At 40.5% G+C, this 72,089-nt stretch overlaps 2 protein-coding genes across 3 annotated transcripts; both read left to right on the forward strand.

The window, feature by feature from the left end:
• Positions 1 to 17,855: 17,855 nt before the first annotated feature.
• Positions 17,856 to 44,926, forward strand: LOC108648189. 2 transcript variants are annotated; one of them, XM_031906455.1, is made up of 9 exons: positions 17,856 to 18,562; positions 24,177 to 24,334; positions 28,565 to 28,593; positions 29,986 to 30,122; positions 31,608 to 31,738; positions 35,879 to 35,907; positions 37,300 to 37,436; positions 40,998 to 41,128; positions 44,677 to 44,926. In XM_031906455.1, the coding sequence occupies exons 3-9, from the start codon at positions 28,571 to 28,573 to the stop codon at positions 44,887 to 44,889; spliced, it is 801 nt and encodes a 266-aa protein (XP_031762315.1). In that variant the 5' UTR covers positions 17,856 to 18,562; positions 24,177 to 24,334; positions 28,565 to 28,570; the 3' UTR covers positions 44,890 to 44,926. The 2 variants fall into 2 exon arrangements, with proteins under 2 accessions (XP_031762315.1, XP_031762316.1); XM_031906456.1 differs by lacking the exon at positions 17,856 to 18,562 and having other exon boundaries at positions 24,017 to 24,334.
• Positions 44,927 to 55,592: 10,666 nt separating this feature from the next.
• Positions 55,593 to 63,101, forward strand: LOC105945173. Its single transcript, XM_012967062.2, has 5 exons — positions 55,593 to 55,678; positions 57,277 to 57,305; positions 58,865 to 59,007; positions 60,615 to 60,748; positions 62,177 to 63,101. The coding sequence occupies exons 2-5, from the start codon at positions 57,295 to 57,297 to the stop codon at positions 62,405 to 62,407; spliced, it is 519 nt and encodes a 172-aa protein (XP_012822516.2). The 5' UTR covers positions 55,593 to 55,678; positions 57,277 to 57,294; the 3' UTR covers positions 62,408 to 63,101.
• The last annotated feature ends 8,988 nt before the right edge of the window (positions 63,102 to 72,089 follow it).

The raw sequence follows: 72,089 nt of genomic DNA on the forward strand, positions 1-72,089 counted from the left end.
ATATAACTTCCTTTTTACACGACATCCTAGGATTGCCATTTATTACCACCTTCCCAAAATTCACAAGAATCCTCTTGAGCCACCAGGGAGGCCCATCAACTCACTCACAAGTAATCTCTCAGAATTCGTTGATCATTTCCTACAGGAAGTAGTCATTAAACAAAGATCTTATTTACGGGATAGAGTTGATTTGCTCAACAAACGAAAGAGCATTAGTTGGAAGAACACATACACATGGATTACGTGTGAGGTATCTGCCCTTTACACGAACATTCCACATATAAAAGGCATAGAGGCCATTAAATCCAAATTGGACATGGACAGTGATCTACCTTCAAATCTCCAATCCTTCCTAACTGATAGCATAGCTTACATTCTTACACATAATTACTTTATTTTCAATGATACATTCTACTTGCAAAAACAAGGTACCGCAATGGGGAGTAAATTTGCACCCTCATATGCCAATTTATACATGTCTTTCTGGGAGGATGGTTACATCTGGGGTTCATCTAAGTTTAATCAACACATCATCCTTTATACACGCTACATTGATGACCTACTTTTTATTTGGGATGGCCCTAAGGAACTTGCTGATTTATTTATTAAGCATATCAACACCAATACCTTTAATCTAACCTTTACTGCCAACATTGACACTACTACAGTAGATTTTTTAGATCTCACGCTGTTCATTGCCAACGATAGGATAGAAACCAAATTATACCGCAAACCCACCGATCGGAATGGGTTACTCCATGCCACCAGCAGTCATCACAAACAATGCATAAAAAATATCCCCCAAAGGACAATTCTTAAGAGCAAAGAGAAATTGTTCAAGGACAGGTGATTTATTTAAGGAATGTGGTGTTCTAAAAGAGAGATTTTTGGAAAAGGGATACAAACCCTCCTGGTTAAACGAGGCAGAGCTAACAGCTATTAATAAAGATAGAGAGACCTTGTTAGTCAAGAAACATAAGGATGTGTCCTCTCCCCATGACTTTAATTTTAATTTCTACACTAAATTTAACAACTCTGCACATCACATCCGCAAGATTATCCATAGACACTGGAACATTGTGTCGGCAGACCCTTTACTGGGTAATTTGTGTAAACAAACCCCTAAGGTATGCTTCCATAAATCCAGAACCATTAGTAACATAGGCACCTTCTAAGGTCTGGGGCCGAGATCATCCACACACCAAACAAAATGCATTTGGCCTTAAGGGCACTTATAAATGCGGTAAGAAACTCTGCGCATCTTGTTCCTATGTCATGCCTAGGAAACACATTGTGAGGGATATTCCACCCCCAAAGACCTTCATTAATTGTCGTACTATATACGTGGTTTATATACTCATTTGTCCCTGTAATAAATTTTATGTGGGGCGAACCATAAGATCGGTGGGGGTTAGGGTTAATGAACACATTCGCATTAAAGCAGGGAGGATGAACCATGGAGTATCGAGACACTTTAAACAGTTCCATAATAGTGCCCCGAAAGGGATTTTCTTTATGGGACTTGAACATATCTCTTCAAAATTAAGAGGGGGGGACAGATTTACTAGACTTAGACAGCGTGAAACCTATTGGATTTTCAAACTGAATACACTGCATCCTGAAGGACTTAATGTGGATCTAGATTTGGCTACATTTTGATTTTTATGGAAGTAATTGTTGTTGAAATAATTTTTTATTGAAATAATTTTTGGGGGGAAGAAAAGGGAAGGAAAAAAAATTTTTTTTTTTTTTTAATTTTTTAAAAAAATTTTAAGAAAATTTTAAATAACGTTTTACTTTCATTTTAACATACTCATTAGTTTTAACACACCTATTAGCATCTTGATATGCATGGGATACTATAGGTACAGTTTTACTGCACTTACAATTTTCCCATTATAGATAGTGATGCCACATTTAGAGTGGTGAAAGACTTTTACTCCCGTTAATTGTTAGCCCCCCCCCTGACTACTCCACCTTTGAGGGGCTTTCCCACTATAGTTTTATTGCCACAGCCCGATGCGCTCATAGACGCGTTGCTATGGCAATGCGTCTTTGCCTCCACTAGCGTTTACAGCTCACTACTCCAGTCTTTACCATATTTAGAGTATTTACTCCCGTATTATTGTTAGCCCCCACCTGATATCTCCTTCTTTAAGAGGCTCTCCAACCATAGCAGCATTGCCTTAACCCGTTGTGGTCACAGACGCGTTACTATGGCAACGCGATTTCTGTTCCGTTAATAGCGCTTATGTGCTTACTTCTGCACTTTCCTTACCCCTTGGAGGCACAGCTCTTAGTTATTATACACTAAGAGACTGCCCTCAGTTCGTTCAGTGACGCGTTGCTAAAGCAACGCTCTACTCTTCTAATCTGCCCTTTTTGAGTTATTGGAGGAGGGACAGATCCCTTGCACTTCCCAATTGTGGCCAGCAGGGGCTCTATACTTACGTCACACACTAGTGGTAATGTCATCATTACCAGCCACATCTACTACGAGGGGGATGGGCACTCACCCCATGCTGTAGCACTGTATAAAAAGGCCCTAAGGAGGCCACACTGTAAACACTCTTGAGAAAGCGTACCGCCAGTACGTGAAACGCGTCAAGTTTTCTGAAAGCCTGTACATTATCTACACTTTGTAAGTAGATCCTTTTTATTCTGTTACTTATAATAAATGATTTGCACTATTTGCTGCTTTCTCTTCCATTTTGTGCCTATATGCGAGGAGATGGCTACAAGTTGAATCAGAAATTTCTATTTGCCTATTCAATATTGCTATCTGGTGAGCATTTAACATTACAGCACGTGGTGATACATTAAGCAAATTAGCCTTTCACACACTTTTTTTGGGATTCGGTAGTTATTACTCCTCATCCCTGATTTGCATTACAATATTGCACTATTATTTGTTCTTTACTTCCACATGCGCTCCTGCCATAATTCTTTGTATGCGTTTGGGACCCAGTCAAAGGGGTGACTTGAGGAGGAGCAGCAGGATCACACAGAGTTTTCGTCACTTTATTCACTGACTCTATTTCATTGAATATAATTAACCACAAAGCACTGAGGACACGGTATTGTATTTACCACACTAGAGCATTGCCCTATAAACATAGGGAAGGCGCATACACTGGGATGGTGAGTGGACAAGGAAGCTAGCTACTTCTCACAGACATTGATGCAATTCAAAATAATGGGTAAATATATTACATTTTTCTGTAGCAATCTAGCAAGGTTGACTCTGTAACAATGAAATAAGGACTATCCAAGTTAGGAGGGCTAACTTACTGCTGGAGATCTGGTCACTGGTCTTTGGGTTACTTTAAAGGACAAATGCTTGGGGGTGATATTTACAGGGCTCATGTACAAAGCCAAGTGCAAAGTGCAATTTCACATGCAAGTCACCAAATTTCTAACCACAATGCAGGACTTTTTTCCCTGACACAGTTGGTTTTGATACCTAATACAATTTGCTGTGGCATCTTGACTAGATGCAAATTTGAATGGGGATTGTGTAATTTCTGGTGCCTTGTGTTGATGTTTTCACATGATTCAATGGGAGCAAGTCTGCCGCCTACTGATGTAGCCCACAGCCCTACAATTACAGACACCTTGAAGGTGATGTGCAATAGTGGGTTTGCTGGTGCAGGATTGTAATAGTAAGTAAAAATAGAGCCCCACAGAGCAACAGTTTTCTGCAGTAGAAGGAAACAAATAATTAATTTTTCTGCGGCAAATTTTTTCGCGCGTTATGCCATTGGTGGATTGTTTTTCATGAAAAAATTTGTCGCAGAAAAATTCACTGCAAATCCATGCCTCTGTCTTTAACCAGACACTGTGTGGTGGTGCTACATTAGTGACCTGCAGTGTGATAGTGTAACATCCTCCCTGGATTTGAACCAGTGACCTGCAGGTTACTATGCAGTTGTTTCTAGCTTTTATGAGCAGAGAGGTTCCTGGTTCAATGCTTTGATATCTTTGAGAATTAAAGTAGTTTGTTTCTGCTTATTATTGTTGTTGTTAATTTGGCCACAAGTACTCTGAGTTTATAATTAGCCTGCCTATGTAATTCCCTCAAAACTCACTCACTGCCCATTTTAGGTCAAGTCAGCTCTAGTCTTGCTGCTGTTTCCTAGTCCCTTGTTGCTGCTTTCCTGTCCTGTCAATTGTGTTGATTTCTGGCTTTGACCCAGCCTGTTCCTTTTCACAAGATTGCCTTACAAGCCCAAGGTTGATATTTGGTTCTGACCCAGCCTGTCTGACAACATCCAGCTCTCTCCTTTCTGGCTTTTTTTCCTGCAGTATATGTTTGGCTCCCTTGCCTGCCTGTGTGTTGTAGTTACTGGATTCTCATTTAGTAAGACCTGGCAGCACCCATGTAACTGAGGGCCAGGCTGAAAGCAAAAGGTGATTGTTATAGGCAGAAAAGCCCTGTTTGAACTAAAAAAAAAATCAAAATACACTTTATTTTTGTAGCTGACAGGACATACAGTAAATACAATTTTTGGGTGTTGGCATTACTGCTCAGGAAAGCAGGATTTGTCACAAACCAAGGACTAGGTTCAGTTCAGTGGGAAAAAAGTTTGACGTGAGACCTCTATCAAAGTCTATGGAAAAGCACTGGAACTGAGGAAAATATTTTTTTTTCTCCTTGAATTGAATCTTTTCCATGAGTTTTTACATAATAAATCGTGAGAACTTTTTATCAGTTCATTGAATCTGGCCCATAGTTTGAGTTGTTAAAACCAAAACAAAATAAATTGAGATTACTGTTTGTGGCGCATTCAATAGTCAGAACAATTTATTATCCTGATATTAAAGAAGTTTGTAATGGCATGCTGGCATCATATGAGAGATCAACTAATTAATGGGACAAACTGGTTAGAGCCTCAGTCCACTATCCTACAGAATCCAAGGGTATTTTTTTACTTTTGAGTTTAAAAGGAAGTTATGTATCCTTAACTGTCACAAACAGAGCAAAGCAGTTTATATTTTTACCATTCGCATTCTGATACAAAATCCTTGTTTATGTAGCCCACTTTTGCAGATTCAGTGGCACTACCTGCTGATTTCTTTAGTTTGGCGCTACAGGAGTCCTGAGCCCCCGCTTACTATGGGGGTTTACAGGAATTTCTCCCTTGATTGGCGTGCCTCCACCCAGGGATGATCTTGTGGAACTTCAACGCACACCCTGGGAACTTGATAAATTACTGTACCCCTCTTGGGACCCACTCACTCCTGGTTGATATACCCCCCTGGGGTTATTCCTTACCAGCTTGGTAGTGGTCCTCTAGGCTGGATAGATATTCAGACACAGTGGTATATGTGAAAAAGATGCAACGGTTTATTCAAGGCAGAAACCTCTCCAGGAGTGGCATATACAATCATCATATGCAGGGCATATCTCCTTACATCTCATTGAGATCCTTTTTCTGTTGGGTAACTTATGGTACTCATGCCACATGCTCCCCTCTAGGTGATCTCCCTGGTACTTGCGCCAGGAGGCACCCCCTCTTGGAGTCCTCCCCGGTACTAACGCTAGAAGCCTCACCACAGGGACCCACACCGGTACTCACGCCTAAGCACCCTCAAATTCGGACTCCTGGACTAGCGGTGACCTTGTCCACCTACCTAGCCACTTGTGGCCCTGCACTCCAGCAGATGTAATGCTGGGGGGTCTTAACCCCACTACCACTCCTGGAGGGGCAATATCCGCCCATTCTAAACTCTAGTGTCCTACATGTCACTCCTAGAGCGACCTCTTATGTAACTTCTGTCTATTAACTGTGCCAGGGGTGCACACTACCTGAGCAGTCCCTGGACTAAAATGTCTGCCAGCACGTGGCTGCATCCCCTTATATGGGCCTATGCACCACCCTGTGGCCATAACCCGAACTACAGGTATACTCCCCATTAACTATTTAGAAACCCAGTTATCCCAGTGTCCCTGTTAACTATCACCACCCTGTGGCCTGTCCTAGAGGTGTCTATCCTAAGGGCCCATTTTTGGTAAACCCCTACATTTGTTATAACTATTTAAGTATTTTTGTGATATACTGCATGTCACACAATGTTTTAGTAGATTAGATTATGTTTATCAGATTGTCCAGTCTATCAAGGACAGGATATCCCAAAATAAATCTTGCACTCACTTATCATTAATGTTTGACATTTTACCCCCTCATGGGCGTCCGCAGAAAATTTTCCAAGGGGGGGCAAGTAAGCTAGCATCATCCTGCAACAGACAGGGGGGGGGGTGCTATCACACAATTTTTTTTACCACTGGGGTGGATTCGTGGCCAGGGGGCCTGGAAAAAAATTCTAAATATTTGTTTGATGTTGAATCACCATTGAACCGTCCCACCCGCAACAACCAACCCCCCCCCCACACTGATATTCTGAGACAATTTGCAATTGGTCCTCTTTTATTTTTAATGGTTTTTCGGTTATTTAGCTTTTTGTTCAGCAGCTCTCCATTTGGTATTTCAGCAGCTATCTGGTTGCTAGGGTCTTATATACCAGGTAGTGGTTTAAACAAGAGATGGGAATATGAATAGTTAAGGGGCCTGCATGGAAAAATAAAACTGTAGCTTCACAGAGCAATACTTTTTGGTCAGTGACCCTCATTTGAAAGCTGGAAAGAGGCAGAAGCAAAAGGCAAATTATTCAAAAACTATATAAAATTAACTAGGAAGACCAATTGCAAAGTTGCTAGGAATAGGCCATTCTATAACATACTACAAGTTAACTTAAAAGTGAACCTCCCCATTAGATGTGTTTAAGTTACCTTTATAGAAAGTGAGGCAGCAGGTACTGACACCCCAGGCATGTTATATACAGCGAGACATAGTCTTTATATACAAAACCAGCACATTATATGCCATGAGGAGCAGTGGGTACTGAGGGCAGATATTCAGGCCCTGGCACTATAACACTGGCACTGATACACAGCATTGGCCCCACTGTAACTTACTATAAATGAAAAAAACAATGACAAAAGTAAGAAAAAAATAGAATGTGCAAAAAACCATAACAAATATATAAAAGCACAATGAGCTTTGTCAGGGGGAAAAATTAACTTACCCTCCATCTGTTAGGGTAGGGGATATTATAAATGTCAGATGACAAAAAACAATTTAAATCCAGCTAGTGGGTCGGTCTTTAGAACATATACAGTATAGTACCTGTGGGATGAAAACTGCAGCAAAGTTCAAAGCTGGTTCATGGGTAAACTTACAGTCTGCAGATTCTTCTTTTTTAAGTCTTCATTTCTGCAGTTTGCAAAATTTCCCGATCCCTGTCTGCATCTGTGTCTTGATTGGTCAATTTTACTGTCTGTCAAGAAAGCTGTGCTCTGATTGGAGAATATACAAGAAGAAAGATCCAATCAGAGCACAGCTGATTAGAGCAGAACCCGGAGCTTGCAGGGACAGGAGAAGATTTGCAGGACAGCGCAGAAACAGAGCCAGGTTTTTTTATTTTATTTTTTTATTTTTAGGGTGCCAGAGCAGGTTTGGGGAGCCTTATTGAAAATCCGCCTATGCTGACTGAGGTTTTTTTTGCTACTTTTCCAGGGGGGGGGGGGGATATTGTTGCTGGATATTGGCAATGCCTTCCTCAATTGGGATGACTGTGTATAATGAGGAGACATCCATCGTGGCTAGCTTCAGTTCATCCGGTAAAGGGTACAAACCATGAAGTTTCTGTAAAAGGTCACCTGTGTCTCTAATGTATGTCTGTGATTTACTTATTATGGGTTGCAGAAAATTATTAATGTACATAGACTGGGGTTGTAACAGAGGGTCACGTGCACTGACAATGGGGCATCCTGGTGGCGCTGTAAGGTTTTCTTCTTGAACTTATGTACGTGTTAATTATGTTAAGCACAACACATGACGTCACTCTTGTTTTGCGCCAGTTTTGGGGATTTCATGGGGATCTGTTACACACATTTTCACTTTGACAAAGGCTGTGGAGACAGCCAAACACTCCTAAATCAATCCACTCCCAAATCAATCCAGGCCTTTACGAGACTACTTATAGATGAGACGTGAAAACTCCCGGATACAATACCCTCTACAGTGAACTGTACAGTGTAATACAGTGTACCAAAAATTGGACAACTCTTTACATCTGGGCTTCATGTGTGGCTACGTTTCCACTGATGTATTTAATTTTCTTACCAAGGAGCACCCAAAATGCCCAATCTTTTAAACTTTACCCAAAATACACAAATGCCTTACAGCGCAAACAGGACACCCCATGTTCAGTGCATGTGACTCTCTGTTACAACCCCTGTCTATAAGTGATGAGCGAATCTGTCCCGTTTTGCTTCGCCAATAAATTGGCGAATCTTTCAAAAGTTGAAAGTTTTGAAAATTCGCGAAATGTCGTCCGTCAAAAAAAATTGTTGTCCACGCCTATTCTTTCGTTGCGCAGCTATTCTTTTGTCGCCCGCGGCTTTTCTTTCGTCGCCCACGGCTTTTCTTTTGTCGCGTGGCTATTTTTTTGTTACCCACGGCTATTATTTTGTTACACGGCTGTTATTTTGTTGGGCAACAATTTTTGGACGTGCGGTGAATTATTCCACGGCAAATTTTTTCATTCATTTCGCGAAACAATCCGCCGATGGCGAAACGCAGAAAATCGCCGCAAATCCATGCCTGCTGAAAAATTTCGCCATCACTACTGTCTATGTAAATTTTCTGCAACCCATAGTAAGTAAATCACAGACATATATTAGAGACACAGGTGACCTTTTACAGAAATTTCATGGTTTGTACCCCTTACCAGATGACCTGAAGCTAGCCACAATGAATGTCTCCTCTTTATACACAGTCATCCCAATTGAGGAAGGCATTGCCAATATCCAACAACATTTACTTAAAGGAAAAAGAAAGTCAAAGTCACTTGGGGGTGCCAAAATGTTAGGCACCCCCAAGTGACTTTAATCGCCTACCTTTTACCCCGGGCTGGTGCTGTTCCCTCCTCACAGGGGCACCAGCCCGGGGTAAAAGGTAGGCCGGCGCTTGCTTCTTCCTGATTCGCTGCGCGCGCATGCGCAGTAGAGTGAAAAGCCGAACTTAAACATTAAAGTCGGCTTTTCACTCTACTGTGCATGCGCCCACCGCTGGCATTCCAGCAACGGAAGCCGGAAGAAGGAAGCGATCCGCTCCAGGTGCCCCGGGCTGGTGCTGTTTTCTCCTAACAGGGGCACCAGCCCGGGGTACGAGGTAAGCGGTTAAAGTCACTTGGGGGTGCCTAACATTTTGGCACCCCCAAGTGATTTTGCCTTTCGTTTCCCTTTAATCATCCGGATGAGACTAGACCACCTACAGAATTTCTTGTGACTCTCCTTTTGTACTGCTTGACTTTGAATTATTTCAAATTTGAATTCTCTTCCTACAAACCAGTGGCACCAGTATGGGGTCAAATGTTGCTCCTTCTTTCGCAAACCTGGTTATGACATACTATGAACAAACTTATATTTACCCCACCTATGGAAAACACATTTTCAGGATGTTTTGTTTTATTGATGATTTACTGTTACTTTGGACTGGTACAATAGACCAGTTCTGGTCTATGGTTCATGAACTGCCTTCTTCCATATGTTTCATTGCTCATATAGATGTCTCATCTGTTGCTTTCCTGGACTTGCAGTTAATGAGCACTGGTTTAACACTGGCTACTTCAACTTACAGGAAAGATACTGACTGCAACACTTTACTACACCACTCATCCTGTCACCCGCCACACCTCCTACAGAGCATTCCTTTTTTTCAGATGATCCGTATCGTAAGAAATAACTCTGACGCACATTAATTACACCAAACACTGGATGACTTTCTACATCGCTTTTTTCAAAGGGGCAATAAACTCCAGGACCTAATAGCGTGTAAAGATAAAGCCGTGCCACATTTATTCACCCACATACAAATCCAGCACAGACTCACACGTACCTCAAAATTTATTGTCTACTACATTCCATTTGGGCAACTGTACATTTGCAAAACCATTACTACCTTTAGGGATCAAATGGCAAACCACAGGTCGGCTATACGCTCCGCACTTCCAACAGGAAAAGCAGACACTCCAGTTACGGCACACTTCTTGATACATAAACATTCATTGGTTAGCCTATGGTGTATGATCATTGACTTTGTACCCCGACCGCCCAGGGGTGGTGACTAAAAGAGACTACTCTTACAGAGGGAGCTTAACTGGATGCACAAACTTAATACGATGAGTCCCTATGGGCTTAATGAGCTTGTGTCTTACCCTTCATTTTACTTGAAATGAACTGGTAATTAAAGGAACAATAACATCAAAAAATTAAAGTGTTTTAAAGTAATTAAAATATAATGTGCTGTTGTTTTTTGCTACAGAAAAGCTACTATATAAATAAGCCGCTGTGTAGCCATGGGGGCAGCCATTCAAGCTGGAAAAAAGGAGAAAAGGCACAGGTTACATAGCAGATAACTAGTAGATAAGCCCCATATAATGGGGGTTTGTCTGTTATTGGCTAAGTAACCTGTGCCTTTTCTCATTTGAATGGCTGCCCCCATGGCTACACAGCAGCTTACTTATATAAACTATAGTAGTCTTTCTGAGGCAAACACACCAGTTGTAGCAATGCAGGGCAGCAGTACATTATATTGTAAATACTTTTATACACTTTCATTTTTTGTGATTCCTGTTGTCTTAAACCAAGTCTTAAACCAGTGATAAAAATACACGTGAGGAAAAGCTTGGACCCAAGATTTGAAGGTCCACTACAAGTACAGTTGGTAACCCCTACGTCAGTAAAACTGCACAGCAAAGATACTTGAATACATGTTTCCCAATATTAAAAAGCAAGCAAAGCAGATGATGATACCTAACTTCTGCTTGTTAATTCTGGGATGTATTGAGTAAAAGTCATTTTTATGAAGAACCAAACCTCTATGTCACATTACAGAGGAGGATAACTGAGGAAGCTAACTGTACAAATTGTTGGGTCTGTGGAATTAGGCCTACAGATTCAAAGAGTCTTCCTATGGTAGCATTCCTCATTTCTCTGTATGTATTAGAAACTGAAAATATTACTTACAATAGCATACCTGCAGGCAAGAAAAGGCCTGGAGACTTCCAGCTGCCAAACTATTCACTAATAAGACCCTGCCAGTCTTAATCAGTATCAATAAAACCACTAATTGGAACCAACTATACTTAGGGAAATTGAAGCCTACTTTTGACGTTAGTAATTATACATTCAATATGAAATGGAGAAATAGCACAGAAAAAGCTCTAAAGAGCATGGGTGACATATGGAACCTAATGATTGGTCTTAATATATTTTTACAGGCACAGTGACAACAGTGAATTTATTAATTATCCAGATGAGAAAGGCATTGATAACGCTGATTGTAATTTCACTCAGCCAGATTCCATAATCAAAGTAGAATGTTGGAATCTATTCAAAATCAAATTAGCTATGGTTGGTGCAGGAATTAATAAGTCTATTTCTAAAACAATGTTTGGTGATGGTCTCATAACGCTAAAACCACCATATTATTTTGTGTGTGGAACATGGGCCTATGCCTGGTTGCCAGAAAATGGTTATGGAAGTTTAATTATTGCTACCCTAGCTCCAGCCATTACGATTGTTGAAGACAAGGATGTAAAAGCAAAGAAATTTCTACTAGCGTATTACAATCTTAAAAAAGGGACTATTTACTATAGATGATTATGCATGGGCATGGTTTCCTTTATGGACAGGGTGGGGTATGCTACGACTAAATTATTTTTCAGGAATTGTTGATAGAATGTTTAGTGAACCACTTCAATAGTTTTTGGCTGCTATTCAGTGACTCCCCATTTTAAACCTGGAGTCAGAAAAGGAAGGCAAATAATTAAAAAAACTATAAATTAAAAAAAAAAAATGAAAACCAGTTGCAAAGTTGCTAGGAATGTGGCATTATATTACACAGAACCACCCCTTTAAAAGATACAATTATGAAACAAATGGATGGTGGCTGTAAAATAGCAGTCTGGTAAATGCTACCTGCTGATTGGCTGTTTTGCTTTAAAACATTTCTAGGCTAAGTAAAAAATCTGACTTAATTTAAAGGAGAACTAAATGAAGATTTGCTGGGGGTGCAAATTCATTGGGCAGTCTCCAGCTGCTGCAAGGGTTACATTCCTTCCCTAGGCCACTTCTCTAAGAAATTTGCTGGCCCAGGTTACATTCATGCATGAGTGTACATACAAGCTGGGCATATTGGAGGTGCAGCACATATGTTGACCCAGTGTAATGCAGGAGGGTCCAAGCAAGAAAATGAATTCTGTGCAGTTTGTATGAAAATACCTCTGGCTGGTAGGAAAGCAGTCAGTCAGAGTAGGAAAGCAGCGATTATAGTCACTGGGGGTGATTAACATATTGGCACACCCATTGATTTTTGGTTTAGTTTTAAGTGCAGCCTGACAATGTGCATTTTCTAGGTGTCCCTGATGTTTTTTAAATAATCTGGTAATCATAGATGATCAACCTTGATCCTAATTGTGTGTTGGGTCTGCCTTTTTATGCTCTATGTGCCTTGTGCCCCTTATTTATAAGAGTCAGTATACATGTGCACTGCTGTAACTTGCACTTCACAAGAAGTTGTACATTTTGTGCAAAATTTGAGGAAATGCTCCGAAACAATGCAAGCATTCAACTGGCCACCCATGAGCAGAATCAAATTATTGGATCAAACACTGGGCCTTATGGAGCTCTGTCACACAATGACTGCAGGGGTACTTTTTAATAAGCTGCAAACTCACTCCCACCATATCTGCCCATGTAAGGCCACCTTAACCCTTATTAACCTTCCAACAGGTGAAAGAAAGACAACAACCCTCGCCAATGCTGTCCCTAGCACATTTAGCCTTTAGAGTGGAATATACTGTAAAAAAAAAAAATTACCCTACACAGGTCCATAGTTCATGTGATTTGCAGGAAACAGGGCATGGTTCCAGCCAGGGGTGGGACTAGGGGTAAGAAGAAGAGACACGTGCAGGGGCAATGCTGCCATGAAGCAAGTTGAGAAACGTGCCTCAGGTGGCAGCACCATGCTAGTTACCAGGGGTAGCAAAATGCCATACCTGGTTACTGTAAGAGCAGAATTACTATATATATATAATGTCAGGAAAGAAATGCGCACTCACAGGGCTTTGAACAAAAAATATATACATTTATTAAAGTCTTTGTAAAAGTGAAAATGTGTGTAACAGATCCCCCTGAAATCCCCAAAACTGTTGCAAAACAATAGTGACGTCATGGGTTGCGCTTAACATAATTAATTCCTTAGAGTGTGGGTTATACAACCATCGATTTCATCAGACGGCTGGTCAGCTCAAACGACCAAGGGATCCGCATCCTTACATGGGGGACCCATACATCAGTACCGCCTTCCTAGATATGCCGTTTCCATGTTGGATTTCAGAGACCCTTAATTAAGGTCAAAATCAGAATGAGGAAGGGTATCGAGTTGTACAGACGCATGTATCAAGACAACAGGAATCACAAAAAATAATATGTACTGCTGCCCTGCATTGCTACAACTTTTGCCTCAGAAACACTACTATAGTTTTGTTTTTTGCTACAGAAAAGCTACTATATAAATAAGCTGCTGTGTAGCCATGGGGGCAGCCATTCAAAGGAGAAAAGGCACAGGTTACTTAGCCAATAACAGACACACCCCCATTATATGGGGCTTATCTACTATCTGCTATGTAACCTGTGCCTTTTCTCCTTTTTTCCAGCTTGAATGGCTGCCCCCATGGCTACACAGCGGCTTATTTATATAGTAGCTTTTCTGTAGCAAAAAACAACAGCACATTATATTTTAATTACTTTAAAACACTTTAATTTTTTGATGTTATTGTTCCTTTAATTACCAGTTCATTTCAAGTAAAATGAAGGGTAAGACACAAGCTCATTAAGCCCATAGGGACTGATCGTATTAAGTTTGTGCATCCAGTTAAGCTCCCTCTGTAAGAGTTGTTTTAGTCACCACCCCTGGGCGGTCGGGGTACAAAGTCAATGATCATACACCATAGGCTAACCAATGAATGTTTATGTATCAAGAAGTGTGCCGTAACTGGAGTGTCTGCTTTTCCTGTTGGAAGTGCGGAGCGTATAGCCGACCTGTGGTTTGCCATTTGATCCCTAAAGGTAGTAATGGTTTTGCAAATGTACAGTTGCCCAAATGGAATGTAGTAGACAATAAATTTTGAGGTACGTGTGAGTCTGTGCTGGATTTGTATGTGGGTGAATAAATGTGGCACGGCTTTATCTTTACACGCTATTAGGTCCTGGAGTTTATTGCCCCATTGTAAAAAGCGATGTAGAAAGTCATCCAGTGTTTGGTGTAATTAATGTGCGTCAGAGTTATTTCTTACGATACGGATCATCTGAAAAAAAGGAATGCTCTGTAGGAGGTGTGGCGGGTGACAGGATGAGTGGTGTAGTAAAGTGTTGCAGTCAGTATCTTTCCTGTAAGTTGAAGTAGCCAGTGTTAAACCAGTGCTCATTAACTGCAAGTCCAGGAAAGCAACAGATGAGACATCTATATGAGCAATGAAACATATGGAAGAAGGCAGTTCATGAACCATAGACCCGAACTGGTCTATTGTACCAGTCCAAAGTAACAGTAAATCATCAATAAAACAAAACATCCTGAAAATGTGTTTTCCATAGGTGGGGTAAATATAAGTTTGTTCATAGTATGTCATAACCAGGTTTGCGAAAGAAGGAGCAACATTTGACCTCATACTGGTGCCACTGGTTTGTAGGAAGAGAATTCAAATTTGAAATAATTCAAAGTCAAGCAGTACAAAAGGAGAGTCACAAGAAATTCTGTAGGTGGTCTAGTCTCATCCGGATGATTAAAGGGAAACGAAAGGCAAAATCACTTGGGGGTGCCAAAATGTTAGGCACCCCCAAGTGACTTTAACCGCTTACCTCGTACCCCGGGCTGGTGCCCCTGTTAGGAGAAAACAGCACCAGCCCGGGGCACCTGGAGCGGATCGCTTCCTTCTTCCGGCTTCCGTTGCTGGAATGCCAGCGGTGGGCGCATGCACAGTAGAGTGAAAAGCCGACTTTAATGTTTAAGTTCGGCTTTTCACTCTACTGCGCATGCGCGCGCAGCGAATCAGGAAGAAGCAAGCGCCGGCCTACCTTTTACCCCGGGCTGGTGCCCCTGTGAGGAGGGAACAGCACCAGCCCGGGGTAAAAGGTAGGCGATTAAAGTCACTTGGGGGTGCCTAACATTTTGGCACCCCCAAGTGACTTTGACTTTCTTTTTCCTTTAAGTAAATGTTGTTGGATATTGGCAATGCCTTCCTCAATTGGGATGACTGTGTATAATGAGGAGACATTCATTGTGGCTAGCTTCAGGTCATCTGGTAAGGGGTACAAACCATGAAATTTCTGTAAAAGGTCACCTGTGTCTCTAATATATGTCTGTGATTTACTTACTATGGGTTGCAGAAAATGATCAATTTACATAGACAGTAGTGATGGCGAAATTTTTCAGCAGGCATGGATTTGCGGCGATTTTCTGCGTTTCGCCATCGGCGGATTGTTTCGCGAAATGAATGAAAAAATTCGCCGTGGAATAATTCACCGCACGTCCAAAAATTGTTGCCCAACAAAATAACAGCCATGTAACAAAATAATAGCCGTGGGCAACAAAAAAATAGCCACGCGACAAAAGAAAAGCCGTGGGCGACGAAAGAAAAGCCGCGGCCGACAAAAGAATAGCTGTGCAACGAAAGAATAGGCACGGACAACAATTTTTTTTGACGGCCGACATTTCACGAATTTTCCACTGTTTCACGAATCTTTTGAAAGATTCGCCAATTTATTGGCGAAGCGAAACGGGACAGATTCGCTCATCACTTATAGACAGGGGTTGTAACAGAGAGTCACATGCACTGAACATGGGGTGTCCTGTTGGCGCTGTAAGGCATTTGTGTATTTTGGGTAAAGTTTAAAAGATTGGGCATTTTGGGTGCTCCTTGGTAAGAAAATTAAATATATCAGTGGAAATGTAGCCACACATGAAGCCCAGATGTAAAGAGTTGTCCAATTTTTGGTACACTGTATTACACTGTACAGTACACTGTAGAGGGTATTGTATCCGGGAGTTTTCACGTCTCATCTATAAGTAGTCTCGTAAAGGCCTGGATTGATTTAGGAGTGTTTGGCTGTCTCCACAGCCTTTGTCAAAGTGAAAATGTGTGTAACAGATCCCCATGAAATCCCCAAAACTGGCGCAAAACAAGAGTGACGTCATGTGTTGTGCTTAACATAATTAACACATACATAAGTTCAAGAAGAAAACCTTACAGCGCCACCAGGATGCCCCATTGTCAGTGCACGTGACCCTCTGTTACAACCCCAGTCTATGTACATTAATAATTTTCTGCAACCCATAATAAGTAAATCACAGACATACATTAGAGACACAGGTGACCTTTTACAGAAACTTCATGGTTTGTACCCCTTACCGGATGACCTGAAGCTAGCCACGATGGATGTCTCCTCATTATACACAGTCATCCCAATTGAGGAAGGCATTGCCAATATCCAGCAACATTTACTTAATCATCCGGATGAGACTAGACCACCTATAGAATTTCTTGTGACTCTCCTTACGCACTAACTGGCTTTGCCCATGTTATTAAGGGCATTATATGTTTGTTTATTGTTATTTCTCCTTACGCACTACTTGACTTTAAATTATTATATTATTATAATTTGAACTGGCACAATAGACCAGTTCTGGATTGAACTGCCTTCTTCCATACGTTTCACTGCTCATATAGATTTCTTATCTGTTGCTTTCCTGGTCTTGCAGTTAATGAGCACTGGTTAAACACTGACTACTTCCACTTACAGGAAAGATCTGCAACACTTTACTACACCACTCATCCTGTCAACCGCCACACCTCCTACGGAGCATTCCTTTTTCTCAGATGATACGTATGATAAGAAATAACTCTGACCCAAATTTATTAAACCAACAACTGGATGACTTACTACATCGCTTTTTACAAAGGGGCTATAAACTCCAGGACCTAATAGCGTGTAAAGATAAAGCCGTGCCACATTTATTCACCCACACAAGGGCCGTCCCATACAAATCCAGCACAGACTCACACGTACCTCAAAATTTATTGTCTACTACATTAAGGGGCTGATTTACTAATCCACGAATCCGAATCCCGAATGGGAAAAAATCGGATTGGAAACGAACATTTTGCGACTTTTTCATATTTTTTGCGTTTTTTTCGTCACCGTCGTGACTTTTTCGTAGCCGTTACGACTTGCGTGAATTGTCGTGACTTTTGCATTGCCATTATGACTTTCGTGAATTGTCACGACTTTTGCATTGCCATTATGACTTTCGTGAATTGTCGTGACTTTTTCGTATTGAGCGCTCGAAAAAGTCGCAAAATACCGATCATTACAAAAAAATGCATTCGGACGCTTTTCGGACGTTCGTGGATTAGTAAATGTGCCCCTAGGTGTCCATTTGAGCAACTGTACATTGGCAAAACCATTACTACCTTTAGGGATTGAATGGCAAACCACAGGTCGACTATACGCTCCGCACTTCCAACAGGAAAAGCAGACACCCCAGTTACGGCACACTTCTTGATACATTCATTGGCTAGCCTATGGTGTATGATCATTGACTTTGTACCCCCACCGCCCAGGGGTGGTGGCCGAGAAAGACTACTCTTACAGAGGGAGCTTAAATGGATGCACAAACTTAATACGATCAGTCCCTATGGACTTAATGAACTTGTGTCTTACTCTTCATTTTACTTGAAATTAACTGGTAATTAACTTGTGATTCCTGTTCTCTTGATACATGCTTCTGTACAACTCGATACCCTTCCTCATTCTGATTTTATGTCTATGAGATATGCCCTCTGCTGATTGCTCTGATGTACATGTATAGTTAAAGTTGTACTTGCTACTTATTTGCTATATATTTTATTGTATCTATTCAGTGGTAGAAACCGATACATCTGTTGCCAGGTAATATATTGCCTCTGCTACATTGTATTTTCTCTATGAACTCTCATTAACTTACAGCATTTAGTCAGCAGGAGAGACCAATACATTGTTTGCCTGATAGATTATTATGTAACTTTTTATGTCTTTACACTGTGTCTGAACTAATTCAATGTCTTACCTCTATTAGTTTCTCTGGGACTCTGAGCTGTAGGCATAGGACCTGCCTCAGTAACCCTGCCTATTGTAAATGACCCCTTACCACCACTATTTGTGTCCCCATGTTATGTTCCACCACCATATTATCATAACCTCAAGTTTGACTTTATTATAACCATAATATTGTTGTCCTCTCTGAAATCCAACACGGTAACGGCATATCTAGGAAGGCGGTACTGACGTATGGGTCCCCCATGTAAGGATGCGGATCACTTGATCGTACGAGCTAACCAGCTGTCCAATGAAATCGATGGTTGTATAACCCACACTCTAAGGACCTCTATTTACAAGGTAAATGCTACTCTGACCTATGATATACAGGACTCTAGATTACGTGCAGACAGATAGTATATATATCACTACCTCCAATGTCTACCGCCGACTGTAAGAAGGACTTGGATCCTATTGGTTGGTTATTGGCGACCGTATTGGAAAAGTAGCGCTATGGACACACGCAGTCACTCTATTGTGGTTGGTAGCAAGCCTGATGCTTAATCCCTACGGGTACGGTTTTAGGGAGTTGCAGTTCAGCATATCATGATGTCCCACTTTTGCTTACACTTTATTGTATCTTTGTCACTGTCTTCACTTATTCCTTTCCATTTCTCTCCTTGTTTTTTTTCTTTTATTTTTATCACTTACTTCTTGAACTTACATACGTGTTATGTTAAGCACAACACATGACGTCACTATTGTTTCGCACCAGATTTGGGAATTTCAGGGGGATCTGTTACACACATTTTCACTTTAACAAAGGCTGTGGAGATATGTATCCCTGCACTACATTATACAGAGGAAAACATACTTTTTTCTCTTGATGAACAAGGAGGAAAGTCTGATTATCTTATACAGATACTGCAAAATCATGCATCTAGTTTATGTAGGCGTGATTGCGGAAAAAAAGTGCGGACGAAAAAACAAAGATACGGGCGACAAAAAAAGACACCGCTGACAAAAAAGACGCAGGCAACAAAAAAAAGAGCGACAAATGCGTTTTCTTGCCGTTTTGCAAATTTTATGGCGAAGTTAAACGGGACAGATTCGCTCATCACTAGTTCCAGGCCTGAAATGCCCTTTGTCTCAAGAAGAGAAGCAGAGCATCGGCTTTTCTCTGCTGGTATTTGCCACTGGTTTCAAACAGCATATTTTTCACCTTTATTAAGCAACCTCATTATAGCAACAGTTAGACCATATGTGAACACTTTATCCTCATATAGCCAGGATACAAGAAATAACCTTAGGATAATCAAGTTGCTAGTCGTGAGATCTGCTGGGCCACAATGGTGCTGAGGCCGTCTGCATCTATCACCACCGCCTCTGATGAAGCACCCAATGGTGCGAAACCCATTAGGAGGGCAGAGTAAGGGTCCCATGAGGCACTGGGAGACATGTGTTTGTAGTTTGGTTTAGTATGTTTGTAACTTTTTTTTAAATGTTTTGTAAACTGAGCTAATAAATGGTTGTTTGTTTCACTGATTAATTGTTGAATAATTATCTATTTGGAGTTTTGTTGATTCTCAAAAAGTTTTTGCATTAAATTGGTTACAATTACTGCTAAAATTCCTATTTATAGCTGTAAGGAACAGCACTAGGGTTGAATGTAGCCCTGTCCCATTTATGGGGTAATTTGAAATTACATTTCTAAATTCAAATGAACTCCCATTGAAGTCCCATTGTAGATTGTGGGATTTAAAGATGATGTGTTTGCACTGTGTATGGGACCACATTCAACCATTTCACTTCAAGTGGAATACAGCTTTGCCATGCTTTAAACTTACTATACAGCTTTGTAGAATTAAAAGAATTGTATTTGATGGAAACATGGGGACAGGAAGAATTAATAAAATGGAGAAAATTTCTTAGCCAGGCAATTTCCAGAAAGATTAGTAAGAAAACAGACAGTAGAGGTTGTGGCTTTGGAGAGAGAAACCCTAGCTGGAAAGACATGATTATAATCGGGTGGTATATGTCAGTACATTCAATGTTTGAAACAATTGGCTAGAAAAGTTTGTTGGAAGAACTACAAGTCTTCCAAACTTTCTGGCAGTGACAGATTTGTATGCAATATTTTAAAGCCTGCGATATATTTATGTGTTATTTCGTAGTGCACGCTATTATGCACGCAAACGTTACCCGACATATACCATGTGAATTCCGCCATTTTGCCCATTTCCGCTGTGAGTCACAAGATGGAGGATGTGGAAAATGCATCTGTGCAAGCACCGCCTGGAGCGCTTCTGAAAAAACCCTTGGGCAAGGCAAACAATGGAGAGGAGGGGCAACAGTGATATTTTACACAGTAGTGGCAGTAATAAACAAGTGAATAAAAGGAAGGAGGCATGAGTGCTCACAGATGCCAAAAATGAAACAACACAGTAAAAAACACCAGCAGAGGTCACAATACACAAAACACAAAATTGAAATCAAAAAGCAAAAAAGCAACTTCTATATCAGAGATTTAGGGGGATATTTATCAATCCACAAATGGGCCGATCGTTTGTTCGACTGCAACTGCGACTTTTTCGTACCTTGCGTATTTTCGCCCAATTTTTTCGTTATTCAACGTGACTTTTTCGTACTGTGCATAAAAAAAACTCAACAAGATCGTATTGTCGCAACGAGTACGAAAGTTTCGGATTCATTCAAGCTTCACTATCGTGACTTTCCTTGGGCCGGGTTGGAGCTGCAGAGTGCCATTGAGCCCTATGGGAGACTTTCCTTGGGCCGGGTTGGAGCTGCAGAGTGCCATTGAGTCCTATGGGAGACTTTCCTTGGGCCAGGTTGGAGCTGCAGAGTGCCATTGTGTCCTATGGGAGGCTCCCAAAATCATGCACAGAAGGACCAAAGTCGTAAAGGTTTTCCTGCATTTTACGATCGTTCGGATACGAAAATTTTGTGACTTTTGGATATCATACGATTTTTCCGTAAGCATATTCGTGATATTTGCGATCATCAGAATTTATCGCATCCAATCCAAATTTTTCCCATTCGGGATTCGAACTCGCATTTTGATAAATCTGCCCCTTAGTGTTAGTAAATGTTAATGGAAAATTGAAATACCTATTCATGTTAATGACAGCAGTGACAGTTCAGATGTTAGTAACTATGACAGAACACAAACTCAACCCAAAAAAAAACCGTGCAACTTCACATTTGTCCAACAGTAAAGGAAGAGAGGCTACAATAGCAGGCCACAATTCTCTGATCTTCTCACCCAAACAAAGCACGAAAAAAGAGCCTGAGAACAGACTGAGAAATCAGCAATTTAGGCAATTTCAAAATGAAGCTCTTATTGAGAAATTAGTGCCATTGTTTGCCATAGAATAATTGGCAAATATTCTGCTAAAACTGCTACTGCCGTCAAAACTAAGTACTAGAAGGACATACAGTAGCTGACCATGTCAGCAGTGTTGGTGTATGTCTAACAAGCGTGCAGCATTTCAAGAAAAGATACCAACATATAAAAAAGGTCCTGAAGAAAAAAACTTCTGATGAATCGAAATATAGGTACACATCATACAGAGATATTTCTATTTAACACTTGCTCATCTGCTTTTCTCATCAATCTGCTTTTACTTTTTGCTTACTGCATTTCCATCCTTTTTTTCTTCTTTACTGCTTTCTTTACTTTTCTGTTCTGTATGTACGAACGTACACACGCCTATATTTATCTGCGCTACTTATGTACCCAAGGCTGTTGAGTAGAACAACAAATGTATACAGTAAATAGGAGGGTCATTACCATAACATTCCCAAAAATTGTTAATGCCCCTTTATGAAGGAGGCAACAAAAAAGCAAATGGCACTCAGGGCTGCAAACAAGGGCAAAGACCCTTTTAAAAGTTTATTGCGGAGGTGCAACGTTTCGGGGCAAAGTGACCCCTTTATCAAGCATACAAATCAGTGAAGGCAAATGAAATTTATACACATGCAGTAGCCACATCTCCAAGTTAATTGGTAAATTGAACAGTGGATTAATCCATCTCATAAAGTGCATAATATACATTAAAAACATGTTTTAATTACACAGAAAAATATTAACACACTTTCTCATTTTCTCTCTGTTCTAAATCCAGTACTATAGCCGAATAGCAACAATGTATCACCGTAAGAAGCCCATGGGAAGCTAAAATACAAAGTATCAATTATCAACTAAGTCTCAATTAAAAACATATGTAAAAGAATCCATAAAGGTACAGATCAACGGAACAGAATATCTTACCCCAACACGAAGGCAAAGAATATCTATCCCTGATGTGCATCCAGGAAGCATTTATCTATAAAAACAAAAGTGGAAAAACATATAATATTTATAAAAAGCAAGCCATGTTAAATTCATCGTTTAACCCCTTTGGATGGCGAGATTGTAAAAGCCAGATCCAATAACATTCCCTCTGAGATAATAGCTTCTTCTTATCCTGGCCCTGTCTTGCATGTATTTTTTCTAGAATCTGCTACCTGACTTGTGCCACCTGGTGGCCGTGTGTAAAAAATTTTTTAGCCAACAAAGTTTCCCTTTTCTTTTCAATCTCCTTATTTTTACCAGTTTGTATCACTCTCTGGGGGGACTGAGATGGAGGTTTGTAGTTCCTTATGGTAGATTTATGCTCATTAAGCCTTACTTTAATGGGCCTCGACGTCTGACCAATATAGGCCAATCCACACAGACATTTGACAAAATATATGACGTCCTTACTATCACAGGTATAGAAGCCGCCCACTTCATGTCTAGTGCCATGTTGTGGATGCGTAACAGCGGATCCAGCAATAATACCATTACAGTGGCTACAATTCCTACATGGAAAGGTACCCTTTGTTATAGTAGATGTAGACACGTGACTCGAACCTGGCTGATGTTTTATCAATTCCCCTATATTTCTCCCTCTCCTGTATGAAAAAATTGGTGGGTACTTACACGCAAAGTAATTGTTTAGGATTTCTCCCTGTACTCGATTGCCTACTGTCAACTGCACTTTGTACACAACATATGTGAAGAATTGGGTCATCTAGGTCACCAGCCACAAACCCAGGCAATCCATAACGATTGGCAATATTGTGCAGTACAGCGCAGGCTACTACAATTTGTGACACTTTACTGGGGCTGTACATCAGGCTTCCACCAGACTTGTCCAGGCATTTGAAGTGGCTTTTCACAACCCCAGCACAGTGACAGTGCCAGGAACAGCATGGCTTCTGCATGTTAGTGGCTGCCGATAAGGCTCCAGTACCTCATACAGGCCATAGATTGCTGCTCTATTTAACCTTTAGTGCCTAACTATTTCCTCCTCTGATAATCCCCCTAGAGGCGATCTTTCCCTGAAAACTGTAGGATGCATCACTCTAGGACGATCACATACTTGATCCTCTTCTTCCCAATCCAACAAAACTCAGACTGCAAACTCCATCTTGTCTTGACAGACGCTCACGAACTGCAATGTTTTTTGAGTAACGCCCACACCAAGTAGGTGTTAATATTAGCACAGATTATCTCGATATTTTACATGTTTAACACTTCATATGTGTTTGTGATACCGATTTGCGATAATTCGGTTATTTGCGCATGTGATATAAGTGGTACGCATGCGAAATGACTTTGATGAATCAGTACTTAATTATCGAACATTTTTTTTTTATAAATAGCCTGATTTAAAATGTTTAATTATGGTGTCAGTATCTCTTTAAGGTTTAAGTCAGTTTCAACATGAAACTGGGGGGGGGGGGCAACAGGTTTAGAACCACTAGCCATTGTATGTATGTTTGCAACTTGCACAATAAGATTATTTTCTATATTATGTCTCAATTGATATATTAAATTATTCTAAGATGAAAATAAACTCGGAACAAAAACATTGCAAGTGAGTTGGGTCTTGTAAAAATAAATATCAAATGTAATATGTTTTTGCAGAAATAAAAACCATTTTAAAAGGGTGGAGTCCTTATCATCTCCTATAAAAGACTGAACAAGTGATCTGACTCATTGCTGTGAAGCAAGGAAAGAGGAACACTGTGTGGAATCAAACCGTAGCTGTAAAGTAACATTTGCAACATTCTTCTTTCTGACAGGTAATGAAGGTAATGTTACTGACATGTATAGTCTCTAAGGTGGAGTGCAGTGATTAGGATTGCTGTAGTCTCTTATTGTAGGACCACTGTCATGATAAGCCCTTGCTTTGTGTCAGTACACATGCAAAAAGTGAAATAGTACTGTATATACTGTGCATTGCTTGTGACTTTATACATGTGCTGGGATTTATTTGGGACCCTATATATTTTTGGATATATTGTCTAAAAACAGTTACAGTTAGTTACTGTTTTTAAATCTTATTATACTGTTTTTAAATGTATTATTATAACTTTAACAGGGCTTTGTTTTCCTTAAAAGGAATCCTATGTACACGTTAACTTATTTTTAAAGTTTACCTTTGGTCTAGGCACATTCCTAAGGTATGCCTATTTAGTAGTCTGAGCTATTCACGTGTGCAAGTCAGATAACAGCATGTTATCATCCATCCAATTCATTTTTAAAAATGTTAATGTATTACTTGAAATGGTATAAATATATGTCTTAAAGGTAAGGTTGAGATCTGCAATCTGGTTGTATTGCTGGTCCACACAGTTGGTCCATACAGTTGTATGTAATAAATACAGGTTTATACAAGTTTTTACTTTACAATAAACAGGTAATAAAGGTAAAGATAATTAAGGTAATTCATTTCGGTAATAATGAAGATAATAATAATGAATAGGTAAAGAAATAGTCATCTGTAACATGTCAGCTACCACTGGGGTATCATTGAACTAACATGAAGGTTAAACAGGATTTCATGTTTATAACAGTTTTCTTTGTATGTATGTATGTATGTATATCTTTATTTATAAAGCGCTACTTATGTACACAGCGCTGTACAGTAGAATACATTAATACAAACAGGGTGTTAATAAGATAATAGATAAATACAAAGTATAATAATAAATACAGATAAATACAGCAGCAATAAGTTAAGAGTCGAGGACACAAGAGGAAGGAGGTCCCTGCCCCGTAGAGCTTACAATCTATATGGGAGGGTAACTAACAGACACAAATAGGCAAATATAAGTGCTGTAGGTCACAGTGGGTGACACTACAATATAAGTGCCAGTACCCAGATTAGGTGCTGGGTGAGTGCTCCAAAAGGTAGTCTTTAACCTTAGTTTTAAAAAGACTGGGAGAGGATTCTCTCCGGAGGAAATCAGGGAGGGTATTCCAAATGTAAGGGGCAGCCAGGCAGAAAGGTTTAAGGCAGTAGTAGTGGGGGGCGCAACCAAACGATTGCTCTGCGAGGAATGAAGGAGTCGGCCAGGAACATACGGAGACACAAGGGACGAGATGTAGTGAGGAGCAGAGGAATGGAGGGCTTTGAAGGTTAGGAGAAGAAGTTTGTAAGAAATTATTTGTTTGATAGGAAGCCACGATAAGGACTTTAGCAGGGGAAGGGCCTGAACTCTCCTGGATGAGAGGAGGAGAATTCTGGCAGCAGTGTTTAATATAGACTGTAGGGGGGAAAGATGGGAGTTAGGGAGGCCGGTTAATAGCAGGTTGCAGTAGTCCAGTCGTGACAGGATGAGAGCATGCATGAGCAGCCTAGCTGTTGCAGTAGAAAGAAAGGGATGAATTATGGCAATATTGCCTAAGAAAAAGTGACAGGTTTTGACAGTGGTGTTAATGTGGTTTGAAAAGGAGAGACTGGAGTCAAAGATCACCCCCAAACAACGCGCCGAATCGACGGGGTTGATGAGGGTACCATCAATAGAGATAGAAAAGGGGGGGGTACGACCAGGCTTAGGCGGAAAGATCATTAGTTCAGTTTTTGTTAGGTTGAGTTTGAGGTGGCGTTGGTTCATCCAGTTAGAGATGGCCAGGAGGCAGTTAGAGATTTGAGTCTCAGTTTCAGCTGTTAATGAAAGGGTCGACAGATAAATTTGAATATCATCAGCATACAGATGGTATTTGAAGCCAAATGAACAGATAAGATCTCCCAAAGATAGCGTGTAGAGGGAGAACAACAACGGCCCAAGTACAGAGCCCTGGGGTACCCCCACATTAAGAGGAACTGGAGATGAGGTTTTATTAGCATAGGAGACAGTGAATGAACGGTTAGAGAGATAAGAAGAGATCCAGGATGCAGCCTGACTGCGGAGACCAATCGAATGCAGAATTTGCTTCAGGAGGGAGTGGTCAACCGTATCAAACGCAGCCGATAGATCTAGGAGGATTAGTATGGAAAAGTGACCTTTGGCTTTGGCAGCCTGAAGATCGTTTGTAACTCTGCACAACGCTGTCTCAGTAGAGTGCACAGGCCGAAAACCAGATTGCAGAGGGTCTAATAAATTATGGTCATTGAGAAAGTTAGTAATACGGGAGAAGACAATACGCTCTAAGATTTTAGGGGCAAGCGGTAGAAGTGAGACAGGGCGGTAGTTAGAGAGACAGGACTGATCCAGCGTGGCCTTTTTTAGGATGGGCTTGACACAGGCCTGTTTGAAGGAAGAGGGGAAACTTCCAGAGGTCAGAGAAGAGTTAAAGATGTGAGTAATAGCCGGAGTAAGTTCAGGAATGCAGTGTTTGAGCAGAGAGGAAGGCATAGGGTTAAGAGAGCAAGTGGTGAGGGGAACAGACAAAAGAAGGTGGGAGACCTCGGAGACAGTTACGGGACCAAAAGAGTTAAGACATACAGCAGGGGGCTGAAGAAGGAGGAGCTGTATTAGTAGAGGGAGGAATCTGATTGCGGATGGACTCCACTTTGTTCATGAAGAACTCAGCAAAGTCCTGGGGAGAGTGCATAAGGTGAGGTAATGGAGTCTGTAAGGGACGCAGAAGGGTATTGAAAATAGAAAACAGGAGTCGTGGGTTGGATTTATTGTGGTTTATGAGGGTGTTATAGTATTCCTGTTTAGCCTTCGACAGGGCAGAATTGAGGCAGGCCAATAGGAATTTATAATGGATAAAGTCTGCTTGCGTACGGGATTTCCTCCACATACGTTCCGCAGACCTCGTACAGGAGCGTAAGAATTTGGTGTGCACATTCAGCCACGGGCGTGGGTTTTGAACCCGAGTACGCTTAGGCTGATGGGGTGCAAATAGGTCAATGGTGGAGGCAAGTATACTGTTGTACTTGCTAACCAGGGTATCAGGGTCCGACATCTCATCAAAGGAGGAGAGACTGGACCTGAAAGAGGAAGCTAAGGCCGGGAGATCTACGTTGCGTGTATTTCTAATTAATACAGTGGGGGAAGGAGCAGGTTGGGAAGGAGAGTGAGAGACATAAAATGTAACGAGGTGATGGTCAGAGAAGATGAAGGGGACACTGTTAAAATCAGACAGGGACAGATTTTTAGTAAAGACTAAATCCAGAAAGTGGCCATCCTTATGAGTCGGAGCATTTGTCCACTGCTGGAGTTCAAAGGAGGAGGTTAGGCGGAGAAAACGTGAGGGCCAGGATTGCGAGGGATCATCAATGTGGGAGTTGAAATCCCCAAGGATAATTGCAGGGCCGTCAGTAGAGAGGAAAAAGGAGAGCCAGGTTTCAAAATCAGAGAGGAAGGTAGCAGGGGAGGAGGCTGACGGGGGTCTGTAAATGACAGCCACCCGTACAGAGAGAGGATGGAAGATTTGAAGTGCATGCACCTCAAATGAGTTAAAAGAAAAAGCTGGGGGAATAGGAATAGGTGCGACCCGGCAACAGGAGGAGAGGAGAATTCCAACTCCCCCACAGCGTCCAGTGGTCCGGGGTGTCATCCTGCAAGAGCCAGGTTTCTGTTAGTGCGAGGAGATGAAATGATTTAGAGCAGAACAGATCGTGGATTAGTGTAGCTTTGTTAGTCAAGGAACGGACATTAAGAAGGGCACAGGAAAACGGAAGGCAGGAGGAGGGAAGAGTGGGAACCTGAATAAGGTTAGAAACAGCAGAACAGGATTTGAAATGATTGCGCCTCCGCATACGGACAGTAACCGGGGAACAGAAGTGACGTAAGTAGTTACATGTGCCTGCACCCGAGCGTATTCCATTCATTTAGGTGCAGGCACAGGTAGGAGCGTATAGCGCATATTTTTGGCAAGCATTTTTTAACCTTGCCGAAAATATACACCATACGCCTGTTGTGGCATCAGCCTAAGGCAGGAGGAAGCTGGGCTGGGGGGACGGAGGAAGGTAGGGACCAAGGCACACACTGATTTCCTAATTTATTTCTACATCATTTCCCCCCCTAATCTAAGACTGTTCATGTACAGGCATTCCAATTTTATCTGTCTTATAGGTAACAATGGCTGAAAACATGGAAGGAAGGTCAGTGGTGCATAGTTTTTCTGTATACAAATTTAACCTTATACTGTAATTAATTGCACAGTCACATTTCATTTGCTAAAAGGATTGTCTGACTGGCAATGTAGAAATAAGTTATGCAAGCTAAGAGATTAGCTTGGGACCTCCCCCCTTACTATAATTCCTAGCCAAATAAAAATGTATATAGTATATCAGGGAACCTTTAGAAATGCAGTGCATTGTGCAAAAAGCTATTTCTGGATGCAAATTGCCATGCTTTTCACCTACAATGCAGTTTCCAGGGTATGAAGGGCAATTGCTAATTTACATTCACCTCAGCTTACTTGAGATGCACCAACAGACCCAAATTTGCATCTATTATAGTAAATTACATGCAACTTGTGTCACATTCAGTTGCTAAGTTCCTAACCAAGCTGATGATTTTTTCTTAAAAGGATCAGCAGTCCTTGGAAAAAACTACTGGAACACTGCTGCGGAATATTGGGCTATGCTGGAAAACCATACTAAGATACTTTCATCTATTTAAAAGATGAAAGTATCTTATACAGTATAGCCCAACATTCTGCAGCAGTGTTCCACATCCACTACCCCTAAAAAAATCATCAATCAAATCAGTTCCTCCAAAAGTGCACCTTATATGGTAGCTAACAATGGACAAATAATGAATCTGTGCCATCAAAAATTCCTCACAAACCCCATAATAATGTATCAAACATAATGTATCCCTTGTGCCCCAGAACAATAATATGAAAAACTTATTGCCCCAATGGGTATATTTGTTTCCAGCTGTTATCTGTGTCCTAATTGTACATTAAGGTGGCAACAGTGTTGTATGCTCATTGGCTTTTTACTTTCCACAGTATTTGTAGTTGTAATGGGTGTGTATACAAACATTCAATTCAATTATTTTTTTTACTCTCTGACCAAGTTACTATAGTTCCTGCTATTTACTGGGTGAAGCCAATGATGCCCAGCTAGCTACTGCTACAATCTACCCTTATGGTGCCCTCCCCAGACCCCTGGTATTACACTCCTTCCACATTTGCCAAAAAGGCTTTTGGCATTTCTTCCCATTCTTTTATTTGCTCATGACTAGAAACCTATCAGTAAAGGGAAATCCTGCATCTACTCTGTCAACACATGCAATTGCCCCTCTTACACTTATCTACCCTTTGTAACTTGAAGTCTTTGGGTGCACAACCAGTTAAAAATGAATAACTGGTAAAATGAAAAGGCCAAGTACAGCAGTGACAGAAATACCTTCCATTTACTAATTGCCTATACTGAGGCATACCATAAACTTTAACATAATATTTTTATCTAGCTGTTTGTATGAATATATTTATATGGTGCTGAAAATAGTGTTTAGTGCCCATAAGTACATTTTTTCCCCAGACCTTCCAATCAAGATGATTGGCGCGCTACAGGAAAATCTTACAATGAAACTATCCAAAATATCAATGAAGAATATCTAACCAGCTATCCCAGTAGCTCTGGCATATGTTTTGTACACACAGCCATGAAAGATCCAGGTAAGGTAAAATCCAATCAATGTTTTGCTATTTTAAACAGTTACAATTTTGTAATTAATTTATATTATGTATTTATTTTATGTATTGCCACTAGATGGCACTGTAGGTGGCACTGTTATATGTCAAACTGTTACGTGTCATCCTGTTTTGTTCATAAATGCTCTCTCTAGCATCTCTCTGTCTATCTTTTTCTTCCTCTCAGTTTGTTGTCAGTTCAGCCAAAGGCAGCAGAAGATGTTTTTGGGTGGGTGGGGGGTTTGCAAAACATAGATATAATTTATTACGCAACATGTGCAGCAGCAAAGTTATTTAGGGCAACGTCCATTTTTAAAGAACACACCCTTTAAAAAACCCATATGTCATATGTGCGCCTCTGCAAAATTTGTTCCAGATCTAACTACCAACAATAACCAAATATTTTGATTGTTCCTAGGGTAATAGATGGTGACAATGTATGGGTTATTATACCTGGAAGCTAATTCTGCAAGCTACTAGACAAACAGATAGATTTAGATTGCTGAGAATCATTTTTTAAGGAACAGTTCAGCGTAAAAATGATACTGGGTAAATAGAGGCTGTGCAGAATAAAAATTTTTTCAATATACTGTAGTTAGTTAGTCAAAAATGTAATCTATAAAGGCTGGAGGGAATAGATGTCTAACATAATAGCCAGAACATTAATTCCAACTCTGCAGCTGTCTAAACTGTTAGGAATCAGTAACCAATCAGTGACTAGAGGGGGCCCTTAAAGGACATAACTATTTGCTTTTGAATTTGACCTGCGTCCTCACAAACTAACTAAACAGTTATGTCCCATGTGCCCCCCCTAAGAGGTTAGAGAGCCGCAAAGGAGGAGGTAGTGTTCTGGCTATTATGTTATACATCAACTCACTTCTAGAACTGAAGAAGCCACTTGGATGAGTGGTGAAACGTTTTCAAGAAAAACTCCAAAAAGTCCAGTTGATTTAGACTTAATTTTACTAGATATTCCATTCTTTTGACAATCCTTATTTGCAGGGGAATTCTTGTCTCATGCAGCATTTTACTTGGGGCCTGTGGTAACTTTAAGGGCTGAATGTCCATGGAGTTTTACTGAAAAGATTGCATAACTGTCCCTAAGCTCAGTACCTGACAGAAAAACAAAACATGTGCAGTGAATTAGCAGAAAAGAAGATTGGGAGCTACTGGGGCAAATACAGAAGCACAGATCTGCATGGCTAAAGGGCTGTGGTTGCTTTTAGCTGGTAAAGAAGCCCAAAACCATTAGGTACAGCATTTCTAGCCCACTTTTTTAGTTAGGCCTTAGTTCTCCTTTGAGAAACACCAGTTTCAGAAATCTTTGTGTGAGTCAAATTTATCCCACCATCTGTCCAACTTTTTATGCAGCACATTCTTTTTTTTAAAATATGTTTTGCATAAGCACATTTCTAGAATAAATTCTCTAAACTGTGTCTTTCAAGTGCTAATTATATCATCTTCCTACAGGTTATTGGGACTATACAGTTACAGAGTACGTGAACCAAGATGCACCTCTGTCTGTAGCCATCACTTTCATTGATGAACATGGGGAAACCTATAGACTGTGTTCTCAAAGGGACGGAAGTCTTGGATTTATGGTAAGACTGTGATGCAGGCGAGCGCTTATTAACACAATCTGAAGTAAACAGGGCACCATTACACGAAAAATTACTTTTTCATTCTATGTTAGAAACATACAGTATAGATATATTATTATGAGTGCAAAGGTGGATGCTATTTTACTTAGGTCAGTTATAAACAAAACTGAATACAGTACACTGTAACTGTAATTGACGAGTACTACTAGGTATGTTTGTTCCTCTTTCAGGTATTGAAATTATTATGTTGGGTTGAAAAACCCCAACCTACTGTTCTTCGACTTCAGCTTATTCTTCCGCTTCTTCTTCTTCTTATTATTCTTAGCGCCCCCCATTTTCAAAACGCTACTCCTCTTACAGTTTTAGGGGTACAACACCCTAATTCTCCACACTTCTTCGCCCTATAACGGAGCAGGTTGCTTGTGCTTTTCTAAGTGATCCCGCCCTCCGTCTTTTTGTGGCGCCGCTCCGAACCCCCCAATTTTCCAACTGATTTTAACAGGGAAGATTTTCAAACTGCTGCCACTCTTACAGCTTTAAGGCTACACCCCTTAACTTGAATAACATAATAATGGGGTCACCCCCCGCTGTACAGTAGAATACATTAATACAAACAGGGTGTTAATAAGATAATAGATAAATACAAAGTATAATAATAAATACAGATAAATACAGCAGCAATAAGTTAAGAGTCGAGGACACAAGAGGAAGGAGGTCCCTGCCCCGTAGAGCTTACAATCTATATGGGAGGGTAACTAACAGACACAAATAGGCAAATATAAGTGCTGTAGGTCACAGTGGGTGACACTACAATATAAGTGCCAGTACCCAGATTAGGTGCTGGGTGAGTGCTCCAAAAGGTAGTCTTTAACCTTAGTTTTAAAAAGACTGGGGGAGGATTCTCTCCGGAGGAAATCAGGGAGGGCATTCCAAATGTAAGGGGCAGCCAGGCAGAAAGGTTTAAGGCAGTAGTAGTGGCGAGGAACGAAGGAGTCGGCCAGGAACATACGGAGACACAAGGGACGAGATGTAGTGAGGAGCAGAGGAATGGAGGGCTTTGAAGGTTAGGAGAAGAAGTTTGTAAGAAATTATTTGTTTGATAGGAAGCCACGATAAGGACTTTAGCAGGGGAAGGGCCTGAACTCTCCTGGATGAGAGGAGGAGAATTCTGGCAGCAGTGTTTAGTATAGACTGTAGGGGGGAAAGATGGGAGTTAGGGAGGCCGGTTAATAGCAGGTTGCAGTAGTCCAGTCGTGACAGGATGAGAGCATGCATGAGCAGCTTAGCTGTTGCAGTAGAAAGAAAGGGATGAATTTTGGCAATATTGCGCAAGAAAAAGTGACAGGTTTTGACAGTGGTGTTAATGTGGTTTGAAAAGGAGAGACTGGAGTCAAAGATCCCCCCCAAACAACGCGCCGAATCGACGGGGTTGATGAGGGTGCCATCAATAGAGATAGAAAAGGGGGGGGGTACGACCAGGCTTAGGCGGAAAGATCATTAGTTCAGTTTTTGTTAGGTTGAGTTTGAGGTGGCGTTGGTTCATCCAGTTAGAGATGGCCAGGAGGCAGTTAGAGATTTGAGTCTCAGTTTCAGCTGTTAATGAAAGGGTCGACAGATAAATTTGAATATCATCAGCATACAGATGGTATTTGAAGCCAAATGAACGGATAAGATCTCCCCCAAAGATAGCGTGTAGAGGGAGAACAACAACGGCCCAAGTACAGAGCCCTGGGGTACCCCCACATTAAGAGGAACTGGAGATGAGGTTTTATTAGCATAGGAGACAGTGAATGAACGGTTAGAGAGATAAGAAGAGATCCAGGATGCAGCCTGACTGCGGAGACCAATCGAATGCAGAATTTGCTTCAGGAGGGAGTGGTCAACCGTATCAAATGCAGCCGATAGATCTAGGAGGATTAGTATGGAAAAGTGACCTTTGGCTTTGGCAACCTGAAGATCGTTTGTAACTCTGCACAACGCTGTCTCAGTAGAGTGCGCAGGCCGAAAACCAGATTGCAGAGGGTCTAATAAATTATGGTCATTGAGAAAGTTAGTAATACGGGAGAAGACAATACGCTCTAAGATTTTAGGGGCAAGCGGTAGAAGTGAGACAGGGCGGTAGTTAGAGAGACAGGACTGATCCAGCGTGGCCTTTTTTAGGATGGGCTTGACACAGGCCTGTTTGAAGGAAGAGGGGAAACTTCCAGAGGTCAGAGAAGAGTTAAAGATGTGAGTAAGAGCCGGAGTAAGTTCAGGAATGCAGTGTTTGAGCAGAGAGGAAGGCATAGGGTTAAGAGAGCAAGTGGTGAGGGGAACAGACAAAAGAAGGTGGGAGACCTCGGAGACAGTTACGGGACCAAAAGAGTTAAGACATACAGCAGGGGGCTGAAGAAGGAGGAGCTGGTTTGTATTAGTAGAGGGAGGAATCTGATTGCGGATGGACTTCACTTTGTTCATGAAGAACTCAGCAAAGTCCTGGGGAGAGTGCATAAGGTGAGGTAATGGAGTCTGTGAGGGACGCAAAAGGGTATTGAAAATAGAAAACAGGCATCGCGGGTTGGATTTATTGTGGTTTATGAGGGTGTTATAGTATTCCTGTTTAGCCTTCGACAGGGCAGAATTGAGGCAGGCCAATAGGAATTTATAATGGATAAAGTCTGCTTGCGTACGGGATTTCCTCCACATACGTTCCGCAGACCTCGTACAGGAGCGTAAGAATTTGGTGTGCACATTCAGCCACGGGCGTGGGTTTTGAACCCGAGTACGCTTAGGCTGATGGGGTGCAAATAGGTCAATGGTGGAGGCAAGTATACTGTTGTACTTGCTAACCAGGGTATCAGGGTCCGACATCTCATCAAAGGAGGAGAGACTGGACCTGAAAGAGGAAGCTAAGGCCGGGAGATCTACGTTGCGTGTATTTCTAATTAATACAGTGGTGGAAGGAGCAGGTTGGGAAGGAGAGTGAGAGACATAAAATGTAACCAGGTGATGGTCAGAGAAGGGGAAGGGGACACTGTTAAAATCAGACAGGGACAGATTTTTAGTAAAGACTAAATCCAGAAAGTGGCCATCCTTATGAGTCGGAGCATTTGTCCACTGCTGGAGTTCAAAGGAGGAGGTTAGGCGGAGAAAACGTGAGGGCCAGGGTTGCGAGGGATCATCAATGTGGGAGTTGAAATCCCCAAGGATAATTGCAGGGCCGTCAGTAGAGAGGAAAAAGGAGAGCCAGGTTTCAAAATCAGAGAGGAAGGTAGCTGGGGAGGAGGCTGACGGGGGCCTGTAAATGACAGCCACCCGTACAGAGAGAGGATGGAAGATTTGAAGTGCATGCACCTCAAATGAGTTAAAAGAAAAAGCTGGGGGAATAGGAATAGGTGCGACCCGGCAACAGGAGGAGAGGAGAATTCCAACTCCCCCACCACGTCCAGTGGTCCGGGGGTGTGTGAGAAAGACAGACCGCCATGAGAGAGCGCAGCTTCAGTGGCGGTGTCATCCTGCAAGAGCCAGGTTTCTGTTAGTGCGAGGAGATGAAATGATTTAGAACAGAACAGATCGTGGATTAGTGTAGCTTTGTTAGTCAAGGAACGGACATTAAGAAGGGCACAGGAAAACGGAAGGCAGGAGGAGGGAAGAGTGGGAACCTGAATAAGGTTAGAAACAGCAGAACGACAGGTTTTAGGCATGGGGACAGAAGGCCGAGGACGGATATAAGTAGGTATGGAGCAGGGCCCGGGGTTTGGAGAGACATCCCCTGCAGCCAGCAATAGTAGGAAGAGTAGTGAGAAGACGTGAGCAGAGGATTTGAAATGATTGCGCCTCCGCATACGGACAGTAACCGGGGAACAGAAGTGACATAAGTAGTTACGTGTGCCTGCACCCGAGCGTATTCCATTCATTTAGGTGCAGGCACAGGTAGGAGCGTATAGCGCATATTTTTGGCAAGCATTTTTTAACCTTGCCGAAAATATACACCATACGCCTGTTGTGGCATCAGCCTAAGGCAGGAGGAAGCTGGGCTGGGGGGACGGAGGAAGGTAGGGACCAAGGCACACACTGATTTCCTAATTTATTTCTACATCATTTCCCCCCCTAATCTAAGACTGTTCATGTACAGGCATTCCAATTTTATCTGTCTTATAGGTAACAATGGCTGAAAACATGGAAGGAAGGTCAGTGGTGCATAGTTTTTCTGTATACAAATTTAACCTTATACTGTAATTAATTGCACAGTCACATTTCATTTGCTAAAAGGATTGTCTGACTGGCAATGTAGAAATAAGTTATGCAAGCTAAGAGATTAGCTTGGGACCTCCCCCCTTACTATAATTCCTAGCTAAATAAAAATGTATATAGTATATCAGGGAACCTTTAGAAATGCAGTGCATTGTGCAAAAAGCTATTTCTGGATGCAAATTGCCATGCTTTTCACCTACAATGCAGTTTCCAGGGTATGAAGGGCAATTGCTAATTTACATTCACCTCAGCTTACTTGAGATGCACCAACAGACCCACATTTGCATCTATTATAGTAAATTACATGCAACTTGTGTCACATTCAGTTGCTAAGTTCCTAACCAAGCTGATGATTTTTTCTTAAAAGGATCAGCAGTCCTTGGAAAAAACTACTGGAACACTGCTGCGGAATATTGGGCTATGCTGGAAAACCATACTAAGATACTTTCATCTATTTAAAAGATGAAAGTATCTTATACAGTATAGCCCAACATTCTGCAGCAGTGTTCCACATCCACTACCCCTAAAAAAATCATCAATCAAATCAGTTCCTCCAAAAGTGCACCTTATATGGTAGCTAACAATGGACAAATAATGAATCTGTGCCATCAAAAATTCCTCACAAACCCCATAATAATGTATCAAACATAATGTATCCCTTGTGCCCCAGAACAATAATATGAAAAACTTATTGCCCCAATGGGTATATTTGTTTCCAGCTGTTATCTGTGTCCTAATTGTACATTAAGGTGGCAACAGTGTTGTATGCTCATTGGCTTTTTACTTTCCACAGTATTTGTAGTTGTAATGGGTGTGTATACAAACATTCAATTCAATTATTTTTTTTACTCTCTGACCAAGTTACTATAGTTCCTGCTATTTACTGGGTGAAGCCAATGATGCCCAGCTAGCTACTGCTACAATCTACCCTTATGGTGCCCTCCCCAGACCCCTGGTATTACACTCCTTCCACATTTGCCAAAAAGGCTTTTGGCATTTCTTCCCATTCTTTTATTTGCTCATGACTAGAAACCTATCAGTAAAGGGAAATCCTGCATCTACTCTGTCAACACATGCAATTGCCCCTCTTACACTTATCTACCCTTTGTAACTTGAAGTCTTTGGGTGCACAACCAGTTAAAAATGAATAACTGGTAAAATGAAAAGGCCAAGTACAGCAGTGACAGAAATACCTTCCATTTACTAATTGCCTATACTGAGGCATACCATAAACTTTAACATAATATTTTTATCTAGCTGTTTGTATGAATATATTTATATGGTGCTGAAAATAGTGTTTAGTGCCCATAAGTACATTTTTTCCCCAGACCTTCCAATCAAGATGATTGGCGCGCTACAGGAAAATCTTACAATGAAACTATCCAAAATATCAATGAAGAATATCTAACCAGCTATCCCAGTAGCTCTGGCATATGTTTTGTACACACAGCCATGAAAGATCCAGGTAAGGTAAAATCCAATCAATGTTTTGCTATTTTAAACAGTTACAATTTTGTAATTAATTTATTTTATGTATTTATTTTATGTATTGCCACTAGATGGCACTGTAGGTGGCACTGTTATATGTCAAACTGTTACGTGTCATCCTGTTTTGTTCATAAATGCTCTCTCTAGCATCTCTCTGTCTATCTTTTTCTTCCTCTCAGTTTGTTGTCAGTTCAGCCAAAGGCAGCAGAAGATGTTTTTGGGTGGGTGGGGGGTTTGCAAAACATAGATATAATTTATTACGCAACATGTGCAGCAGCAAAGTTATTTAGGGCAACGTCCATTTTTAAAGAACAGACCCTTTAAAAAACCCATATGTCATATGTGCGCCTCTGCAAAATTTGTTCCAGATCTAACTACCAACAATAACCAAATATTTTGATTGTTCCTAGGGTAATAGATGGTGACAATGTATGGGTTATTATACCTGGAAGCTAATTCTGCAAGCTACTAGACAAACAGATAGATTTAGATTGCTGAGAATCATTTTTTAAGGAACAGTTCAGCGTAAAAATGATACTGGGTAAATAGAGGCTGTGCAGAATAAAATTTTTTTCAATATACTGTAGTTAGTTAGTCAAAAATGTAATCTATAAAGGCTGGAGGGAATAGATGTCTAACATAATAGCCAGAACATTAATTCCAACTCTGCAGCTGTCTAAACTGTTAGGAATCAGTAACCAATCAGTGACTAGAGGGGGCCCTTAAAGGACATAACTATTTGCTTTTGAATTTGACCTGCGTCCTCACAAACTAACTAAACAGTTATGTCCCATGTGCCCCCCCTAAGAGGTTAGAGAGCCGCAAAGGAGGAGGTAGTGTTCTGGCTATTATGTTATACATCAACTCACTCCAACCTTCATAGATTACATTTTTGGCTAACTAACTACATTAGAAACATTTTATATTTTACACAGCCTATCTAGTTACCCAGATGTATTTTTACACTGAACTGTTCCTTTCAATGGTGTACAGGGAGTTGATGCTAATGCTTGACACTTTTTCTTCATATCCCCCTTTTTTTTTCCTGTCCCATTTTATTCTTTCTTTTTCCATATTTCACCCTCCCCTTTTCTGTGGATGAACTCATCTTCCAACACTCTGCTCCCTGTACTCTAATTTTCTCTCCCTTTCTGCATATTCCATTCTTTTTGTCTATGAAGATTCTCATTCATCCATGTTATGATACACAGTATCTAGTAGAATTAAGTCTAAAACAACTGGACTTTTCTGAAAATGTTTTTCTTTGACCGTTCCACCACTCATCCAAGTGGCTTCTCCCGTTCAAATGACTGGTAGGGAATTCCCCAGCATTTAAACCCTTAAGAGTAGTACAGTCACAGACATCCAATTACAACAGAACTTATTCAGTTAGGTGGTGACTGAAACTGACTTTTTAAAAAGTCGCAACAACTAATCTGCAAAGCCAAAACTTGCGAACGATTAGTCACAGCAACTTCTATTCTACCCTATGGTAGAAAGGTCGCCACGATTATTCGCTGCGACAGACTTACTTAAAAGTTGACTAATCACCCCGTGCATCTTTGCCCTAAGGAGGTATGATCCAATGACAATAGTACCATGATTCACATTGATGCAGGTGTTAATCTTTCAAAGTACATGACTGGAAGTGTGAACTGTTGTGAAACCGCTGGGGTATGGATGTCAAAGCGACATTGTATGTTGATGACAAGCGGTGTTGCAGGCCCCCTCCTCTGTTCAGGGATGGTTTTTCCAGTCTGGCATAAATGGCCTCTTTCAAGCCATCTGTCTTCTAGAACTGAAGAAGCCACTTGGATGAGTGGTGAAACGTTTTCAAGAAAAACTCCAAAAAGTCCAGTTGATTTAGACTTAATTTTACTAGATATTCCATTCTTTTGACAATCCTTATTTGCAGGGGAATTCTTGTCTCATGCAGCATTTTACTTGGGGCCTGTGGTAACTTTAAGGGCTGAATGTCCATGGAGTGTAACCCTTTCTTGGCACTGATATCCAGGGCCACACTGGGGCGCAAACAGGAGAAATCCCAAGCCTCCGCTAAGTGGGAGATTTGCAGGGTTTGGAAAGTTTAAGTGCCTCCACCCAGGGCTAAACCATGTATTAGTGGGCAACAACTCCCTGGGAACTGCGACAGCAGTGATTAATATACCAAATGCAATGGAAATAAACCACACAATTGATAGATATGAAATAAATTGTAATATATATGCAAGATGCAATGAAATGAAAACAATAACAGTTTCACATAACACATGTAATAATTGACACTATTCCCCTTTGTGTAAGAATATGTCCCTTGTCACTTTAAGAACTTGAGTGTGCACAGGTTAACTCCTTGTATGAAGGTAGGGGTAACAGAGTTATGTGTTGCAACACCAGATTGTAGCACCCCGGGGTGTGTAACTGTAAAACCTCACCAACTCCTGGTGGCAGTGAAAGGGGAATAGATCCTGTGGGGCAGGGCAGATGCAGGGAAGCAGTCTGGCAGCTTTAATCCTCACTGAGCTTGAGATGCTGGAGTAGAGAAAGGCTTCTTGGGATCCTGATGGAGATTCACTGCAGGTGTCACGGAGGCTGATGGGTAATCCCACATCCAGATCCAGTGTACACGCTGGTAACTCACTACAGGGCTGAAGTCCTAACTATCCTACAGGGATTACTACCCTAACAATAGCTCAGGCCTGCTGCAGTAATCCCATTCACTAAATGGCTGAATGGGAAGGGTTAACTAACTCCCTATGCTCTGATTATGGGGTTCCCTATATAGAATAGATTGTTCTACAGGTGGAACCCTAGCTCCCTACTTGTACAGATTACAGGAACACTCACAGGAAAGATGGAAAAACCTCAGGCAGCTCCCAGTAATACTGTGCAGAGTCCATGCTTTCCTTCTCCTCTCTTCCTGAACAAGATCTGCCTCACTTTCATATCTTTTTGGCTCCAAAGCTCTTTCAGCAGGGTCACAAGGTCAGAAGCCAATCCCCCCCTGCTGATTGGGCCAGGCTGTTACTGGGAACTGTCCCTTTGCAGTACAGTCAGCAGCCATGTTTTTGGTTGCTCCAGATTTAAAGTCACAGGGTTGTGTGTTTGGGGAAAGTGTAAATTAGCCCTTCCCTACAGAGTTTTACTGAAAAGACTGCATAACTGTCCCTAAGCTCAGTACCTGACAGCAACACAAAATATGTGCAGTGAATCAGCAGAAAAGAAGATTGGGAGCTACTGGGGCAAATACAGAAGCACAGATCTGCATGGCTAAAGGGCTGTGGTTGCTTTTAGCTGGTAAAGAAGCCCAAAACCATTAGGTACAACATTTCTAGCCCACTTTTTTAGTTAGGCCTTAGTTCTCCTTTGAGAAACACCAGTTTCAGAAATCTTTGTGTGAGTCAAATTTATCCCACCATCTGTCCAACTTTTTATGCAGCACATTCTTTTTTTTTAAATATGTTTTGCATAAACACATTTCTAGAATAAATTCTCTAAACTGTGTCTTTCAAGTGCTAATTATATCATCTTCCTACAGGTTATTGGGACTATACAGTTACAGAGTACGTGAACCAAGACGCACCTCTGTCTGTAGCTATCACTTTCATTGATGAACATGGGGAAACCTATAGACTGTGTTCTCAAAGGGACGGAAGTCTTGGATTTATGGTAAGACTGTGATGCAGGCGAGCGCTTATTAACACAATCTGAAGTAAACAGGGCACCATTACACGAAAAATTACTTTTTCATTCTATGTTAGAAACATACAGTATAGATATATTATTATGGGTGCAAAGGTGGATGCTATTTTACTTAGGTCAGTTATAAACAAAACTGAATACAGTACACTGTAACTGTAATTGACGAGTACTACTAGGTATGTTTGTTCCTCTTTAAGGTATTGAAATTATTATGTTGGGTTGAAAAACCCAACCTACTGTTCTTCGACTTCAGCTTATTCTTACGCTTCTTATTATTATATAATATCCTATAACGGAGCAGGTTGCTTGTGCTTTTCTAAGTGTTCCCGCCCTCCGTCTTTTTGGGGCGCCGCTCCAACCCCCCAATTTTCCAACTGATTTTAACAGGGAAGATTTTCAAACTGCTGCCACTCTTACAGCTTTGAAGCTACACCCCCAAACTTGAATAACATAATAATGGGGTCACCCCGAATGAAAGAGCGACATTTGTTGGATGACCCCAAATTGGGAGGGGCCCATCAAATTTCACCCATTGACTTTAATGGGGAAATTGAAACTGCTGCCAAACTTACAGCTTTGAGGCTACACTCCCCACACTTGAATCACACAATCATGGGCTCAGCCTGAATGAAAATATGATGATTGTTGGATGCCTAAAAGTGGGCGGAGCTGTGAACAGCCAATCAAATTTTACCTATTGACTTGGCGGAAATTCAAGCTGCTGCCATTCTCACAGTATTAACAACAGGGTCCCCAAACTTTTCACAGTTGGTCACTAGGAGACTGCAGTTTTAGTTTTGAAAAGTAGGCAGAGCCACCAACAGCCAATCAGATATCACCTAATGAATTTTATTGGTTTGATGCCAGGGTTCCCAAATTTTGTCAGTAACTGGGTGACTATATATTTAAGTTGTTTTGTTTTTTTTAAGTGGGCTGAGCCACCAACAGCCAATCAGATTTTACCTACTGACTTTCAATGGGGAAATTCAACCTGCCCCCAATCTCACAGTAATAACCCCAGGATCCCCAAACTTTTCACAGTTGGTCACTAGGGGATTGCAATTTTGTTTTGAAAAGTAGCTGGAGCCACCAACAGCCAATCAGACTTCACCTATTGAATTTTATTTTTGATGCCAGGGTTCCCAAACTTTATATAGTGAGTCACTGGGTGACTACATTCCAAGTTTAGAAAAAGTGGGCTGGGCCAACAACAGCCAATCAGATTTCACCTATAGACTTCATATGTTTAAATTTAAACTGCTGCCATTCTTTAAATATTAATTCTAAGGTCCCCAAACTTTGCAGAGCTAGTCACCAGGGAACTACTACCGTTCAGAGTTAGAAAAGTGGGTGGAGCCACCCACAGCCAATCAGATTTTACCTATTGATTTTCAATGGGGAAATTCAACCTGCTGCCATTCTCACAGTATTAACACCAGTGTCACTGGGGGCCTGCATTTTTAGGTTTTAAAAAGTGGGTGGAGCCACCAACAGCCAATCAGACTTCACCTATTGAATGTTTTTTTGTTTAAATTTAAAATGCTGCCTTTCTCACACTATTTACTGTATGTCAGGGTTCCCAAACTTTGCACAGTCAGTCACTGGCTGACTACGTATTCAGGGTTAGAAAAGATGGGCAGAGCCACCAACAGCCAATCCATTTTCACCCATTAAATTTCATTGGTTTATATTTAAACTGATGCCATTATTAAAGTATCAATTCCAGGGTTGTTAAACTTTCCATAGTTAGTCACTGGGTACTTGCATCTCAAAGTTATAAAAAGTGGGCGGAGCCACCAACAGCCAATCACATTTCACCTATTTACTTTTAATGGTGAAGTGTAAAATGCTGTCAGTCCCACAATTTTTATGCCCCAAACTTTGCAAAGTTGGTCAATGGGGGACTGCAGTTCAAATATAGGAAAAATGGGTTGGGCCACTAACAACCAATCAGATTTCATCCATTGAATTGTATTGGTTTAAATTTAAAATGCTGCCATTCTCACACTATTTATGCCAAGGTGCCCACTGTTTGTCACTGAGTGACTTTGATTCAAGGTTAGAAAATGTGGCAGAGCCACCAAACACCAATCACAATTTACCTATTGACTTTTATTGGTTTAAATGTAAACCCCTGCTGTTCTTTAACTATTAATCCTAGGGTCCCTTAACTTTGCAGAGTTAGTCACTAGGTAACTGCAGTTTCAGGTTAGAAAAAGTGGGTGGAGCCACCAACCACCAATCAGATGTCACTCGTTGACTTTCAGTGGGGAAATTTAAATTGCTGCCATTTAGACACTATTAAAACCAGGGTCCCCACACTTTGCACAGTGGTTTTTACTATATAACTGTGGTCCAAGGTTAGAGAAAGTGGGCAGAGCCAACAACAGATCAGATTTAATTCAGTGACATCATGTTTTTCAAACCAACATGAAGTTTGTTCTCAAACTTCCCTTTCAAGTTCAGCATTGTTGATCACACCCCGAAATGTTTGGTTTTTCAAGAGTGTGATAGTAGTAGAAAGACATATTTACTCATTTTGGATTCAGCAGAACTGGAGTATTGTGTGACATGATGCGCATACTGGGGGTTTATTTTTCAGACAAGGTGTCAGCCATGATAATTCATATGCATATTTTTCTATTTTGGTCCCCTAATTCTCACATAGTTTGGTAAATCTAAGCATATTGGGTATTACACTGTTCACATAATGACATGTGGGAGATGGGATGCTGGTAGGGTTGCCACCTATCTGGTTTTAAACAGGACAGCCTGGTTTTTGTAAGGGCTGGGCGGGTCACACATGACGATTGACAATTGTCACGTCAGTCTCAAAGAGTCTTGCCTGTTTTTCCAAATTGGGGAAACCAGGCAGGAGTCTCTAAAATTGATGTGATGATCAGCCAATTCCCAATTGTCACGTTATAGCCCGAAACCCCTTGACAGCACAGCCCTGACTGCATGACATCACTTCCCTGCCCAGTGATGTTATACCCCGCCCCCTGTCAAGAGATAGTGACTGCAAAGGTGACAACCCTACACACTAGAAAGTACAAGCTTTGACGCATTTTTTAGGTATTTTATCAAAACCACTAATTTAGGAAAGCTTTGCAACTTGGTAGAGTCCAAAGAGAAGTTTACATGTTTACTATATGCTGGTAAATTAGGCACAACAGTTTATAATATGTTCTTCATATATGTTTATATAGTGATCATGCCCTCGAGGCATCAAATACCTTTTCCCGATTGTAAACAATCCCAACTTGGCCTGTCCTTATTCATAACTTACAGCTTCTTTCTCAGTTTAGGGGCTTTTATTGGGATTTTATCAACAAAACAATATACATGTCAGTGCTGGGCACATTACAAGTGTAACAACTGATCCTGTTTAATAATTACTTAATTAAAAGCCCAATTTTACGTGAAAATTTATGTTGGAAATTTCTGCAGCTTTCTGCAAATTCAGCAAGAAAGAATAATGCCTAATGTGGTATAAAATTCTAATTTCTTCCCAGACAGGAAAGCTGCCTGAGAAAATTGAGGGTACAGAGTGTTCCTTTTTATTTTTCAAAAAAAAATTTGCTGTTGGGGATGATTCATACTCGTTTCAATGCGCGGATGGTCGTGGAAAATACTTATCCTACAATGAGCACAATCAAGTTATCTTGAAGGATGCACCTAATGTCAGAACTGATGAAACCTGTAAGATGACTGTTACAGATGTGTAAACACTCATAATTAAAGGGGTGTTCACTTTTAAGTTAACTTCTAGTATGTTATAGACTTGCCTATTCTTAGTAGTCATTTGTCTTTATTTTTTAATTTCTATAATTCAAGCTCTGAAAGGGGGGTCCAAGGCAGCCAAAGCACTATTGCTCTGTAAAGATACAAATTTATAAATATTGTTATTTTTTTATGACTTCTCTGCTGTATATATCTCTCATTCAAGCCACTGCCTGGTTGCTATGGTAAACTGGATCCCAGCAACCGGATAGCTGCTGCTATTCCAAACTGGAGTGCTGATGAACAAAAACTAAATAATTAAAAAAATAAAGAAAATTGCACCAAGTGACCAATTGTAAGTTGTTTAAGAATATCACTGTTTATATTATTAACTACCCCTTTAAGCCAGTGAGCGAAATATGTTATAGTCTCATAAATGATATTTCCATAGTTGTGACGTCAAAAATGTATTTAACATTATCTAACATGTAAAACAATTGTTCCATTACAAAGATATACCCACAGGTTCAGTTGGTAGCGCTGCTGCTGCCTTAAAATACCAGGGTTCTAGGTTCAATGCCAGCCAGAGCATCTGCAAGGTGTTTCTACAGTATGTGTCTGTGTGGCTTTCCTCGCACACTCCAAAACAGACAAGCAGGTTACCTAGCTCTTGATTAAATAGGCCCCAGTGTGTATGAATATGATAAGGGCCTTAGACTGTAAGCTCCACAGGAGCAGACACACTGGTATGAATGTATAATATTTGTAAAGTGCTGCAGAATGTGTCTATATAAATAGTATATATATATATGGATCCTGTTATCCAAAATGCTTGGGACAGATAATGGATCTTTCTGTAATATGGGTCACTATACTATATCTACTAAATATAATCTAAAGATTAATTATCCCCAATAAGATTGTTTTGCCTCCAATAAGGATTAATTATATCTTAGTTTGGATCAAGTGTAAGGTACTGTTATGTTATTACAAACAAAAGGGAAATAACTTTTAAAAAATGTAATTATTTGCTTAAAAGCTTTCTGGATAACAGCTTTCCAGATAACAAATTCATACCTGTATAAGATATTGCATGTTATTTATAGCCCAGTATAGTATACTGTTGCATCATGTTCTATGCCTTTAATTGTTTCAGTAAATCACAATTAATGTAACCAGTTTAAACCATTACTTCATTAAATTAGAGGGGGACACCACTGATTCTTTGCATTGTGAAAGAAATAATTCTAAGAAACTTTCTAGTACACATTAATTAAACATTCACAATGGTTCTGAAGTGGAAAAAATTTTGTATGTACCCTGCAACAGGTTCTGACTCTTAAAATAATGTAACAACCTGTTCTCCACGTCTATTTATCAGCTTAGGGTGGCCATTCACCGGCTAAGCTGTCGGCTGTTTATCAGTCCCTGTATGGGGCCCTCAGATAGGCCTACCTGACTGATATCTGACTGTAAATCAGCTAAATGTCGATTGCAGGTTAAAAAATCACGCCAGGACGAGGAGCACATCAGCACATTAATGCTGTCCTTCTCCCAATGGCCTGTATCCCCTCAACATGATTTGATCATTTGGCCCTCTGGCCAAATATCTGATATTGCCCACCTCAAGATGGCCATTTGGGTGAAAGATCTGCTTGTTTGGGATCTGCCTGATGTGTCCCCACCTTTACCCCTGCTGCATTGTCTCTTGAAAAAGAAAGCAGATATTTAGGTTATTATCACAAAAGGTGGTTCACCTTTTAGTAATGTTTTTCATTGTGGCGGGAGGTGGGCCTATGTCTGTACTCCCTGCCTGCAATGTTGGCGCTTCCCTGTCTCCCTGTATTCTTCCTCCGGCCACTGTCCTGTCTTCTATTTATATACTCACATCTGTTCCCTCTGGGGAGGTCATCCATGGGCAGGTCAGGCGTGGGAATATAAGTGATGGTAGCATTCAGGGCCGGAGCTAGGGGTAGGCACCTGCCTAATGGCGCAACAGCGAGGGGGCCACCCCTAGTCCGAGATTTCTTATCAAGATTGGATTTCCAGTGTTTAGTGTGGGAGTGACGTATGTGTAATATTCTTTAAGTGGGGCGATCAATGCAGGACACTATGGGAACCTGAGAGCCACTGCCCAGTCAGGAGGTGACGGTAGCTCAAGGGCATCAGTAGGTGCAGCAGCACCCAATTTGGAATGGAAGGTGGTAGTGGTGGTGGAAAAAGCGGCTCCCAGTAACTTGAAGAGCCAAAATTCCATTTTTAAAATCAGAATTCCAGCACTACAGACAGGTAGTAACAGTAGAGCATAGTCAGCAAGCTAAGAGCTAGCACCAGACATATAACTCATGAATTTAGGGCTGGATATCAGAGCAACCTTATATTGCAAGTGTCACGATCGGTATCCCTAAACTCAGAACAGACTCCAAGGGTCCGGTCTCAGCTCACGCTTCTGCCTATAACCACCGCCTTTCACGTCGGGAGGAGCGCCATAGTGACGTCACATGCGCGCGCCGGACGCCAGACGCGAGCGCACATGCGCGCGCACAAGGAAAGGCACAGTAAGTTTAAAGGGCAGTGCGCCGAGCGTGCGTGCGCCTAAGACAGTGGTTCTCAACCTGTGGGTCGGGACCCATTTGGGGGTCGAACGACCCTTTCACAGGGGTCGCCTAAGACTATAGGAAAACACATATTTCCGATGGTCTTAGGAATAATTTTATGGTTGGGGGTCACCACAACATGAGGAATTGTATTAAAGGGTCATGGCTTTAGGAAGGTTGAGAACCACTGGCCTAAGAGGAGCCAGCGGGCGTCCCCGCAACGGAGGAGGCGGCGGGCGTCCCCGCCGCCCCACTAGACCACCAGGTACCATTACAGCAAGTCCACCTCAGGAAATATTCATCTGGAAAAATGTCACAAAGGCACTCATGAGGCATCATGATTAATCTTTGCAGGTACATTAAAGGGCATTATAGAAAGAGAGTGGAGGTGGATAACAAAATGTGTAACTCTAAACAGTCAGCAGCTATTAAATTGAATAAAATACTTTTGTTGCATAAAAAAGGGCCATTAACTGCGGGGATGAAAGCACAATTGCTTTCTCCTTATGGATAAGACCTCACCATGAGTATGCAGTGCAGTTTTAAGCTCCAGTCCTTAAAAGAGAAGGAAAGTCATTTTGACATTTTACTGCCAATAGATCTGCCGCATTAGTGCCACCTAGAACAATATATTTATTCTGCAAAAAGCATTGCATACCTGAGTAAAGAGCCCTAGAAGCTTTCTCTATTTGCTTAGGACAGCAGCTGCCATTTTAAATAGCTTCCAGCTCAAGCCATTAGAGCTGCAATCACACATTCCAAGGGTGGGGGGAGGGAGTTCTTAGCATTCTTATGGGAGGGGGAGCAGGAGAGGGGAGAGAACTGCGCAGACTCTGGTCACAGGAATTAAGGAGTGCTTATGGCTGTACTTAGTTTTTACCTTTCCTTCTCCTTTAAGAAGGATATTATTGAGCTGGTTTTAGTGTTTTAGGAGGGACCGAGGAGGAGACATAAAAGGCAGGGACGGTCACTGAAAAGTTAACTGGGTTACTAACTAAGGTTGTAACTAAGTAACTAACTAAGGTTGACACTGGTACTAGGCAAAGCAGGGATACAGTCTAAGGCAATGCACACAAGGGTAAATACAGCACATGTCAAATGTACAGATAGCAAGGTATCTGACAGAGTTACGGCTAGGTCAGACAAGCAAGGGTTAATTAAAAACCAGCAAGAGAGCACCTACCAGGGACAGAGTGACCAGGCAGCAGTGTGTCAGGCCCAAAATTGGGTTGAATAACACAAGAACACCATCTAGATTCTGCTCAAAGGAAATCAGATAAGATTTAATTTACATCGATGGGTAAACAATATACGATACAATATTGTACATTAAACTTCCAAGTTGTTTACATTCTATCATGCCTTTTTATTTCCAATAGCCTCCACTGCCCCTTATCTTGTCCAATCAGAGTCCAATGTTCCCTTTGTTATCTGTTCATTTTTCGTGAAGTTTCTCCTGGCGCTTGACCTCTTGTGATAACACATGTTCTGGACTTTCCAAAGCATCACATGACATCTGGGGTTCTTTGATAACGTGGGGTGACGGTAGATGATTCGGCATGTTCTTAAAATTATAGCAGATAAACATTTCTTATCTGTAAACAACTTATATTAAATGATCAAAACATTTGCTGCAACATCTTGCTAGTTCTAGGCCTTAAATATACAGTATCAGTAGGCCTAAAGCTTATTTGTCTATGGTTAAACCTGTCCTTACAGTGCGGACCTGTGAGCACCAATCGGTGCATGTGCAATAACGTCACCGGAAGTGACGTCACAACACAACGGGGAAGGGGCTTTTTTTTCAAAAGTTTTATTTATCATAAAGGCATCCAAGGGCCACCCGCCATGACTGAGTGCCACACTGGTGTGATGCTGAGAATTGAACAATTTAACTATGAGAAAAGACTGTGAAAGTCAAAGTTTTAGTTGAAGCAATGTAGGTGGTTCTTTGTGGAGTGGGCAGTAAGGTTGGGGAATGCCCTGCCGGGGTATGATGTTGTATTTATTTATGTATATGTAACCCCTATTTGGCTGTATTAGTCAAAATGTCCAGCTAGAATAGAGCATAGGGTACATGTGACTCTGTTTTAACAGGATGGGCCTTTGCAATATGGAATGTGCTATATGTAGGGTGTCGCATAACTACACCTCCCACTGCCGCGTGTATGTGTAAAGTGCAAGAATTAAACAGGTGGACGCCAGGAGCTCTTGCTGATGAACTAAAGAAGAAGTTTATTGATGCACAAAACATTAAGAGGAAGGATTCAGCAGATATACTCACAGACCATGACGTATTAGAACAAGGCAGATGGTAAAGATAATATAGCAGACCAGTTCGGCACCACTGTAAAGGGTCTAGGGAAAATAGTCCTTTATCCTTAGGATATTACTCCTATTGGACCGGATCCCAAACGACCAATGATGGTTCAGGGATTTACACAGACCTGCAACCTGTATCTAAACTGTGGTCCCTACAATAAGGCAACAGTGCCTGTAAAGAAGACCTAATCCTCTTTCCTCCTGGATGGAGCCAGAAACTGCTCTTACTAAATAAGCTGTCTATCTCACGTTGTTACATGTGCTATGACACAAGATAGTCTGTCCTCACTATTCTCTCATTCACGGGGTCCCCCGACTCCAAGGGTGCTGGTTTCCCTTGGGGCCTAAACTTCTGGGCTGGTGTGGATCCCAGGCTTTATGGAGCATCCACACAGAACAAATGCTGCTGGCCAAGAAGGCAGAATCACCCCTTTCCTAACACTATATTAAACTAGGGTGTGGTCTAGCCTTGGGCCAATAACAGGGTATATGCTAATATCAAATATAATACATGGGACTTTGCCCAGTAACAGGAAAAGAAGAAGTGTAGGCTTTAAAGCCATAGGGGCACATTAACCCTGTAAGTCCCTACATATATATACAGTATATATATATATATATAGTATATCTATACAGCAGCGAAGAGATCCGCACTCACAGGACTTATAGAATTAATCTGGTGTTTATTGAGAAGACTAACGTTTCGGCTATATCACTAGCCTTTTTCAAAGTGACTCACACAGCTAAACCAGTGCCTAATTAACATTCAGGGGCGGGAAAAGTGGGGATTGACATCATCAACACAAGTCAATCATTGGGGGAAAACACCAAAGTTGTGAATAAACAAAAGAATTTGCAAAAAAGTAAAAATACACAGAAAATACGGCATATAACAACTATATACAGGAGATTCTGAAGCACTTGTGTCTCAGGAAAGCGCAACATTGTATGCTGTTAAATGTAACAAAACAGAGCTTAACTGGTGAGAAAAAAACATCAGCTACATCATCATAGATTTGTTGCAAAGTTAATTCAAGTACCTTAGAGTCAGTGAAGGAATAGGGAGTGTATTGTAGGCTCTGTGTATGTGTATATGCATATGCTCCAGAGCTACTTTGGAGAGGTTAAACTTTATATACTGTTTGCACAATATATCTTACAATAAAAGATTTTAATGGAATAAGTGTTAATTCCCACTGAAATGTTGGTGTGCTTGCCTCTATTCTATAACTTGTATAGTCAGCAGGTTGCATACTCTGGTCAGCTATTTGTGAACAAGCATCTGGTTGGTTACTAGATGTGAGCAAATTTAACACCTTTTATTACATTACCCCATATTTTTATGACCTTTGCACCTTACCATTCAACTGGCTTAAGGAAGCCATACCTGTACTGTATGCAGAATTTAAAGAAGAAACCACAACGTTTGTCTGCACACAAAGCCTAACCAACAGAAATTTTCCAGCAGGACAGACAATCCTCAGTTAACTAGGATTACAGGATTATTGGTCTAAGCAGCACCCTAACTGGCCATACCTATCCAGATGGTTGGGCAGTAAGGTTGATACTTGACAGCTTATAAGAGTTGCTAACGTGGACTAAAGGTGGCCATACACGGGCCGACTATAGCTGCCGATATTGGTCCCTTGGACCGATTCGGCAGCTAATCGGCCCGTGTATGGGCAGGGCAGAGCGGCCTGGCCGACCGATATCTGGCCTGAAATTGGCCAGATCTCGATCGGCCAGGTTATTCATTTAATTCAGTTATTTTTTGATTCTGTGCATACGATAACCTTACATTGTCTATATTGAATATTCTCTATATCAACATTTACAGTACATTGGCAAATAATATTTCTAATGAATCTAAGCACAGTACTGACAATGTTTCTGTTATCTGAGTTTCTGAGTGATTTGGACATGTGTAACAGTATTTTTTTTTTTTTTTTTTGCTTAATCAGCAATCATAGTATAATGTGAATGGGCTATAATTACAGTGAGATCAATGCTTGTACACTTTCAATTGAAAACTGTTAATACCTAAATTCTTTACCTACTTTGTCTTTTAAACAAGACAAAGTATATGCCTGTAAGTATATGCCTATATACAAAATAAAAAGAAAAAAAATATAAGAAGTGAAATCTGAAACATTACTCAATAGAATTGCTGTATGAGGAAGTGATAACCCACAAGTGCCAGCTGTCCTGTCTAGAAGCTTCACATTTTTCCAAGACTTAAATAGGCTTTATTATTTCACAATATACTTTTATTTCTCTGTTATTTAACACTACAGAGTTTGAAATGTTTTTATTTAAAAAATAAATATAGTTGTGCTTTATTTGTGCTAAGAAATGAGTATTTATTACATTTTGTCAGTATAATGTCATGCCAAACTAAAAAAGAAACAAACTCTCACCTGCATCACATAGCAGCTGATCAAGGTCTTTCACTTTTCACATGTAATGTCCTCTAAAAACTCCAACAAGGAATACAATTTTGCCAACAGTAGCTACAGACCAAATGAAACAGCAATGGATTACCTGGTTAAAAAATCAACTTTCATGTAGTTGGATTAGACTATCTCCATGATTATTGTTCTCTGTGATTGCCATTTGGTCAAAATACCCAACTGGTATAACAGATTTTTCTATGTTTGTCATGCATAAAGGCATTTCTTAGTGACTGGAGCTGTCACGGTCGGCACCCAATACCAGAGCTAGTGCCAAGCACCCTGGTCTCAGCTCGTGCTTCACCAGTAGCGTGACCGCCTTTGGCTTCGGGAGGAGCCCTCAGCTACTCGGATGCCACCTGGACTTATACGAGAGGTGCAAAGCAGGAGTTCTGGCTAGCAATGGGGCACGACTGTAGAAAGTCAGTTAGGCCAAAGATCACGGTACAAATAGGGTTAAACAAGGTCGTCGTCAGGCAGGCTAGGTCGGGGCGGACAGCAATCAAGGATAGTCAGACAGGCAAGGGTCAAACCGGGTAATCAATACAGCAGGATGAGACGAAATCGTAGTCAAAGTACAAGCCGGGGTCAGATATGGATAATCAGAATAGTCAGGAGCAAGCCGGGTCAAAACACAGGAAGGCAACAAGGCAGGATACAGAAACGAAGTGTACAAGGCTCAGAAAAGCACCAGGATCAAATCCTATCACGGGCACTGACAAAAGGCAAAAATCCCTTTAAATACCTTTGAATTTCACGCCATTGCGCGCTGACGTCATCACGCCAGCGCGCATGCGCTTAACAACGCGGAAGTGCGCGCGCGCGCACACTAGGGAGGAACCGGCGCAGAGGAAAGACGGCGCGGCGGGCGTCCCCGCCGATGGTGGCGCGGCGGGCTTCCCCGCCGCGCTGGTAAGGCAGATTCCCTTACAGGAGCTTTGTTGCTGGTCATCAGTTTGTTTGATGACAGAACTACAATTAGTGGCTTAGGCCACGGAGCTTGCAGCAATGCATTGAGCCCTAATATTGTTCCATCATCTTCATCTGCCTAGTCACTGTACACATAGGTGGATGTCAGACAGATCAACTTGATGTGCTTTAAAGGAGAAGGAAAGGTAAAAAATAAGTAAGCTTTATCAGAAAGGCCTATATAAAAACAGCCATAAGCACTCACAAAAAAAACTGCACTGGGTCCTCTATCAAAAGAAACACAGGGTTTATTGTCTCCTTTTTCGTAAACAAGTTCTTCAGTATCTGACTTCCTCTCTCAGAAAAATCCTTCATTCCAGGGGCCATATTCTGCGCACTCTCTCCCTTCTCCTGCTCCCCCTCCCGCAAGAATTCATAAACCTCACTCACCCTTAGGAATGTGTAATCTAAGCTACAGCGGCTAGAGCTGGAAACAGGAAGCTATGAAGACCAAGCTAAAATGGCAGCTGCGATCTTAAACAAACAGAGAAAGCTCTTTACTCAGGTATGATAAAACTTTCTGCAGAATAAATATAGTGTTCTAGGTGGCTGAAATTACTTTCCTTCTCCTTTTAACCCTTTAAGTGCCTCACATCATAAAATCTATAATCTGTGGATAAAAAGACTGAAGTTCCACAGATCGTAGATTCTACGGTCTGCTGCACTTCCGCGTTTGGGAGCAGAGGAGTGGCCCGCTCATTTCCCAGCACCTAGGCAATGAGCAGAGGCAGGGAATGAGTGGCCCCTGGGGTGCAATCGCCCAGGGGACCCATAGGAAATGACAGGCACGTGATAACTAAGTGCCTGTTGTTTCCTGCTCTCCTTCCTCCCCCCCTGCGCCACCCACTTACCGGATCTAGCAGAGAAGAGGCTTCTCCAGATCCTGGGTGCCTCCTCCAGAATGATGTGCCTACCTGCCAACCGCAGGTTAGTGGGAAAAAAAAACACATGAACACACACTTATTACAGTAATACACACTTTTTATTGCATTTTCGGTTTTGCATAGGTGTTGTACCCTTGATTTTGTCAGTAAAACTAATTTGCCCAAGCCACAATATTCAAACTGTGATTCTGACTACATTGTGACAATATTTAGAAATTTCATAAAAACCATTATGTTTAGCATAGCTTTGTAGTTTGCAGTAGAATGATGTATTTACCCATTTTTGTTTTGTCAGAATGTGTACTTTTGTAAAATATATGGTTTTCTAGGATCTCCGTACTTAGTTTGGTAAATCTATGCATATTGGGCATCAAACTGTTCAGTAGGCCCCTGGTGTTCATATTTAGAATGTTGTATGCTGATACGTTATGAAATGTGGGGTATATAATGGAGTATTTAGAATAGCTTTGTAGTTTGGTAGTTTGAAAAGTAGTAGAAAGATGTATTTACCCATTTTTGTTTGGCCAGAATGTGTATGGTTTTCTAGGGCCTCCTTACTGCTTATATTTTAGCATTCAGAGCGTCAGACGTGAAAATTATGCATATTGGGCATCAAACTTCAGTAGGCCCATGGCATGGCATTCCTATTTAGAATGTTTTATGTTGGTACATTACGAAATATAGGATACAGAATAGGGTAAAATGCAAACTTTCAGAATTTTCAAAATTGCTACATTTAGCTTAGCTTTGCTGCTTGGTGCTTTGCCATATAAAGACATATTTACCTATTTCACATTTGGCAGAATATGTATTTTCTGAAAATATGAGGTTTTATGTGGTCAACTTATTTATTTCCGACACTTATTTCTACTACCAAAAAATATACCACCTGATTTATAGGTCATGTAATATGTATGCACTAACTTCCTTTTGGGGTCTCTAAATGCCAGATACTTTGGTGATCCTATGCACAATGAGCATTAATCTGTTCAGTGGACCCTTGGCTTTCATATTTAGGATGTGTTTTCTTGGTACCTAATGTTATGTGGGAGATAAGGTGCTTGAAAGTGGAAGCATTTATTAGATTTTCAGGTATTTCATCAAAACTGCCAACTTTGGGAAAACATTGCAACTCCATAGTTTGGAGTAGAAAGACACGGGTGCCCATTTTGAATTCAATCAGATATGTTCTTTCCAAAAAGATATAGTTTTGGGGGGGGGTCACCGTATGTTTTCGTGTTTTTACCCGACAAAAAATGCAGTAAATGTGTTAAATTTCCGCAGATTTTTCATTTTTTAGCGAATTTTCTTGTTGTTTCACGAAATGGAACAGATTCCCTCATCACTAACTCTGAACAAAAACATTCCAAGTGAGTTGGGTCTTGTAAAAATAAATATATGAATTGCAATATATTTTTGCAGAAATAGAAAACTTTATAAAAGGGGTGGAGTTCTCTTCATCTCCTATAAAAGACTGAACAAGTGATTTGAATCATTGCTGTGAAGCAAGACAAGAGGAACATAGTGTGGAAAGTAACATTTGCAAAATTCTGTTTCTTTCTGACAGAGAAGGTAATGTTTCTGACATGTATAGTCTCTAAGGTGGAGTGCAGTAATTAGGATTGCTGTAGTCTCTTATTGTAGGACCACTGTCATGATAAGCCCTTGCTTTGTGTCAGTACACATGCAAAAAGAAAAAGTAAAATAGTACTGTATATACTGTGCATTGCTTGTGACTTTATATATGTGCTGGGATTTATTTGGGACCCTATATATTTTTGGATATATTGTCTAAAAACAGTTACAGTTATTTACTGTTTTTAATTATAATGAAGATAATAATAATGAATAGCATAAAGAAATAGTCATCTGTAACTGCTATCAGCTACCACTGTGGTACCAATGGACTAACATGAACATCGGGTTAAATAGGAATTTATGTTTATAACAGTTTTCTTTGTAGAGACAAAATTGTTGCACCAGCAAGGTTTCCCACTTGGTTGGACATGCATGCAATATATGTTTAAATGTGTTGTTGGGGAAGATAACTGACCTGCTCAATGGCAATCACGTGCCCATTAGCACAGATCTAATGGTGTTTGAGTATGTGTTAGAATACAGTATTTGGTTTAAGTGTGTGTCAGGGTCTTAAGTAATTATCCAAGATGGAATGCATGAAAATTGGTGTTAAAGGACGAGGATGTGTGACATGTGACACAGGTAGTTATTTAAAATTGAATATTATTTCAAAATGCTATAATATGCACAAAATGAAAAAGTAAAAAGAAGTGTAGGTAGGGGTCAGCAGGTAGAAACGTGCTACCCACACTACCCCTTTTTGCATAATTTGCTAAAATGTCAGGAGTTTTCTTCTTTATGTTCTCATAACATCTATTAATAACTGAATGTGGATGTTTTCATAAATGCCTTGTTATAGTGTGCTTTCTGTATCATTGTATTAATTCATGTTAACTATGGTTGCTTGATCCAGGGAATATTTCAGGTCACCATTGGGGTCTGGAAGGAATTTTTTCCCTCTTGAGGCATAATTGGCTTCAGGCTGAGTTTTTGATTGATACAGCTATTACTGCTTGGATTTCCTATCATCAAGATACTTCAGATCCAGGGCTGGCAGCAGGGCTGCTGAACTTCTCTCATGGTTGGTAATGCAGCTCCTGCTGGTAGCAGAGTTTGGGGGCATATAAAATGACATAGTGCTGATCTCGAATGGCAACTACAGAAGTAAAATTCAAGTCTTCAGTGAGGAACGGCAGAGCATAGTAGCGATCTCTTATGGAATTCTGGCTTTAGAATATTTCCTTGGGTAAGGCTGGCATGGTCCTATTTACTTGATAAAATATCAAGTAAACCCTACTGCACGGCTCTGCAGGACTATAAATCTTAAGGCATGGTGAATGATGTTTTTTCCTCTTTTAATTATTTTTTTGACAGCCTCTATAGAGAATTAAGGGGTGTAGTGTAAAATTACATATGTGCTAAAAATTTTGTAAAATTGCAACATGTAAGGAGCGCAATGGTGACGGGATGGAATTTTTCTTTCAATCGTGCTTGCGTTGCCCAAGGCACACACTGTTTTCCCAATTTATTTCTACATCATTACCCCTAATATCTGTTCATGTACAGACAATTCAATTTTATCTGTCTTACAGGTAACAATAGCCGAAAACATGGAAAAAAGGTCAGTACATACTTTTTCTGTAAATTGCCATGCTTATCACCCGAATGCAGCTTTCCAGGGTTATGGTGGGCAATTGCTAATTTACATTCACCTCAGCTTACATGTGATGCACCAATACAGACCCAAATTTGCATCTAAGTTCTTCCCCAAGCTGGTGTGTTTTTTCTCAAAAGGATCACCAGTCCTTGGAAAAAATGTAGAAACTGGAATACTGCTGCGGAATGTTGGGCTATACTGTGGAACCATACTAAGATATTTTCATATATTTAAAAGATGAAAGTATCTTAGTGCGGTTTTGCAGTATAAACCAAAATTCCATAGTACTGTCCTAGTATCCATAAAAAATCATCAATCAGTTCCTCCAAAAGTGCACCTTAAATGGTAACTAACAAAGGACAAATATTGAATCTTTTCCCTCAAAAATTCTAAACAAACTCCATAATAATCTATCAAACATAATGTATCCCTTGTGCCTCAGAACAATAAAATGATACATTAAAAAAAAAAAAAAATTATTGCCCCTAATGGGTATATACATTTCCAGCTGTTATCTGTGTCCTAATGGTACATTTAGGTGGCCATGTTAAGGTGGCCATACACGGGCCGACTATAGCTGCCGATACGGCAGCTAATCGGCCCGAGTATGGGGAGAGCAGAGCGGCCTGGCCGACCGATATCTGGCCTGAAGAAAATCTGTCGGCTCGTTGATGCGGTCCCCGATCGCATCAACTGCCGATTTGCCGCCCACATAATCCGATCGTTTGGCCCCAAGGCCAAACGATCGGATTATTATTTTTTTTACCTAAATGCTCCCCGATATCGCCCACCCGTAGGTGGGGATATCGGGGGAAGATCCGCTCGCTTGGCACCTGTTATTTACTGGGTGAAGCCAATGATGCCCAGCTAGGTGGCCTACTCCTTGCTTTTAACCCTCTAAGGCAGAGATCCCCAACCAGTGGCTCAGGGGCAACATGTTGCTCACTATCCCCTTTGATGTTGCGCCTAGTGGCCTCAGAATAGGTGCCATGTTTTAACTTCTGGCTTGGAGACTAGTTTTGGAAGCACAGAGACACAGTTTTACCCCAAGCAGATCCTCCTGCAAGCCAGCATCAGGTCACCAGATAGCCAATCACAGCCCTTATTTGGCATCCTCAAAGAACTTTTCTCATGCTTGTGTGGCTCCCTAAGGTGAGATTCATACAAGGTGAGATTCATACAATCTGCCCATTTGGGGCCTCCCCAGACCCCTGGTATTATACTCCTTTCAGAGCCAGAGCTTTGGCATTTCTTCCCATTCTTTTAACTGCTTGTGGCAATCCCATTCATCCTCAGGAACTAAGTGATCTCCTGCTAGAAACGTTTTAGTAATGAGAAATCCCAATCCATTAAAATGAAAAGGCCAAGTACAGCAGTGGCAGAGATACCTTTTATTTACTAACTGCCTATACTGAGGCATATCATATTTAGCATAATATTTTTATCTAGCTGTTTGTATGAATTTATTTATATGGTGCAGAAAATAGTTTAGTGCCCATAAGTACATCTATTTTTTTCCCCAGATTTCCCAATCTAGGTGATTGGATCATTAAAGGAAATTCTTACAATGCAACTATCAAAAATATCAATGAATTATATCTAACCAGCTATCCCAGTAGCTCTGACGTACCTGTATGTTTTGCAAGCACAGCCATGAAAGAACCAGGTAAGGCACAATCCAATCAATTTTTTTCTATTTTAAACAGAGTCACAATTTTATAATCAATTTACTTTATGTATTGTCTATTACTGTCTAGAACTGGGTCAAACTGTTATGTGCCATCCTGTTTTGCTGGAAAATGTTCTCTCTAGCATCTCTCTGTCTGTCCCTTTCTTCCTCTCAATTTGTTGTCAGTTCAGCCAAAGGCAGCAGAAGACGTTTTTGGGTGGGGGGGGGTTTGCAAAACAGAGACATAATTTGGCACCCTACGCTTGCAGCAGCAAAATTATTTAAACAACACCCATTTCTAAAGAACACACCCTTTAAATGTCTTAAAGTGCGCCTCTGCAAAATTTGTTCCAGATCTAACTATCAACAATAACCAAATATTTTGATTGTTCCTAGGGTAATAGACTAATAGATGATGACAATGTATGGGTTATTATACCTGGAAGCAAATTCTGCAAGTTACTAGACAAACAGATAGATAGATTTAGATTGCTGAGAATCATTTTAAAGCAACTGTTAAGCGTAAAAATGAAACTGGGTAAATAGATAAAAAATGAAAAATGAAAAAAAAATTAAAAATGTTTTCAATATAGTTAGTTAGCCAAAACTGTAATCTATAAAGGCTGGAGAGAATGGATGTCTAACATAATAGCCAGAACATTACTTCCTACTTTGCAGCTCTCTAAGCTAGTCAGTGACTTGAGGGGGGCCCTTATAGAACTGTTTGCTTTTGAATCTAACCTGTGTGCTCACAAAGAGTTATACACAATGCCCCCCCCCCCTTAGGTCGCTGACTAACTAAGAGGATAAAGCTGCAAAGTAGGAAGTAGTGTTCTGGCTATTATGTTAGATATCCACTCACTTCAACCTTTACAGATTACATTTTTGGCTAGATACATTTTATATTTTGCACAGACTATCTACTTACCCAGATTTATGTTTACACTGAACTGTTCGTTTTAATGGTGTACAGGGAATTGACATTAATACTTGACACTTTTTCTTCATATTTCCCATTTTCTTTTCCTTTTCACCCTCCCCTCACCTTTTCTTTGGATGACTCCACTTTCCCACACTCTGCTCCCTATACTCTGATTTTCTCTCCCTTTCTGTATATTCCATTTTTTGACAATCACTATTTGCAGGGGAATTCTCAGGTAGCATTTTACTAAGGCACGTGGTAAGTTTAAGGGCTAAATGTCCATAGATTTTAACTGAAAAGATGGCAAAACTGTCTCTAAGCTCAGTAACTGACAGCAGCACAGAATATGCAGTGATTCAACAGAAAAGAAAATGGGGAGCCCCTAGCGGCATCTCTGGGGACACAGATCTTTACTGCTAAAGGGCTGTGGTTGCCTTGGGCTGGTACAGAAACCCAAAACATTATGTACAAGATTTCTAGCCTACTTCTTTAGCTAGGCTTTAGTTCTTCTTTGAGAAACACCAGTTTGAAAAATCTTTGTGTGAGTCAAATTTATCCCACCATCTGTCCAATTTCCTATGCAGTTCATGAAAGCAAGCACATCCTTTTTGCATAAAAACATTTCTAGAATAAATTCTCTAAACTGTGTCTTTGGAGCGCTAATTATATAATCTTCCTACAGGTTATTGCGACTATACAGTTACAGAGTACATGAACACTGAAGGCTCATCTTTGTCTATTGCCATCACTTTCAGTAAAAATGAGGAGGAAACCTATAGACTGTGTTCTGAAGGGAATGGGAATGTTGGATTAATGGTAAGTGATGAGGCGAGCACTTATTAACACAATCTGAACTAACCTTTATATAAAAAAGTACTTTTTCATTCTATGTTAGAAACATATAGATATATTATTATGGGTGCAAAGGTAGTTGCTATTTTGCTTAGGTCAGTTATGACCAAAACTGAATACAGTACACTGTAACTGTAACTGACGAGTACTACTAGGTATGTTTGTTCCTCTTTAAGGTATTTAAACAATTCAGCGTTGTTCTTCACACCAGAAAAAATTAAAATTCCTGATATGTTTGGTTTTTCAAGAGTTAGTTTGCTGTAGAAAGACATACTCATTTTGGATTCAGCAGAATTGGGGTATTTTGTGACATGATACGCATACAGGGGGTCTGTTTATTCTCACATAGTTTGGTAAATCTAAGCATATTGGGCATTAAACTGTTAACTTAATGACATGTTGGAGATAGGATGCTGGTAGGGTTGCCACCTCGGTTTTGAACCAGACAGCCCGGGTTTTTGCAGGGCTGGATTTCTCTCTGAGGCGCACCGAGGCCGCCCCTGTGGGTGTCCCCCTCTGCGCATGTGCGAACACGACCCCCGTGCGCATGCGCGAACGCGCCCCTCTCCCCCAAACGCTCCTTTAAACTCCCATACGGAGCAGTGGGGAGAGGTCCCGACTGCTCCGTATGGGAGCCAAATTTAAAAATTTTCTTGCGGCGGGGCGGCATGCCGCCCCTAAACTTCTGCCGCCCTAGGCCCAGGCCTTTGTGGCCTCTCCACAAATCCGGGCCTGGGTTTTTGTAAGGGCTGGGCGAGTCACACGTGGCGATTGCCAGTTGCTGATCGTCATGTCAGTCTCAGAGAGTCATGCCGGTTTTTCTAGCCGGTGGGATGGCATTGCGGGGAGATTAGTCGCCCGCGACAACAAAGATTTGTTGCGTAGCGTCTAATCTCCCCGTGTGTCACTGCCCTTCAAGGAGAAGGAAAGGTAAAAACTAAGTAACAGAAAGGTCTATGTAAATACAGCCATAAGCACTCACATAAACGCTGCACCGAGTTCTCTTCCCCCTCTCTCAAGAATACTTCTGATCATCTGAACGGGAGAAATATGGGGAGACTTAAGGGCACTATTGAGAGAACTAAAGATATGTCTGCAGCTTGAGATTAACTCTTTATTAGCCTTTCCTTCTCCTTTAACACCATTTTCAGATATTTCATGAAAACCACTAATTTAGGAAAGCTTTGCAACTTGGTAGAGTCCAAAGAGAAGTTTACATGTTTACTATATGCTGGTAAATTAGGCACAACAGTTTATAATATGTTCTTCATATATCATAATATCAGCCCAATTTTAAATGAAAATTTGTATTTGAAATTTCTGCAGATTTTTGCAAATTAAGAAAGAAAAATAACCATGCCTAATGTGGTATAAAATTCTCATTTTTCTCAGAAAGGAAAGCTGCCTGAGACAATTGAGGGTACAGAGTGTTCCTTTTTATTTTTCAAAAATGATTTTGCTGTTGGGGATGATTCATACTCGTTTCAATGTGCGGATGGTCATGGAAAATACTTATCCTACGATAAGCACAATCAAGCTATCTTGAAGGATGCACCTGATGTCAAAACTGATGAAACCTGTAAGATGACTGTTACACTCATAATTACAGGGGAGTTCACTTAGGAAGTTAATTACTAGTATGTTATAGACTTGCCTATTCTAAGCAAATTTTCAGTTGGTCTTTATTTTTTAATTTATATAATTCAAGCTCTGAAGTGGGGGTCCGAGGCAGCCAAAGCACTATTGCCCTGTAAAGATACAAATGTATTGTTATTGTTACTTTTTATTACTTATCTTTCTAGTCAGTCTCTCTGCTGTATATATTTGAGTCTCTCATTCAAGCCACTGCCTGGTTGCTACAATAAATTGGACCCTAGCAACCAGATAGCTGTTGAAACTCCAGACTGAAGTGCTGATTAACAAAAAACTAAATAATTAAAAATAAATAAATAAAAAGGACCAACTGCAAATTGTTTGAGAATATCACTGTCTACATCATACTATGAACTACCCCTTTAAGCCAGTGAGCAAAATATATTATACTGTCTCATAAATTATTTTTCCATAGTTGTCAAAAAATGTAACATTTAAATAATATTGGCAGATTGTAATTAACATTATCTAACATGTATGATGTAAAACAATTGTTCCATTACCCACAGTGCCTGAAAGCACCAAGGTTCTACGTTCAATTCCAGCCAGAGAACTATCTGCACTGTAAGCTCCACAGGAGCAGACACTGATGTGAATGTATAATATCTGTAAGACACTGCAGAATTTGTCTATATAAATAAAGGATAATACTCATAAATAATAAGTACTACAGTTATGGACTCCAAAATGCTTGGGACTTGGGGTTTACGGATAGATAATGGATCTTTCTGTGATATGGGTCACTATACTTTAAGTCTACTAAAAATATTTTAAGATTAATTATCCCCAATAGGATTGTTTTGCCTCCAGTAAGGATTAATTATAGCTTAGTTTGGATCAAGTGTAAGGTACTGTTTTGTTATTAAAGACAAAAGGTAAATAACTTTTAAAAAATTTAATTATTTGCTTAAAATTTAGTCTATGGAAAATGGCCTTTGGAGCTTTCTGCATAACGGGTTTCCGGATAAAAAATTCATACCTGAATAAGATATTGCAGGTGATTTATAGCCCAGTATAGTATACTGTTGCATTATGTACTGTGCCTTTAATTTTTGGCAGTAAATTACAACTAATGTAACCAATTTAAACCATTACTTCATTAAATTAGAGGCGAATGTCACTGATTCTTTGCACTCACATTGATTTTGGAAAAATCTACTTCCACTCACAATGATTTTGGAAAAATTTGAAAAATTTTTGCATGTACCTTTCTGTTCTCTTCTTTTACACCGGGTCGTGACAATCTGTTCTCCGCCAGGTCTGTTTATCAGCTTAGGTTGACCATACACCGGCTAAGCTGTTGACAGTCTGAGTCGGCAGTTTATCGGTCCCTGTATGGGGCCCTCAGGACTACCCAACCAATATCTGGCTGAAAATAAGCCAGATGTCAATCGCAGGTTAAAAAATCTTGTTGGGATGAGGAGCACATCAGCACATTAATACTGTCCTTGTCCCGACGGCCTGTATCCCCTCAACATGATTTGATCATTTGTCTCTTTGGCCAAATATCTGATATTGCCCACCTCAGGGTGAAAGATCTGCTCGTTTGGTGATCTTTAAGTGTGTGGCCATTTACTCCTGCTGCATTGTCTCTTGAAAAAAAAGCAAATATGAGCACCATCCAGAGATGCGTACACAAGACCTGCACTTGATCATTCAGAGACACTGAAACACCCCATCTGGTGCACTTAAAAAACATTTTTATTTTATTTATTTATTTTTCTTTTTCTCCCTTTTTTTTCTATTTCTTTCGATCGAAGCCGACATGCAGCCGACATTAGCTACGCAAGAAAAGATATGCACAACGGGGAGTAAAAGCTCTTTCTTGGACTCCCCTCTCACAATTCACAAAAAGAAGGGCCTGATAACCTCCCCCTCACAATTTTGTGCTGATGGGGAGACTCAGACAGTCCTGTTTAAACACAAAACTGTTGGACTTTTTCATTAACCTAGTTTTAGTATTGCTCTGGGCACCCCACGTTATTTCAAATTGGCACAACTCAGATAGGAACTCCCCTGCCCCGGGCATAAGGTATTAACAATATTATGTGGTATACTACTGATGCTAACCCAGACATGCTGCAATTTCACAATATAAAAAATGGTTAAATTAATATCTCTAAATGTGAACAGTCTAAACTTGCCATGAAAATGCAACCTGCTCTATAAAGAACTTAAAACAACAGGCCCATGTATAAAAATCATTCAAGAAACCCACCACTGCAAAACAGACCTATAAAGGACCTATATTAAGGCTTCTGGTCCTAAGAAAAGAGCAGCAGTTGCTATCCTAATACATAAAATGATCCAACTATCAATACAGCATACAGTTGCAGACCTGAAGGGTCATTTTTCTAGTTGTACATAGGAACATAATTGCAGGAGGGGTTTTTAACATGATACTATCACCTTCACAGGACAGGCTAGCTCCAACACAGCAATGCACACAGCAAACCAAAGACCAATTACTTACAGGATGTCTGGCTAATCCAACACCCGACCAGTAAAGACTTCACTTTTTTCTCCCACCCACATCAAGTCCATACATGAATAGACTACTTTTTTCTCTCCTCACCCCTATGCTCCAATTTAGCATGATCTAAGTTATACAAACCGGATTCCAAAAAAGTTGGGACACTAAACAAATTGTGAATAAAAACTGAACGCAATGATGTGGAGGTGCCAACTTCTAATATTTTATTCAGAATAGAACATAAATCACGGAACAAAAGTTTAAACTGAGAAAATGTACCATTTTAAGGGAAAAATATGTTGATTCAGAATTTCATGGTGTCAACAAATCCCAAAAAAGTTGGGACAAGTAGCAATAAGAGGCTGGAAAAAGTAAATTTGAGCATAACGAAGAGCTGGAAGACCAAATAACACTAATTTCTGAGAAGCTCTTTTTATACCCAATCATGTTGCCAATTGACCTAATTAGTGTTATTTGGTCTTCCAGCTCTTTGTTATGCTCAAATTTACTTTTTCCAGCCTCTTATTGCTACTTGTCCCAACTTTTTTGGGATTTGTTGACACCATGAAATTCTGAATCAACATATTTTTCCCTTAAAATGGTACATTTTCTCAGTTTAAACTTTTGTCCCAACTTTTTTGGAATCCGGTTTGTATTATATAACATGGGCGGATCATACACCCATTGAAGTTTCCCTATCCTTAGGACCCACATATGCTGGCAGAAGCCCCTGGAGACTTGAGGGCATTTTGAAATGGCCCAACACAAGAGATAAACTAAAAACTTCAATAGAGGAGTACTTCCTACTCAACACCGCCTCGGTAGATTCCCTAAATACATTAAGGGAAGCCCACAAGGCGGTCATTAGGGAAGAAGGCATAGCACAATCAGAAACTAGAAAAGGAACTTAAGTTAATGCAAACACAGCAAGAGAGCACCTACCATGGGCAGATTATATTAAATCATCGCCAGTGAGTCTTACCCGAAGACATGGACTCCGATGCTTGTGTGTCCAAGGCACCAGCCGACAGACAGCATGGGTGGGTAGGTCCACCTTCGCCGAAGCTAGGGTTAGCCCCACCAGGTTGTTGGACTCCCCTTCGCCTTGCAGCTAGGGGGAATCCTCGTAAGTCTTGGCCTGGGGTCAAGTCCAAAGGACTATGACACCCATCCAGGGTGCACAAATCAAACACAAAAAAATGTGTTGAAGTGTGTGAGTGCAATGCCATTGATTGCCTTGGTAAGGCTCCAGCTGGTGGCAGGAAAAAAAAGGGAAAAAAAACTTTCCACCCGCCTAATGGCTGGTGCATAGCCCCCCACTAAAAATGATTCAGACGCTTTCCCTCATGGGAACACAGCTTCTCTGCTTTCATCAAGCTTCCGCTTGCCATCCTAATGGCCAGAGGACCAAGTGTTTCTCTTTCAATACTATACTTGATCTTAGCCAAAAGGCAGAGAACCTACCATAGACAGATAGTCCAGAAGGCAGCAGCATATTCTGGTCTGGTGCTGCCCTAGGCACTAGACCAGAGAGCACACGAGCAATGAAGTCACCAAAAGTGACGTCACAACACAATGGGGAAGGGAGTTTTTTCCCTGAAAGTTTTATTAATCATGAAGGCATCCAAGGGCCGCCCACCATCACCGAGTGCCACACTGGTGTGATGCTGAAAATTGAACAATTTAACTAAGAGAAAAAACTATGAAAGTCGAAGTTTTATTTGAAGCAGTGTAGGTGGTTCTTTGTGGTGCGGGCAGTGAGGTTGGGGAATGCCCTGCCGGGGGATGTTGTGATGGCAGATTCTATTAATGCCTTTAAGAGGGGCTTGGATGAGTTCTTGGACAAGCATAAGATCTAGGTCTATAGTGATCTTAACATCTTGTTTAATTTATGTATGTATATATATTTTTCTACATACAGTATATGAGTGTATTGTAGGCTCTGAGTATGTGTTTATACATATGCTTTAGAGCTACTTTGGATTGGTTAAACTTTATATGTTGTGCATGCCGCACTCTGTTTGCACAATGTAACTTACAATAAAAGATTTTAATGGAATGGGTGTAAATCCCCACTGAAATGTTGGTGTGCTTGCCTCTATTCTATAACTTGAAAAGTAACCCATAAAACCTAGTCAGCAGGTTGCATTCGCTGGTCAGCTATTTGTAAACAAGCATCTGATTGGTTCCTAAATGTGAGCACATTTAACACCTTTTATTACACTACCCCATATTTTTATGACCTTGGTACCTTACCATTCAACTGGCTTAAGGTAACCATATCTGTACTGTATGCAGAACTTGTGTGAAGTTCCTCTTCACACAAAGCCCAGCCAACAGAAATTTTCCAGCAGGACAGACAATCCTCAGTTAACCAGGATTACAGGATTATTGGTCTAAGCAGCACCCTTACTGGCCATACCTATCCAGATGGTTGGGCAGTATGGTTGATACTTGACAGCTTAAAAGAGTTGCTAACGTGGATGAACAGGTGAGTTGGAAATCATCAAAGTCGAGAGGAGGAAGGAGCAGTAGTGGGTGGTAAACTAAATTTAATGAATGAATCAGAGGAGCATGCAAGGTAAGCATTGTGGTAGGAAGGGATAGGGGAGAATTATTGGGGTTTTGACTGCAGGGGTGTAACTAGAAGTTACTGAGCCCCATGGCAAAAATATTTTAGACTTTTCTAAACATTAGGAAAAAGACATTATTCCTAAGCATATAAAGAAATGTGTCAGACAGTGCCTCACTGGGTGCTCATACCCATAGTTTAGAGAGGGATCTGGGGCAGGAGCAGGGGAGCAATGTTGTGTACAGAAGGTGATCAGCGATCATAAACACACAAGCGACTCATCATCCCTCCAAAACCCCTGTGTATATGTCTAGCAGTGTTGGAAAGAGAAGGATCAAGGGTCCTTACCATGTCATCTCATCTCCCAGTCCACCTGCAGATATGGAATTTGTGCTATGATAAGCCACTGTATATGATGCTCCTTTAGTCTACAGGCAAATGTGATGCCATGATGCCCCTGGATAAAATATGTTCTTGTACTTTTTTTCTATTTTACACTTACAAACAAACAGTGGAACTGAAGCTTTGCACCTCATGAAAAAAACAACTCTTATTCATTTATTTTTTAATTCTGTGCATACAAAACAGAACTTACAATGTCCTTATTGAATATTCTCTATGTGATTCAACATTTACAGTATATTGGCAACTAATATTTCTATTGAATATGAGCACAGAACTGAAAATTCTCCTGTTATCAAAAGAGTGATTTGGACACGTGTAACAGTATTTTATTTTTTTGCTTAATCAGCAATCATAATATAATGTGAATGGGCTATAATTACAGTGAGATCATTACTTGTACACTTCCAATTCAAAACTTTGTATACTTAGTAATTCTTTACTAACTTTGTCTTTTAAGACTTGTGTTTGTAATTATATGCCTATATACAAAATAAAAAAATAGAAAGAAGTGAAATCTGAAATGTTGCTCAATAGAATTGCTGTATGAGGAAGTGATAACCCACACATGCCAGCTGTCCTGTCCTGAAGTTTTATTGTGGCAAACAAAAAAATTCACAGCTGCACCCACCTCAGGCAATTTTCTGTGTTGCAAAGTATGGCAAAGCCCCAACAATGTATAGAACAAAGCAGAAATAGAGACTGCACTCAAGCAAATTTTCAGCGGGGAGCTTACCCCATTTATTATGCCAATGTACCACAAAAAAAAATCAACATTTCGCATTGGACTCCCCCCCCCCTTCTCAGGATGCCTGACGAAGAGAGGGAGTGCCCCCCTGAAACGTTGATTTTTTGTGGAACATTGGCATGAAAAATGGGGAAACCCCCCCTAGCTGAAATTTTGCTTGAGTGCAGTCTCTATTTCTGCTTTGTTCTGTCCTGAAGTTGCACATTTTTTCAAGACTAAAATAGACTTTGATATTTCACAATATACTTTTATTTCTGTTATTTAACACTATAGAGATTGAAATTTTTTATATTAAAAAAATATAGTTCATATAAAATACATGTAGATGTGTTTCATTTGTGCTAAGAAATTAGTATTTATTACATTTTGTCAGCATACTGTCATGCCAAACAGAAAAAAGAAACAAACGTGAAGTGAACCACCCCTTTAGAAGTTAGTTTTATAGGGAGAGGCAGTGGGTACTGACACCTCAGGCACATTATATGCAGTGAGACGCAGTCTGTATTTACAAAACCAGCACATTATATGCAGTGAGAGGCAGTGGGTGCAGATGGTAGATACACAACATTGGCCCCACTGTAACTATTTAGAAATGAACAAAACAATGACAAAAGTAAAAAAAAAATAGTAAGTGCAAAAAACAACAACAACAAATATATAAAAGCACAATTAGCTTTTTCAGAGGAAAAGAGTTAACTTATATGGGTGTCATAGGGATATTATAGATGCCAGGTCAGGCAAAAAACAATTTAATTTCAGCTAGTGATTCAGCCTTTAAAACTGTATAGCACCTGTGTATAATACCTGTGTATCGCACCTGTATATAGTACCTGTGTATAGTACCTGTGTATATCACCTGTGTATAGCACCTGTGTATAGCACCTGTGTATAGCACCTGTGTATAGCACCTGTGTATAGCACCTGTGTATAGTACCTGTGTATAGTACCTGTGTATAGTATCTGTGTATAGCACCTGGGTATAGTACCTGTGTATAGTACCTGTGTATAGTGCCTGTGTATAGTACCTGTGTAAAGTACCTGTGTATAGTATCTGTGTATAGCACCTGGGTATAGTACCTGTGTATAGTACCTGTGTATAGTGCCTGTGTATAGTGCCTGTGTATTGCACCTGTGTATAGCACCTGGGTATAGCACCTGTGTATAGTACCTGTGTATAGTGCCTGTGTATTGCACCTGTGTATAGCACCTGGGTATAGTACCTGTGTATAGCACCTGTGTATAGTACCTGTGGGAGTGGGATGAAAGATTCTTCTTTTCAGTCTTCATTTCTGCACTGCCTTCAGTTTGTAATATCTCCCGAGCCCTGTCTGCATCTGTGCCTTGATTGGTTAATTTTACTGTCTGTCAAGAAAGCTGTGCTCTGATTAGAGAATCCATAAGAAGAAAGATCCAATCAGAGCACAGCTGATTACAGCAGAAACAAAGCTTGCAGGAACAGGAGAAGATTTGCTGGATAGTGCAGAAACAGAGTGAGGTTTTTTTGTTTTGTTTTGTTTTTTAAAGGTGCCAAGCAGTCAAAGCCAGGAGTGCTGAAAATATAAACAGCCAATCACACCTACATACACAAATACACTACACATGCACACTTATCAAAAATATACAATTTTTTAGGGTGAGCCTGCTTTTAGTAGAATTTTTGATCTTTTAATCTATATGGTGCAGATTTTCTTTAAAGCTGGGCTTTAAACATTTTTATTGTGTGACTGGGAGTTTTTGATCTGTACAAGTGAGAAATTTTCATAAAACTATACATTAGATATTGGTGCGTTTGGGACACTTGAGACTTCACAGATCAGCTGGATTTCTATACAGAAAATAAAATATGTTTATGGCATGTATCCCAATATTATTAAAGTAGAGTGGAATAAAGCGTTAAGACCAGTGTGACCTGCCCACAACTAACTAATGTATATTTCCTAAGAAATATTACATGAGTCACTTAAGAAATATCACACGAGTAGGATGTTGTGGTGGCTTTTGTTTTTTAGTTTTATATAAAGAAAGTTTGCATTGCATTAAGGTTTACATCTTGTAAGATAACATTTTTAAATTACATATTGATATCCAGACTGATTTTAAAACATTCTAAAAGGAGAATAAAAAAAACTCACATAACCCTCTGCAAAAATATACACAATAGAGTGTCGTTTTATAGGCAGGAATGGATATAATATTGATGGGTGGAGTTCTTTGTATGCCTTATAACAGAATGAGCATTAGATCAGCCTCTTATCTGAGAAGCATGAAGGAGAAATCCAGTATGAATCTATGTAGAGCCATGTCTAGCACCGAAGCAGCTGTTATAACACTGTTGATACTGCTGACTTTAATCCCGCTAAAAAAGGTAATTATATTCATAAACGCATAGTCTAAACAGAATTTTCCTTAAGTATCTGTAGCTTTAAACCCTGTTTTCTTTTCAGCATGCCTGCATGGAGAAAGAGTAAAATTGCATATACACTTTCTTATTTATTTTTTTCATAGTTCTTTTATTTTTGAAGGTCCACAACTAATGAAGTACTCTTTCTGATAAATGTTGTCGGTAATAGTTACTTGTAACTTGTTGCCATGACTTGCTCTTTCTGTTGGGTGAGATTTAGGGAGGATGACTATTTGCTTTTCTAGAAACACCTGGAATGTTAGTCCAAGGCACGGAGCATCAGCCAGTCGATTAAAAGTAAAAAACTCTTTATTATTAGAATAAAAACATTGCATGTGCCCTTTGTATTCTTTTTTCATTCATTATTTAATTAAGACATGTGTTCTTATGAAACAGCTTGAAATGGACTGTGCTACACCACTAAAGGTGATCTGCTACACTGTGCTGCTCAACAACACTTTACTCCTTTACACCTTCAATCTAATAATAAGACAACTACATATTTGACAGTGCAAATGCATCATACTGTTACATTTCCAGCTAGTACCCCAATACACAGTAGAGTTCATGTGGAGACTTCTGATTTGTATCTCTTTCACAGGTTTTAATGGCTGAAAACGTGGAAGAAAGGTCTGTATAAAATCCTTTTCTGTACACAAACTTCATCAACTATGAAATCTTCTGCTGCCAGTGCATTTACTTAGCATTGCTTTATATATGAAAAGTAATATGTAAACTTCTACAAATACAGGTATGGGACTTGTTATCCAGAATGCTCAGGACCTGGGGGTTTTAAGATAAAAGATCATAATTTCGTAAAATCTCCACCAAAAAATTATTTAAACATTAAATAAAATCAGTAGGATTGTTTTGCCTTAATTAAGAATGAATTATATCTTAGTTGGGATCAAGTACAAGGTACTGTATTATTATACAGAGAAAAAGGAAATCATTTCTAAAAATTTGAATTGTTTGCATAAATGGAGTCTATGGGAGATGGCCTTTCCTTAATTCAGAGCTTTCTGAATAATGGGTTTCCACATAAGGGATCCCATA

The sequence above is a fragment of the Xenopus tropicalis genome, chromosome 7 (genome assembly GCF_000004195.4).
Source record: "Xenopus tropicalis strain Nigerian chromosome 7, UCB_Xtro_10.0, whole genome shotgun sequence".
In the NCBI taxonomy this organism is placed as follows: domain Eukaryota; kingdom Metazoa; phylum Chordata; class Amphibia; order Anura; family Pipidae; genus Xenopus; species Xenopus tropicalis.

Excerpts from the sequence above, each read along its gene's own strand:
- LOC108648189 (XM_031906455.1), top strand. The coding sequence starts at position 28,571 with ATGGCTGAAAACATGGAAGGAAG. Across the intron at positions 37,437-40,997 it reads CACAGCCATGAAAGATCCAG|GTTATTGGGACTATACAGTT; the intron begins GTAAGGTAAAAT and ends ATCTTCCTACAG. Across the intron at positions 41,129-44,676 it reads ACGGAAGTCTTGGATTTATG|ACAGGAAAGCTGCCTGAGAA; the intron begins GTAAGACTGTGA and ends ATTTCTTCCCAG.
- LOC105945173 (XM_012967062.2), top strand. Across the intron at positions 59,008-60,614 it reads CACAGCCATGAAAGAACCAG|GTTATTGCGACTATACAGTT; the intron begins GTAAGGCACAAT and ends ATCTTCCTACAG. Across the intron at positions 60,749-62,176 it reads ATGGGAATGTTGGATTAATG|AAAGGAAAGCTGCCTGAGAC; the intron begins GTAAGTGATGAG and ends CATTTTTCTCAG.